Genomic DNA, 72089 nt, shown 5'->3' on the forward strand with positions numbered 1-72089 from the left:
AAGAATAAAGTTGGCTTCACCGAGGTCTTTTATCTTAAAGTTCGAGAATAGTCAATCTTTAGTCAATATAAACAATTGCATGTCATTACCAGCTAGCAGGATATCATCTACATATAGAGATAATATCAGAAAAGATCTTCCAGACCATTTTATGTATACACAATGATCTTCTTCACTCATTGTGAATAAAAAATGGTGATAACCAAGTGGAACCTCATGTACTACTGTCTTGAAGATTGCTTCAGCCCATACATAAATTTCAACAACTTGCAGACTTTCTTTGGATGCTTTTTGTCCACATAACCCATATGTTGTTGCATGTATATTTTTTCATCCAAGTTACCATTTAAGAATGCGGTCTTTACATCCATATGATATAACTCTAAGTTTAAACTTGTGACAATGGACAAGATCATGCGGATTGAGGAGAACTTTGTAATAGGTGAGAAGGTCTCCTCGTAATCAATGCCTTCTTTTTGTGTAAAACCTTTGGCAACTAATCGTGCTTTATACTTGTCCACTGTACCATCTGCCTTTCTTTTGATATTTAGTACCCATTTATTACCTATCGCTTTGCGATTGGAAGGCAGATCAACAAGTTTGCAGACTTTATTCTTCTCTAAGGAAGTGATCTCTTTGTCCATAGCATTCACCCAATTAGCCGATTTAAAAGATAATAATGCATCCTGATACGAATTAGGTTCATCATCATTAACTGCAACGCAAAAGAATGTTTGCCCCTCAATATCGAAGTATCTTCGGGGAATCAATCCTCTTTCGCTTCAATGTAACTCAGGAGCCTGCAGAGATGTCCTTCCACTGTCCTGACGAACTATAGGAGCATCATCATCTTGAGAAGCAGAACTTTCACTCTCCTGACATACATCGGGTATTTTAAAAAGTTCTATTGGAACCTTTTGCTGCATTCGACTGGGTTAGATATCTTCAACGAAGGTCACGTCCCGGGATTCTATCTCAATCCATCGTCCATGATCCTCATAAACTAGAACATATCCCTTTGATTGCATAAAGTACCTTATGAACACACATTCAATGGTTTTACTATCAAGCTTACCTCTATGCGGAGTAAGTACCAAAACATATCCTAAAGATCCTCAATGGCGTAGGTTGGCTAGAGAAGGAATCTTCCCAGTCCACATCTCATATGGGGTCTTAGGAATGGATTTGGATGAGACTCTATTAAGGACATAAATGGCTATTAACAGTGCGTCTCCCCAGAATGTGGTAGAGAAATTGGCTTATGCCATCATCGATCTAACCATGTTTAATAGTGCCCTATTCCTTCTCTCTGCAACACCATATTGTTGTAGAGTGTAAGCCATTGTGTACAGCCGAATAATTCTAATGATTTCACAATATGATTTGAACGTGCCAGATGTATATTCGCCACCTCTATCAGATCGAAGGATTTTAATCTTTTTCTCAAGCTGATTTTCCACTTCAACTTTATATTTAAGAAAATAATTAAAAGCCCCAGATTTATGTGAGATGAGATACACATATCCATAGCGCGAGTAATCATCAATGACAGTGATAAAGTATTGACATCCATTTCTAGAATGTACATTGAAGGGTCCACAGATATCTGAATGGATTATCTCTAGTGTGCCCTTGAATCTAGCCGTTGGTTTCTTTAAAGTCTTCTTGAACACACAATGTTCACAAAATGGTAAATCAACTTTGGATAAGGAGTCTAACAGACCAAAACGTACTAGTCTTGTCATACGATCCTTTTCGATGTGACCTAACTTCGCGTGCCATTTTTGAGATTTAGATACTACAGTTTTATTCGACATAGCAGATAAAGCAAGAGGTGCATTATCACAATCTACGTCCAGAATAAATAAATCTGAAATTAAATTTCTCCATTCAAAGATGAGGTTATTTAGTCTCAAAGAAACTCTTATTCCGGAAAATCGTTAGAAATAGAAATTAAATTCCAACGCATCCCCGGTGCATAAAGAGTATCACGGAGGATTATTGATCACCCTATGCACGTACGGAGATGGTAAATGTCAATCCTTAGTACGTCTTCAACAACATTATTGCCCATATACAGCTTGTAACTTACCTTGGCTACAGGCCAGAATTCCTCGAGTCCTCGACGACTCCGTGTCACGTGCTTTGTTGCGTTTGAATCCAAAATCCACTCATTAGATATAGTATCAACGGAAAGGATTTCAAAACAAACGTCTACATACAAAGTATCTAGTGACTTAGGAATTACCGTCTTTTTATGGGCACACTGCTGAGCATAATGGCTGAAATTTTCACAGACAAAATAGACTATATTTGTCTTTTTCTGCTTCTTCTTTCCATTCCCCTTCTTGAAATTTGGAGGAGGTGTTGTAGTCTTCTGTTATTGGTTATTCTTTTTCGCCTTCTTGCGAGCTTTGAACCGTTTCTTATTAGCTTTCTACTTATGGGTCTCTGCTACAAAGGCCTTTGCCGAACCTGGTTGAATTGCATTCATTTCAACCTCACGTACCGAGTGGCCACAAAAGTTTCTCAACGTAGTGATAGAATCAGTATGGTTCAGAATTCTTTTAATTGGAGCTCAAGATTCAGGCAAGGAACGGTGCATGGCTATAATCTTTTAATTTTCAGTCAATTTACAGCCAACATTCTTAATGACACCTATCATTTGCTCCATCTTATGGATATGATCTTTGATGGGGTAGCCGACTGACATCTTATACTCCTGGAATTCTAATTCCATAGCCCGAACTTTCGCATCTGACTTTTGTGCATAGGCATTTGTCAGTGCTTCCCAGATTCCCTTAGCAGTGTCATGCACTTCATAAGTAGGTATGAGTTCTTTGTGCATAGTGCTAAGAAGGACATTAATTACGAGTTAAATGATTCTGTTTTCGCCACTTATTGTAGCGAGTCATCGTAATCCTATGTTCTTGTAAATTCTCGTTTTCAGCCAATATGGGTTCCTTTTGAACCTCATCGAGTGTGTGCGATATGTCGTCCTCGTCTAGAAGGCTTCGCACCACGCGGGACCAGTTTTCGTAGTTGTTATCATCGAAATGTTGTCCTTTTAGCTATTTAGCGATTAACACTTTGGCGGCCATCTCTACATTGCATCAAGTATTACTACTTAGCTATGATCTAAGGTAACTCTAATCATCAGCATTTCTCCGTGTTATTCAAATTTTCAAAGTATAAAAGTATTCAACACATCTTAACGAAATCTAAAAGTCCGCATACCTGAATGGGCAGTGTAGAAAAATCAAGTTATCTTTATAAGATGAAATTGATGCTTTTATAAAATTATATTTGTATAACATGCAACCTATCCATTCCTAGTTGCATGAATCATTTGGTGGAGGAGAATTAACTCCTACTCAGGTTATGCACAACCTATTTATATATAAGAAGCATTCTAGCATTAATTTTTCTATATTCCAATGAAAAAAAGGGCTAAGATCTGATCACATCAGGCATAATTATATCACACATATAATCATTATCATCAGATTAAAAAAATTGAAGTACATAGCCATAAAGAGAATTCTATCATCACTAGTGATAGATTCGATCATCATTGTTAATAATCATTGTTGATGATGGATCCTTTCATCAACATTGATCATCATGGTTGATGATCATTTCGATCACTAATGATCTCTTGATCAATAGTGAATAGAATGATATAAAGGAAATCACATTCATATGCATGTATATGTACATGTCATAATCAAGAAATACGTGAAATATACGTTTTACAGCATCTATTTGTGTGGTCTCCAGTGGGATGGCTAAGATTATCTTCATTTGGTTCAACCTCTTTTCGGTCTAGATCCGTAGTTCGTATGTGGGACTTTGGCTTGAGTTCTCAGCCCAATGGCTAAATGACTTGTCACTGGGCTGCATTTTATTTATTTATTTATTTTATTTAGATAACCAACACAAGGTCCATAAATAATGGTTACAATGGGCCGGGTAGCCTGTCCTACCCAAAGATCATGACTTGGCTTTTGGTATTTCATGCATGGTCCAATCAATTTATGGGTTGGGCTTAGGCTCAACTCATTTTACACTGGCCAGATTCTGAATTTTTATACATATCAAATCCCATGAATATGAAATGCCAGTCCTCAGGCAATTCATCCAATCTAGAATTTAGACCTTTAATATATAGGGCTACTCATTGTATATTTAAATATACTCCGTCTGTTAATATCTCTGTCCTCATTTTTGTAAAATGTCGATGAAAAGAAGCCAGATCCTTTATTCAGGTTGGTTACACCAAAAGGACAATATGGGTAGGTTAACAACCATAGATTTTTGTAGGTTCATCATGCATTTTACAGTGTGGTTCATTTGATAATTATATCTGTCTTATTTATCTTCTCAAGCCTAAATCCGTGCTCGCCAGATGGATGGACGGTTTGGATATAGCACGTACATCGTGATCAGACCCACGTGCTGCCTGAGTGAATACAACAGCAATATAGTTGGTGTGGGAATGCAAACGGATTAAAATAGCTAGATAGTTGTGTACGTCAATACAACATCTATATTAGTTGTGTACGTCAGCTATACAATAGCTAATATAGTTGTGTATGTCAGCTAATATACAACAGCTAATATAGTTGTGTACGTCAGCTAATATACAACAGCTAATATAGTTGTGTACGTCAGCTAATATACAACAGCTATACATCATCTATATTAGTTCTGACAAGTGGGTCTCACTGTTCGGTAATCCAGACCATTGGTGACAGATCTGGACCGACCATTAGGTCTATATCACAATCAATAAATTTCATGCAAAAAGTACATTGATCCAGTGATCCAATCCATCCAAAATTGGCATTATACTCTCATAACCATCCGATTTCCACAACATAGATACAATAGAGGTTGCATATATCAATGGGAAATATTTCAATGCTCTCAAAAAGCTTGATATTATAATGCTTCTATTTGCATTGGGTCATATGGACACACATCAGTTGGTATTGCCAAAAATCACTCCCTGATTTTGACAAAATCAGTTGGTATGGCCAAAATCTGCCTGTAATGTAAAACTCCAATATCATTTCCATTCTCTGAGTTTTAACCGGGTGGAAATGCATATGCACAGCCACTGGCTTTAACTACGGCAGATCGGCATTCCCCTTCACGGGACGTATTTGATATTCCCCTTGAATATAGGCCCAACGTGATGTATGTGATTTTCATCCATGCCGTTCATCCATATACTAGATCATGATTGTGGGGCACACCGTGATGTTAATCTGACATCCGGACCGTCCATCACTTTCCCATGTTAGGACATGAACTTAAAATAAGTAGATCTAAAGATCAAGTGGTGCATGCCACAGGAAACAATGGGGATTGATCCTGCACCATTGAAATCTTCATGGGGGTGACATATGGATTAACAACTTTGTCTCAGCCTACTCGAGACTCAGTCATACCCATTCCGGTTGTTTAATCATTATTTGCCAGGATTCGATACACGTGCCACGTTAGGAAAAAAAAAATCGAAGCACATACGCACGACCTAAAAAAAGGGTACTTACCTTTTTAGATGATCCGCCGTTGAATGGCTCTAATACCACTGATAGGAAGCGTGGAAGGTGAGCCCTCAATATTTGACAGTCTACACGATTTTTGTAACCCTCACAAAGCAGAAGATTATATGCTCCAACGACCCGCCTTTCTACTACTGGAGCAGATGGATCTATTCATACCTCTGATCCTACGGTATAGATGGCCCCGGATCACGATCTATGGATTAGATCGTCCCAAGGACAAATCAAAATGTACAAATTATAGTGCACACTATATATCTCTGTATACCCACGATATTTCTAATGAATTGTTTTACGAAAGAGTCTCTTCTTTCATAGGAAAGAATGTGAGATAAGATGAGACTAGAAGATTTGATCTTCTCCCTATCTCTCATTCAAATTTGAATTTGAACCCTTTCTCATAATAGAAGAAGCCGGAAGAAGCCTAAACTTGTTGGACCCACTCACTAGTGATTGTTCACCAGTGGGCCCCACTGGCCTAGGTTCAACAAAAACTCCCTCCAGGTCCATCTGGCCTTCCCATCTTTGGCAACTTGCCCCAACTCACTTCCTTGCCTCATCGCAAGCTCTGGCTACTCTCTAGAAAGTATGCCCCACTCATGCATTTGCAACTGGGCCAAGTACCGACCCTCATCGTTTCTTCAGCGAGAGTTGCTAAGTCTTGAAATCTCAAGATCTTCATTTCTGCAGGCGGCTGCCACTTGTCTCATTTAGAAAACTCTCTTACAATTTCTCTGATGTATCTTTTAGACCCTACGATGAGTACTGGCGAGAGATGCGAAAGATCAGCATCGTTGAGCTGCTTAGCACGAAAAGAGTGCAATCCTTTCGAGACGTTCGAGAGGAGGAAGTCGCGAAAATGCTTGTTTCGATTTCTTCATCCTCTTCATGTGTAGAACATGTTAATCTGAGCGAGATGATGATTCCTCTCACCTACAACATAGTTCGTAGGGCTGCATTTGGTAAGAGCTACAATGAAGGAAGTGAAAATGAGAAGATGGAAATTCATGAAGTGCTTAAGGAGGTAGGAATCAATTTGGTGAGTTTCTTTGTTGCTGATTATTTGCCATGGATGTGGTGGGTTGATGTGATCACGGGGTTGCATGGACGACAGGAGCGGTGTTTCTCTAAGTTGGATGATTTTTATGAAAGACTCATCAATGAGCACCAGAATCGGAATAGGCTTGAAGCCGAGGAGGATGACTTTGTGGATGTGTTGCTTCGTGTACAGCAGAAATTCCATCTAACCAAAGATCAAATCAAGGGACTTATTATGGTAATCCACTCTTTTTTCTTTGATTTCTTTCTTACTGCTAGAGGTGTACACGAACCGAGCTAGCTCAGTTAGCTTGCTCGACTCGACTCGAAAAAGCTCGATTCAACCCGGTTCGAAGCGGAGTTCGAGTCGAGTTGAGCTGATTTTTTTATCTCGAAAATGAGTTCGAGCTGGCCCCAGCTCGACTCGACTCGGATCGAACCCAACTCAAATTGAACTCGGATCAAACCAGTTCGGTGACTCAAGTACTTTGATATTGATGTTGCTCACCAAGTGTTTGATGAAATGACTCAACGAAGTGTGGCTGGTGGCAAGGAAGGTAAGTACATAAAAATAAATACCCTTTTTTTGTTGGTTTTTATGTTGCTTAGTAGGTGTTTGATACAATACCTGTAAAACCATTGCTACTGTTTTACATACAATGGGATTTTGAAGGTGCAGTCCAAGTGTTTGTGGAAATGTTGCACAGGCAAACTCGGCTTGATCTTGGCTCGAACTCAGCTCAAACTGGCCCGAGCTGCTGACCGAACCAAGCCGAGCTGGCCAGTCAGGCTCGCGGACCAAGTCGAGCCGAGTTCGAACTGAGGTTAGCTAGTGGCTGAGCCCAGCTCGACTCAGATCGACTCAATGTACACCCCTAATTACTGCATGTTTGAGATTAACGTAAATTGGTAAGTCCATTCGGGATCTTTTGGGTTAGATCTAAACTGTACATTCATAAATCTGACGGACATCTGGACTATCATTTAGTAACTGTATAAGGTCAGATCTAGACTCTCTATTTGTGGACCTTTAGGGTCAGATCTAAGCTATTAGTGATGCAGGATGGGCGTATTGAGGTCAAGCACCGTCTTCTGTAGGGAGATGCCTCAAATCCACGAGGAAAGAAAAAAACTAAAAGTAATTCTAAAAAATTCGAAATAAATTGACTGATTATAAAAAAACAAGTTTACAACCCTTTTAAAAAAAAAGTTTACAACCCTTTTAAATGGGGAGAAAATTCATAATCAAACTTACAACTAAAACTCCCTACAATTGTGATTTACTATAAATAATAAATTTACTATTTATAGAACCTCGTGATTTCCACTAGACCTTATGATTTTTGGCTAAAAATAATAAATTTCCTATTTGGCTTAACCATGTTGTTCTCCTAATTTTTCTAACTACTTTTAGTGTTGGACATACTAAAGTGCAACATATGAAGAGTTGAATTTCGACCATCCATATGATGGAATCCCATAAATTCAGTGTAGGCATCCCGTTGTAGTGGGGTTGGTTGGCAAAAGTAGATTTCTCAATCCAAAATCATATATGGCTAATCCGATAACTCACTCCGATTTGTGAGATATGATTGTTTTAAGGTTCTAATGGTCTGGATCACTTCCCTCTTTGATCGGGTCTTTTCTGATCCATCTTTGTCATGAAATTATCCACGACCGGCTCTACATCAATTAGCCATACCATTCATAGGTCCATCAATGGATTCCATCCACACCCTGGTAGCTTGCATGGCAATGGTTGCTACATTCTCCATACATTAAGGGCTTGATGAAATTCGGAACTGAGATCTAGTAGCCATAGATTGTAGTCGGCTGGTTGACTGGCAGATCCATGATCAACGGCCTTAAGCTTTATGTATTTTAAAAAAGGGGAAACTGCTGCCGGTAGCCATGGCCGACAGCAGCACCGTTGGCAACTCCGGCACTGGCTAAGGTTTTTCGAAACCTTAGCCACATCTTATCCGGCAGCGACTTGAAAGCGGTAAAAACCCATTGGGATCAACGAAATGGGTATTCGTCATCGCCGTGGAGGAGTGTTGGAGCCATCACTGCCAGCTATTAGTTTTAGATGGGGGATAAGGGAAGCCCAATTGTCGATCAACGACCGTGGTAGTAATTGGAGGCAATGATGTGGGGTTTTTTTGCCGCTGTTGATTGAGCAGCAGTTCTATCTAGTCACCTGTGGAGATCGCGACAGCCATTAATGGCGGCAGCGAGCTCAACACTAGGAAGAAAAGGAAAAAAAACTGTTGCTGCGTGCCTGGTTCTCGGGCTGTGATTGCAACCCAAATTATCTTAAAAACATAGGTAAATGGCATGCATATAGATATATGCATAAGGAGGCACTGAGACTACTACTACGAGTATAGACAACCCTAGGATCCTAATTTGTTTTGATGTTCATGGGTTGGTTCATGGACTTAGCGTGAGGTGTAGCACAGTCTGCTTAGCGCATCTAATTTGGGTACAAAGGGCCATAGGTTCGAATCCTATCACCTTGATGTGAGATAAGGTTAGCTAATACTCCAATCTTAAATCAACATATCAAAAACAATATGTATCTACTTGTTGATTTTTTCGTTCGTATTTATTTTTGCCCCTACACGGTAGTTCCTAACAGGTTTTTTTGGACATTTTCTAGGATAAGAACCCTCATAATAAGGGTCACACCTTCTTGGGTGAGGTCAGGGCATAATTGTAATCCATTACAACGAGCTTGTGTCATAAGTATGTTTTCAGGCTTGCTCAACAAACTGCTCAAGCTGAGCCTGTTTCACACTATAATTAGGATCTAATCTGGGCTCGCTTACAGACCAAATTTTGGGGCCTACTTAGGATATATATGCAGAAAGATCATTTGAAGATAAGCATGTACAATCATATTAGATATGTAATCTTTGTACCATGCTTTTTATATCCCCAATCTATGTCATTAAGGTTATTAGCATTTGTCACTATGATTTGATTTGTTTCGTTTCGTTTCAATAAAACTAAATGTTGTGATAACTACTACGATTTAATATTGTTGGTCTTATGGACCAGATCTAAGGAGTGTTGCTCATATTCAATAATGAAATCTAGTGGGTACCCATTTACTATTTAGAAAGTTTTTAGTGGATTAGTGTGGCCCACATGGGAGAATTTAGCACCTCATTTAAGTGGGGCCCATATGATTTTTTTATTTAGATTTGACCATTAGATTATTATAATTGAGCATATTGGTAGGCCCTACTATAATTGTGATTTGTACAATAGATCTGGAGTGGTATATGCTCGCACTATAGGTTATATCTACAATATTCAGATAGACATGGAACACTATCTATGTGGAGACTCTTAGGGTAGAAGAAGTTGTGATGGGCTCAATTTTTCCGGGCTCTTTTTTATAAACTACGATCTTTGTCTTCTTGCTGATATATATCCAAATCTAGTCTCATTAAAGGATTTTTGAAATCATGTAAGGTGTGAAGAATTTAGGAATAACAAAAAAAATTCCATGACTTTCCAATCAAGAATAAATTTTGGTTCATAGTTTGTTATTATTATTTTTTAAATATTTATATATGATGCATACATTGAATTTATTTTTTTTCTATTAGCTTCTTAGTACACAACACTGTCAGTTCACACTTCACTGTTAGCCACCCCCACTAGGGATCGATACCAAGACCTCAGTGTTGAAACGAGGTATCTTTCACTTAGTCTACCACTTGAGCTATGGATCAGGGTGTACACATTGAACCTTTTATTCTACCTTTCAGACTAACATTTCGTAAATAAAACATGAATAGATTGCATTCTATGTGATGAGCTCCCTGCCTTAAAAAGAGAAGTCATCAGATACATCAACTATATCACTAGTTATTTAAATTTCAATTTTTATATATATATATATATATATATATATATATATATATATATATATATATATATATATATATATATATAATTTCCAATGATATACAGTGGCTGGAGCAAGCTACAGACCCATGCCAGGAAGTAGCTATAAAATCATTACTTGTTGCAAGAGATGCTATGCTCGAGATCAGATTTCATATGCAACAAATGGGCCAGGTAGCAGGTTTTTTTCATGTTTGTTCTGTTGTTATTCATAAAATGCACTTTGTTCCCTTTGATTAACCAATACTGAAACTTTAACAAATAGATTTGCTAGCATTTTTTGCCATCTCCGCAAAGCTATAATTTAAAGTGCTAGCCTTTACTGTAGCTTATTTTGTAAATTTGATTTTGCAATGAAACATCTTCAAGCACATTATTTTCTTTTGTTTTTCTTTGGATTAATCTCTATTTTGATGGACTTTTGTTAATTTATTTTCCCTGACCCTATATTTCGTGTGTTTATCAGAGTTTAAAATTGTTCCTAAAATTCCCTCCTAAAATTTGACCGTTGGCAATATTAAGAACGATTTAAAACCGTTCCTAAAATTCCATCTCTAAAATTTGAAATGTTACTCAAAACTGTTCTGAACTGTTCCTGTTTTTTTGCAATGCCTCATTAACAATTTTGGTGTAGTGATGTGGCACGCTAATGATACTTCAAAATAATTCGATTATCGAGCACATCACTAAAATCACATCAATAGAATGATCCAAACTATCCAAAGGTTGGCCACCTAAATGGACAATTAAAAAAGGTCGGCAAGTTGCTTATTTATGATCATTAAGTTTGGGGCCTAATTGAAGCTTGTCATTTTCTCTTTTTTAGCTAAAGTAAATATTTCAATAAGCCTATTACAATTATTTTGACATGCACCTTGATATAACGGAGAGCTGATTTGAGGCATCACATATGTACCCGTGAATATATTAAAAACTCCCAATGCCTTCCTGTTCCTCCCATTTACTCCCATCAGAACACAACTAAGTCATGCATTTACACTCAATTCATTTTCTCATTTACAAGCTCCCCGTGAGGCTAAGGACACATGCCATGTTGTCATGTGATGGCGTGGTGTGTGGACTTAGTAATCCTCTCCACCAGATATTGATTGGATGAGAGGGATGAGAGATGAGGTGGTGTCCGGTGGTGTGTGATGTGTTGGGTCCATCGAGCCAACCCGCTATATGTGTTTGTCCGCATCATTCATCAGTTTTGCCAGCTCATTTTAAAGTATGAAACAAAAAATGAAGCAAATCCAAAGCTCAAGTGTACCACACTATTGGAAACATTGGTGATTGAATGCCACTGGGTCACAGAAGTTTTGGATCAAGCAGATATTTGTATTTTTCCTTTCATCCGGGTCCGTGGGACCTTATCAACGTGTTGGATAGCAAATAGCTCTAAAGGGATTTAACGGTGGGTGTCATGTGGTATGGTTTACTTGAGCTTCAGGTCTGCTTCTTTTTTGGGTTCATGCCTTAAAATGAGCCGGAAAAATGCACTTGAGCTTATATAAAATGTGAACCTCTTGGTCGCCCCACATCTCACACACCACCCATGGTAGTGGTGATGAGAGATGCAACTAGAAAAGCTAGTCAACCTCTGAGACCGAGGTGGATTCTCTTGGAAGCCTTCCACGCGCGTAAAGTTCCTGTACTGGGATGCTAGGTGAGGCTCGCGATGATTTTTTTCTAGGATATCCACCTCATTCATACGTTTTACTATCTCCTTTCAGGACACGTGACTAAAAATGAGGCGATCCAAAATCCAAGTGAGCCACATGAGAGGAAAGTTGGGGAAAGAAATGCCTACTGCTAAAATCTTACTGAGCTCCAGCTTAACGATTATAAGGTCATTCCCACTTCAGTTAAAACACAAAAAACTTAGCCTAAAACAAAACTTTTATGGCCATACAACATTCAACGGTGGTGGTCGTTGAATCCCCGGTGTGGCCCAATTGAGTTCTTGATATGCTTTATTTCTATTGCATGTCCTAAAATAAGCTAGTAAAAATGGATGGACGGATGAATTTCTTACAAACATCATGGTAGCCTGACGCAGGGGAGGACGTGAGGTCGAGCACCCTCTTCCTCAAGAGGATAACTATTCCGAATCCACGGAACTTCTCTGGACTCCTCACAGAGACTTCTCGAATCCACGAGGAAAGAAAGCAGAAAATAGAAATAAATTCTAATAAATTCGAAATTGATTGATGAATGATTAAAAACAAGTTCACAACCCTTTAAATAAGGGTATCAAGCAATGGGAAAGAAATCATAATCAAACTACAACTCAAACTACTAGAATCTGCGACGGTCGTGATGTCTACTAGTGCGCAAGGTTTTCGGCCAAAAATAGTAAGTGTCCTATTTGGCTTCACCAAACCGTTCCCCTAATTATTCTAAGCTCTTTTCACGTTGGGCGCAACTCCTAAAGCCCAACGGATGAAGAGTTATAATCAAACTAAAACTTACTATTTATAGTAAAAACGAAATTAAAACAGGGAAACGACCGTCAATCAAGGGATTTTTCGCAATTCCGGGCTGCGCAACCCGGCGCAGCCGGGTTGGTTGGCTAAAGTAGCTCGTTCTACCCTAAAATCATATATTTTACGTCAGCTAACTCTTTCCGGATTGCGAGATACGCCCGATCTAAGGTTCGATGGTCCGGATCACTTCTGCGTTAACCGGGCCTTTTCTGATCCATCTTGGCCATGAAACTGTCCGCGACCCGCTCTACATCATAGCCCGCGCTAGCATCCCAGACAGGAACTTTCTTCCGGTAGACCACGCGTCATCAAATTATGATTAGCTTTTAATATCTATGGCGTGTTATTTTGTGTTTTCATGCATCTCGTGGTTTTGATGGCATTAAATTATATAATAATGATTGCTTTATGTCATGACTGATGAGGCCCGATCTGAATCAGATATGATATGTACGATTATCCTTGCCTCCCCAAGACCGAGCTGGAAGCGGTGGTGTACCACCTATACACCCAGCTATACATATAGCTGGTGTATTGACGATCATCAGGCCAACCTTACAGTTTATGGTGCACAGAATTCACACTTATGGTCCACTTGTAAACCCACGACAGAAAAATAAAAATAAAAAATGGCTGATGAATCATCGACAACACGCTGTGCACAATAGTAACTAATCTGAGGTCTGTAGGGTTACTGTATTGCGCATGTGACATCTACTCCTTCTATTGTGTAAGCCTGCTTATTGTCACTGTACAAGATTAAATAATAATAAAAAATCACCCTTTTCTGAAACACAGGAGGGCCAGACGATGGGGAACAATGTAAAAAACATGTCAGTGTTCCCCACCTGAGCACTGAATCGACTTTTGGGCTGTCCGTTGATTGTAGTGAGGAACACCTGATGAACGGATTTGATGGAATGTACACACCATTGTAGGCCCCAAACATAAACCTTTGATTGGCATCTCCGCCCCATATTCCTCATGGTATGGCCCAACTAACTTATAAGATTGGTCCAAAGGCCCATTTTTTATTAGCGCACCGCACCGGATGGACAACGTCATGCACAGAACATGGTGTGGCTTACCCAGTGCATGCAAATGATTCCATCATTACTATTTCCACATTGGATTTTTTTTTCTTTTGCTTTTTTAATTTTTTAAAAAATGGAATCAAATGATTTAGTGGGCCTGATTTTTTATTTTTCAAAATCTATCATATATATTCATAAGATCTGTTAATACAACCGTGGAACCACATACGAGATTTTTCAGAAGGCCCACCAGGAAAAGGATGTCAGCCCACCTATCATAAAAGGAAATGAAACAAAAAAAGGACTTAGATCTGGCGACTTGAGCCTAGCCACGGATGGGAGGGGAGGTCTACCTGTGATGGATAATACTGATTTCCTTGAATTTTTGGGATCGATATGTATGGGCTTCGTTTTTTTGGGATCATGACTTAAAATGTAGACTCAAAAAAGATGGATGGTGTGGATTTAAGGTACACATACATCAATGAGAACCGTGTCCCACCTACTTTGGTGAATCCGGGTTTCACCTAATCCACTCGGTCCTGAATAGAGAACTTCCAACTCTTTACATTTGCTCATAGCTGAGATGATGATCTAGTGAGTCCGGATCCTTGCTTGCCACAGACCGGGAGCTCCTGCTTTTTACAATGTGATTGCGTCCCATCATCTAATATTTTATTTAATGTAGCCGTACGTGCTGATAAAATTTGTGATAATGTCGGCCACTCGTAATATTCTAAAACATAATATTTTTGTTTGTAGCAAAAAAATTATCCAGATTCATGCATCGCATGAAGGATCTGTGCACTCATTCATGCTAGGTTGTTGATGTCATTGGCAACCTTCTCTCTCCTCCTTTATTTCTCACTGACCTCTGACCTCTTGAAAAATATCTACATTCGTCTCCTTGCCCATGCCACGTTCCCCGTGCTGTATAATATTATACTACTGAAAGTTTATTTATAGGAGACCACTCTCTCGTAAAACTCAACCCAATGGCTCTCAGCACCATCCTCTCAGCATGGTTTCCTCTTCTTCTACTGATAACAATCCCTTCTCTTTCTCTCTTCCTTCTCATACATAAAAGGAAAAGTAAAAGATCCTCAAAACTCCCTCCAGGTCCATCTGGCCTTCCCATCTTTGGCAACTTGCACCAGCTCACTTCCTTGCCTCATCGCAAGCTCTGGCTACTCTCTAGAAAGTATGGCCCACTCATGCATTTGCAACTGGGCCATGTACCAACCCTCATTGTTTCTTCAGCGAGAGTTGCTAAGGACGTCCTGAAATCTCAAGATCTTCATTTCTGCAGCCGGCCGCCACTCGTCTCATTCAGAAAACTCTCTTACAATTTCTCTGATGTGTCTTTCAGACCCTACGATGAGTACTGGCGAGAGATGCGAAAGATCAGCATCGTTGAGCTGCTTAGCACGAAAAGAGTGCAATCCTTTCGAGACGTTCGAGAGGAGGAAGTCACGAAAATGGTTGTTTCGATTTCTTCATCCTCTTCATGTGCGGAACATGTCAATCTGAGCGAGATGATGATTTCTCTCACCTACAACATAGTTTGTGTGGCTGCTTTTGGTAAGAGCTACAACGAAGGAAGTGAAAATGAGAAGATGGAAATTCATGAAGTGCTTAAGGAGGCAGGAATCCTTTTGGGGAGTTTCTTTGTTGCTGATTATTTGCCGTGGATGTGGTGGGTTGATGTGATCACCGGGTTGCATGGACGGCTGGAGCGGTGTTTCTCTAAGTTGGATGATTTTTATGAAAGACTCATCAACGAGCACCAGAATCGGAATAGGCCTGAAGCCAAGGAAGATGACTTTGTGGATGTGTTGCTTCGCGTGCAGCAGAAATCCCATCTAACCAAAGAACAAATCAAGGGACTTATTATGGTAATCCATTCTTTCTTCTTTGATTTCTTTATTATTGCATGTTTGAGATTAATGTAAATTGGTAAGTCTGTTGAGGATCTTCTAGATTAGATCTGAACTGTACATTCATAAATCTGATGGACACCTGGACTATCAATTAGGAACCGTATAAGGTCAGATCTAGACTGATCCATTTGTGGACGTTTAGGGTCATATCTAAGCTATTAGTGACGCAGGGATGGGCGTATTGAGGTCAAGCACCATCATCCTTAGGGAGATGCATCAAATTCACGAGGAAAGACAAAAACTAAAAATAATTCTAAAAAATTCAAAATAAATTGCCAGAGAGAAATTTCAGAATCAAACTACAACTAAAACTCCCATAAAATCGTGATTTTAAATAGTAAACTTATTATTTATAGAACGTCATGATTTACACTAGACCTTATGGTTTTCCGTGAAAAATAATAAATTTATGGCTTAACCATGTTGTTCTCTTAATTTTTCTAAGCACTTCTGTTGTACACAACTACTAAAGCACAACAGATGAAGAGTTTGAATTTTGACCGTCAATCTGATGGAATCCTGCAAATTTGGCGTGGGCAACCCAGTGTAGCGGGGTTAGTTGGATAAAGTAGATTCTCCTATCGAAATTCATATATGGCAAGTCGGGTAACTCACTCTGGTTTGTGAGACATGACTGTTTTAAGGTTCTCATGGCTGGGATCACTTCCGTCTTTGATCGGGGTCTTTTCTAGTCCATCTTGGTCATGAAATTATCTGCGACCCACTCTACATCAATTATCCATGCCATTCATAGGTCCATCGATGGATTCTGTCCACACCATGTAGCCTGCATGGCAATGGTTGCTGCGTTCTCCATACATTAAGGGGTTGCTGAAATTCGGAATTGAGATCTAATAGCCATAGATTGTAGTCGGCTGGGTGACTGGCAGATCCATGACCAGCGGCTTAAGCTTTATGTATTTTAAAAAATGGGAAACCGCTACCGGCAGCCATTGTCGATAGCAGCACCGTACCCTGACACTGGCTTTGAAGTCGAGATCTGGCGATGTTTTTTGAAACCTTAGCTGCATCTTCTCCGACAGCGACTTGAAAGGGGTAAAAAACCCATTGGGATGACCGAAAATGGGTTTCTTCGTCGCCTTGGAGGAGCATTGAAGTCATCACCGCCGGCTGTTTGGTTTAGATGGGGGAGAAGGGAAGCCCAATCCTCGATCAACAGCTGTGGTAGGAATTGGAGGCAACAATATTGTGGGGTTTTTCACCACTAGTGGTTCTCTGTTGTCGCTTTTGAAGATCGCGGCAGCCATTAATGGCCCAGCGAGCGCAACACCAGAAAGAAAAGGAAAAAAACTGTTGCTGCGTGCCTGGGTCTCGGGCTGTGATTGCAACCCAAATTTCTTTAAAACATAGATAAATGGCATGCATATAGATATATGCATAAGGGGGCACTAAGACTACTACTACGAGTATAGTAAAAGTAATAAAGACGGTCCTAAGATCCTAATTTGTTTTGATATTCATCGGTTGGTTCATGGACTCCACGCGAGGTGCATCGCAGTCCGGTCAGCACATCTGTTTTAGGTACAGAGGGCCATAGGTTCAAATCCTATTAGGGCCATAGATTCGAATCCTGTTACTTTGATGTGAGATGAGGTCAGCTAATGCTCCAATCTTAAATCAACGTATCTACTTGTTGATTTTTTTCGTTTGTATTTATTTTTGCCCCTGCTCAGTAGTTCCTAGTAGGTTTTTTTCGGAAGTTTTCTATGATAAGAACCATTATAATAAGGGTCGCACCATCTTGGGTGAGGTCAGGGCGTAATTGTAATCCATTACAACTATAATTAGGATGTAATTTGGGCTCACTTACGGACCAAATTTTGGGGCCTACTTAGGATACACACACACACAGATCATTTGAAGATAAGCATGTACAATCATATTAGATATGTAATCTCTATACTATATATGCTTTTCATGTCCACAATCTATGTCATCAAGGTTATTAGCATTTGCCACCATGATTTGATTTGTTTCGTTTCGTTTCGATAAAACTAAATGTTGTAATAACTACTAGGATTTAATATTGTTGGTCTTATGGACCAGATTTAAGGAGTGTTGCTCATATTCAATAATGAAATCTAGTGGGTACCCATTTACCATTTAGAAAGTTTTTGGTGGATTAGCGTGGCCCACATGGGAGAATGTAGCACCTCATTTAAGTGGGCCCCGTATGATTTTTTATTTAGATTTGACCATTAGATTATTATAATTGAGCATATTAGTAGGCCCTATTATAATTGTGATTTGTACAATAGATCTGGAGTGGTATATGCTCGCACTATAGGTTATATCTACAATATTCGTATAGACATGGAATACTCTATATGTGGAGACTCTTAGGGTTGAAGAAGTTGTGATAGGCTCAATTTTTCTGGGCTCTTTTTTTATAAACTATGATCTTGGTCTTCTTATTGATATATATCTAAATCAAGTCTCATTAAAGGATTTTCAAAATCATGTAAGGTGGGAAAAATTTAAGAATAACGAAAAAATTTCCATGACTTTCCAATCAAGAATAAATTTTAGTTCATAGTTTGTTATTATTATTATTTTTAACATTTATATATGATGCATACATTGAACCTTTTATTCTACCGTTCAGACTAATATTTCGTAAATAAAACATGAATAAATTGCATTCTATGTGATGAGCTCCCTGCCTTAGAAAGAGAAGTCATCAGATACATCAACTATATCACTAGTTAATTAAATTTCAATTTTTATCCAGAGAGAACAGATATTTATATATAAAAAAATAATTTCCAATGATATGTCAGGTGTAAAATATCCAATCTGTGCGAAAGGTGGGCTGCACCGTGAGGATCACGTGAAATGAGAATCAATGTGATCCATTGGGTGGGCCACACCAACACATTGACTATTACATTGGCTGTCCATTGATTTTGATGCTACGTCCATTGATAAATTCCATATCAGGTGATCATCATAGCGTCGCCTATCTTTGAAAGGATTGAATATTCTACACACGTGACATGTTAGTGGGAAAATCGGCTGTGTTAGAACTTACACGCATCTAATATTCCTCGTTGTAGCATAAAACAATCCAAAGCCAAGTTATTACAGAGCAAGACGAGGGGTTTATATTTTATTTTATATACCAATACAAATTCCGGCGGCCCCTGGGTTACAAAAGAATCCCCACAGACCGCCTATCATATCCATATACAAAGGAATCCCCGATAAGGAGCTACGAAGCCACCTTGGATTTTCTAATTGCTCCCGACCAATTTTATTTAACATAAACAGACCTCTAACGCTGGTTGGAAGGTCTTTCGCACACCTGAATAGAGCATTTCCCCGCCCGTCCACCCCGTACTTTGCCAGACCATCCGCCGGGCCGTTTCCTTCTATGGGGATGAGAGAAATCTCAAAGCAACCCCTCATTCCAAGGCGCTTTCGATCCTGGACATTCAATATCTCCACTTTGCCAGACGAGGGGTTTATATATACATGCGGCCCACGCACACAAATACATGGTGATTCCGGATGGCTGGCATGTATCTCCTATGAAGTATTGGGACCGCTCATCTTTCTAGGTGCCACTATAATAGAGTATGTTCTAATGATCAAACGGATGATACGGATCTTGGAATTTTGGAGACGTGCCTGAGCCATTAAATTCTGTCCACATAGCGGTTGGTCAGTAAGGCTGTCAATGGGCTGGCCTGGCCTGTCGGGGTTTGGACCTGCCTCACTTCAGGCTGCACTTGGGCTGGTGTATTAGGCCTGAGGAATGGGTACAGGCTTAAAATTCAAGCCCATTTACTTGGGCCAAACTTGAGCTTCTGCTGAAGGACCCTCAGCCCCTCCCGAGTCCGGTCCCACCTGATTATTCAAAGCATTTTTATAACATAGTTCTGGTTAATAAATTAAAACTATTTAAAGTATATTTTTGGATTTCAATTTCATGGATTAAACAATTTTTATTTAGTGTACTTAATTTTCTTTATTTTTCTCTTTGACTTTAAGTAACTTCATTATTAAATCCTTATCTAGCAATTGACTGTTGGTTTTACTAAAGAGAGCCTGAAATCTCTATAGTAGGTGAGAATCTCCACCACACAAGCTCTGGGACCACCAAAATGTTTCTGATGTTTGTGTGACATCTACTCTGGCTATTAGAAGAGGCACCACATGTTAGGATCCGAGCACAATATTCATCTGTATCAAAAACTTAGGTTGGGTAGGCATAGTGGCTGGCAATGGGGACAGCCACTGTCAGGAGTCATTCCAAAACTCAACCTGATTCAAGACATAGGTGGTCCACTTCTTAGGGCCACTGTATAGGTTATATTCTATCCAAACCAGTGGTTAGGTGAGCTCCAACATCAGGACTGATCTAAAACTCATTTTGACTTAAAACTCAGGTGGCCACACTGAATTTAGAGGTCTTTTAGTATTGATTTACATTGTTTCAATGGTGTAGCCCACTTGAGTCTTGGATTGAGCTTGTTTTTCTTAGTATGGTGAAACAACAGGTAACTCACTTGATGGACGGAGTGGATTTATGCAGCAGGCTTTAGAGAGCTTATCAGTCACGCATTTTCCCTACAACAGCTGTTATGCATGACACATTGGGATGCTATTTATGGGCCTGACTGCAGTGTTATTTTTGTATGATTTAAAAAATTGGGGTCAGTCTTCAAACGCGTACACTGATATGAATATATGGGATTAAAATCTCTTACATATTAATTTTACCATAAGGTTCCTTTAAAATTTATATTTACTAAATCATGTGTGGAACTCCGGAGTCCTTGAGCCGACTTTGATTTTCCTAGCCCCACGTGGGAGAATATATTACGAAGGCATATCTGTTGCCCCCAAAATTCAAACACATGACCTTCCGTTTTGATACAATGTTAAACAACTACTTGCTTTAAAAGCTCGAGCCATTTAAAGGTGTATCAATGTCTATCAGGGGACTTTAACAGATGTCACAAAACCATTGAAGCTTAGGGCCTAAAATTCAGGACAAATCGTGATTCAAGTGCTGTTTGGAGGGTGGGCAATGCCCTGTACACTGTTTCGAATTATATAGTCCACTTAAATCATGGATGAGGATGATTTTTGACCTCTAGGCATAAATTTGGGTCACACAACTGGTGATCAAATATAATTTCAGTAACACATCAAGTTAGGCTCCCATAGCATCCAGCTTTCATAGGCCTAGTTGGCTTTGGCACCGGGATTTTTTTCATTCTGTGTCAGTCTATGATGGTAAATTAGACTTTTCACCCTCCACCCCATGTAGTGAGAGGAACGTTTTGGTACATATGAAATGTCAAGGGATTTGGAAAATCATGTACTTGTAAGAATTTTCTGGTAAAACCCTACATATATATCCTACGTTAGCAAGTATACATGTGCACATTCTTTGGTTATATCATGGTAACTTTTGTATATACTTGGAAGAATTTTATATATATATATATATATATATATATATATATATATATATATATATATATATATATATATATATCAATGTTTTAAATAGCAGTAGCGTGATGTGTAGCGCTCAGCCCTTTATAGAGTGTAGAGTAAATACGTAGCGTGTAGCGTAAGCTACAAGATACTTTTATTTTTTAATTTAAAAATAGGATAAATATAATAAATAGTGAAAAAAAGAAAAAATATATAAAAATGCCTAAAAGATGATTCATTTTATCAATTATAAGCATGTTCAAAAAAGTTATTAGTTATCATTTATCAAAAGCCAATCCACATATATAAGCCAAATCAAATAATTATTACATCAACAACTTTCTAAGCAAACCACTTTAATTAATAATGTCTAATTGAAACCATAAGTCACAATTATGAAAAGAAATAAAAATCCCATAGGTTAAAAGTATCAAGTATAATACAAGTGTCACATTCCTCAACATCAGAAACAAAGAAAATGTGAAAAAAAAAAAAGTAAAAAAATACATTGTAGCTTACGCTACGGACGCTACGCGCTACATAGCTATAGCGTATGCTATGACCATGTAGTGTACATGTAGTGTACACTACAGGGGATTTATGCTATTTGGGACGCTACGTAGTGCTATGGCCACGCTACGCTTGGGGCACTATTTGAAACACTGATATATATATATATATATATATATATATATATATATATATATATATATATATATATATATATATATATATATATATATATATATAGGGAAGGAAATGGTAATATGAAGTCGACCTCACTGGAACTCCCCATGAGGTCGAGTTGTGCAGGCCCCACCATGATGTGTGTAGAACATCTATTCCATCAGTCAGATGCACCATTCCATGGTGGGACAGGCTTAAAAATCAAGTCATGGACTTGGATGGGCCACACCATACAACAGTTGAGATGGGTTACCCTCCCATTAAAACATTCATAATTATTTATTGGGCCCATCGAGATGTGGTTCACAAATCCAGACCATCCATTATGTATGTCCCACTTGGATGAGGGGTCAGACCAAGTTTCAGCTCCATCCAAAACTCGTGTGGGCCCTACAAAGTACTTTTATATATTTTAGACATATCGTCACATGGTTTTAGATGGTATGGTCCACTTGAGTTCCTTATATGGCTGATTTTTGGGATATCCCATAACCTAAAGGAGACCCATCAAATGCACAGTGTTGATGTTTGACACACATCACGGTGGGGCCCACATAGCTCGACCTCATGGAAAGTTCCCATGAGGTTGACCTCATAGTACCACTTCCCACACACACAAACACTACGTTAGTAAGTATACCTGTGCACATTCTTTCGTTATGTCATGCTGATTTTTGTATATAAAACCCCGGCCTTCCTAAGGGGTATTTGAATACCAAAATTGGAAAACTCTCTCTCAGATGGTATTCTTTTAAAGGCCAGGTGGGCTTTGTAAACCTTTGAAACATGGGTTTTTTATCTTTATTTTTATGCACGTACTCACACCCGCGACCATGGTTAAATATTTCATCTTATTTAAATGCCTACATTTTTCTTCTTTTGTTGCAGGATGTTTTGGTTGCTGGAACAGAAACAAGCTCGACTCTAGGGATTTGGGCAATGGCAGAGCTTATGAGGAGCCCAAAAATAATGAAGAAAGCACAAGATGAAGTTAGAAGAGTTGTTGGGAATAAAGGAAAGGTGGAAGAAAGTGATCTCCATAAACTCGAATACCTCAAGGAAATTGCAAAAGAGACAATGAGGTTACACCCTCCAGGTGCACTTCTTCTACCTCGAGAAGCCATCGAGGATTGTAAGATCGACGGATATGATGTTGCTGTGAAGACTAGGATCTTTGTGAATGCATTCGCCATTGGGAGAGACCCAGATTCATGGGAAAACCCAGAAGAATTCTTCCCAGAGAGATTCACAGGCAGCTCCATTGATTACAAAGGGCAAAATTTTGAATTCATACCATTTGGGGCAGGTCGGAGAGTTTGTCCCGGGATGTATTTCGGATCCATGATTTATGAACTCACCCTAGCGAATCTTCTCTATTCTTTTAATTGGGATTTTTCAGCTGGGATGAAGAAAGAGGATTTTGATATGGCTGAGGTATTCGGGGCTGTGGTGCAGAAGAAACATGATCTTTATCTTGTGCCCACCAAATATAGCAACTTTGGTTGACAAAATAAATCTAAAACTAGATGTTTCTCATTTACTTAAATCATCGAATAAGTTATGTACAGCCATCCTTTTGCCGCCAACATTTCAAATATGTAGTTTGTCAAATACACACAAAACGTGGCCATACATTGATTATCATTAGTGCTAAAATTAGGCAATGGTTCATTGGGTGGGTCATCCCAATACAATAAGTCATCATAGCATCAGTTTTCTGGTGAAATTTACATTTTTGTACCAGGTAATCAATATGGTGTGGTCCACCTTTTGTATGGATAGTATATTTTATGTATTCGACACGTTGGCAAGAAAAAAAATAGGCATTGGCATTTATTGTATCTCATAATTTTCTTGTCATTTTGTATTATGTGTGTCCAAGTGTTGTGAAGGTACATTTATGTTTGCTAAGACCTAAACTTCTCAAGTCTTGAAGAATATATTTATTTATTTAAAGGTGTTGAGATCTTGTTTTTGTACAAGAACATTCTTTGTTCGAAGTGATATTAACGTAGAAAGCTGTTCCTGGTACTTCTTTTCTTCAGCATGAATGTTTTGGTCAGTGTAATTAATTCCATTCTATGCTTCCACTACACCAAAATCACTATTCAGGAACGGTGAGAGTTTTGGTTTAGGAACGGCTTCGTACCGTTCGAAATTTAATACGGTTTTACATGGAAAAGGAAACCACCGAACCACTCGTACGGCCTCATTTTTTATTCATTTTTATTCTCTTTCTCATTTCTTTCCGATTTTTGTTCTTTCCTCTCTTTCCGTAGATGCGAAATCAAATGCATTTTTCCCTCTTCAGAGAGGGAGAGATTGAGTGAGAGATTCGTTAATGGCAGTAGATCTTAAGCAAGATCTAACCTTTTAGAAGGAAAACCCTAATTTTCAATCTATCTTTTCGTTGGGAGACGTTTCAATTTCGTTTCGGTCAGAAGCATCTCTCTCTATCCATACATCCGAGTGGAAATGGCCAAGTAAATGCAAGATTTGTTCTAAGATCTTGCATTTTCCTGCAATTGAGGCGTGTTTAAAGCAAGAGATAGACGAATACCACGCTTTCTGACGATTTTCCGTACGAGTACGCTGCCGAATTGTTAATTTCAGGCTTTCTGAAGGTTCTTTTAGCAGATTCGGTGATTCCCAAGTTTTTTTTTTCCTCGATTTGTAACGGATTCCGGGGTTCTTAGGGCAGATTCATAGAATTAGGTTTTTTTTTTTTTTTTTGAATGATTTGGTGGTTTCTAGGGTTAATTGTGAGCTTCTATGGGTTTTGAAGGGTTTCAAGTATTCTTGTTATTTGCATAATTGAGGGCAGATTGGCACAATTAGGGTTTCTCTGAGGTTTACTTTTTTTTTTTTTTTCAAAAAAATCGTTGTTTCTCGTAAATCCTCTGTGGGCAACCCGATGTAGCGGGTTGATTAGTTAAAGTAGCTTCTCCTACCCCAAAATCATATATGATACATCAAAAAACTTATTCTGGTTTGCGAGATATGACCGTTTTAAGGTTCTGACGGTCCTGATCACTTCCACCTCCGATCGGGCCTTCTTTGTTCCATCTTTGCCATGAAAGTGTCTGCGACCTGCTCTACATCACCCTGGTTGCTGCTTGTTATGCCTTGGGGGAGGAGATTGTGGCAGCTGGGGTGATGTTCTCATAATTGCGGCAGATGTTCTGGTTTGCTGTTTGATACAATTGGGATATTTGTTTTGCTGTTTGATGCAATTGTGACATTTGTTTTGCTGTTTGATGCAATTGTGACATTTGTTTTGCTGGTTGATGCAGATTATAGAAGATTTGTTTGATTGTGATTGCTTGAGTTGCCGTTTGCTAAGTCAAGTAGTTGTGTTGAGTTGCCGTTTGCTAATTCAAGTAGTTGTGGCAGAGCAGTTTGATTGTGGCAGGTTGGTATAGTGGAACATGCAGGTCTGCTTGCTGCTGGTAGTTGCAGGATAGGTGGATTTTTTATGGGTGCTTCAGCTGTAGGGGTGTCTTTTGGCTACCTGTTCAGATGAGGGATGGCTGATCTTACTGGATGCCATATCAGGTGTTTGATAAAATGCCGCACAGGCTCGAACTGGCCCGAGTTATTGACTGATCCGAGTCGAGCTGGCCAGACAGGCTTGAGGACTGAGCCGAGCCGAGTTCGAGCTGGGTTAGGTACTGGCTGAGTTGAGCCGAGCTGTGCCAAGCTTGATTCGGATCGACTCATGTACAGCAGTATGAGCTATCATCAACTCACTGTTATTCTGTCTGGAATCCTAATGGGCAAATAAACAAAAGGGCAAGGACCGGTGCCCATTTCCTGTTGACATGGTTCACTATGGGCAATGGGTGTTCCGTAACGGTAACGGTGGCCGTAACGGCCACCACCGTTGCTGTTATGATACGGGCCGTAACAGCCATTACAGCCCCCGTATCGGCCGTTACGGCCATTTTTTATTTTTTGAAAAATGTACTTCTTGGACCGTTACCTGGACATTACGGACCGTTACGCACCATTACGGGACCGTTACAGGCCGTTACGGCACATTTTTTTGTAATGGCCGTTACGGCCGTTTCGACCCCGTAATGCGTAACGGTTGTGACCGTTAGCGTTCTGTAACGGCCATTACGTAACCGATTTGGAAATGGCATACATCCATAGTGATTTTTTCAATGAAAAAATTGTCACAATTTGATTTAGTACTACTTCTGAATGCATGCAGCCTTCAGTATTAAGCGATAGGTGCATGTTTTTCTATTCAATAGAATTTCTGGATGCATGCAGCCTTGAGTATTAAACTAAAGGTGTATATATTTCTATTCTTTGAGCCATGAAAGGGTCATTCATGTACTGATGCATTATTTACATATTGTCCCTTTTGTTAATGTGTTTCATTATGATGTTAAGTGGAATTTGTAGAATCAGAAACTCTAAAGTTGACTAGTATACCATTTCATCCTTTATTTTCATTATCAAAAAATTCATTGCTGTGGTAGAAATTTCTCCATGGAATTCTCTCTTGATGGAATTGTTAAAAAGCTCGCCGACTCAGACCAACTTGTTCTGTCCTGAGTTGAGTTGGGGCTGAATTTGCCTTACTTGACTGATTTGGAGGTAAATCATGATATCAAACCAGATTGGGTCGGACCTTGTCTGAGTCAACTCTGATGAGCCACATCAAACTTGTTTGAGTTAATATTAGCTCTCTCTTGTTGTAATCTAATAGCTGGATTGCCTTTCATGCAGGTGAATCCACTCATGGGCTGATGCACCAGAATAGTAGTTGATAACTGCATATCCTTCAACAATCCCACACACAGTAAGCTAATTCTCAGTATGTGTCACTGTTATTACTTTTTTTTTCCTCTTAAACTAATGGGTCTTAAATTCATAGGAAGTTTGGGGCCCCTAGCCTCCTGAAAAATTGTAAAGTAGAAAGTCAGTAATCCTTTTCAATCATAAAATCTTTTCAGAGTAAACATCGCAAGTATACGACAGAGAAAGACCTCCACAGCTGTAGCGCTTGCCAATTGGAACAAGTCCGCATACATCATATTCGAATATTTGTCCTTGATAGGTTGAAGAAGTTTTAACGCATTCACAAGACTTGAAACACAAAATTATCAGGCAAGTGTAACACAAACATTTTGTAGACTGGACCTCCATTACCAGCATTGGTAGCATGCTTCAGCTCCATTTTGAATCTTAGACTGGACCTCCATTACCATCACTCTGGCTAAAAACATCTGATAACAATTTCACCTCTCTTCTAACTTATGGAGAGACGCATTGCAATTCAGTCATCACTGTTAGTGTAAAAGCATTGTTTGCTGCTTTTATGTTGGTTTACACTGGATACATCTTCTGGTCTTTGTTGAGAAAATTGTGGTGTAAACCATTATCAAAGACCAGCATAGTATTGAAATTAGGTTGTCTTTGAAATTGTGGTGTAAACCATTATCATCATGTGCTTTCTCACTTTTAGCTTCCTTTCTCCTTTAAATATGTGAACTCTAGTGTAGCATGTCAATCTGACCCCATATTTATGAGTCCATGTTAGTAGAGTGTCAAAGGAAATATCAATCTACACAGCAGATTTACAGCTTTACAGATTTACAGATTTACAGCTTTAGATTTCAGTATTTCGATTTACGCTTTGCAGTTACTAGATTACAGCAATTTAACTAATATCTACGAGATTTACACTGATTGAGATTTATACTAGTTGAAGCATGTTGACTGATATGTAGTTTACAGATTTTCCTTCTTAATTAGGAATATTGAGGCTGTAAGGAATTTAGATAGAAGATAGTAATGGTCAGGGTGAAGATCTGTTTGGTATTTCTTCCAATGCTTTTATCTTCCTTTCTTTTAAATATGCCCTTCTAAGGTAGATTCAACTATCTTAGGAAGAATCAAAGTTGGTCTTACCTTAATCCAGGTTGGTATATCTATCTAAATAATGGTACAGCTAGATGGATATCCTAATTAAGGATGGAATAAATTATATTCATATGGTCAACTAATTTAGTAATTTTAGCATATAGCTGTACATCACTGTATAACTGTACAATTGTATAATCTAAATGTAAACTGTTTAGATTGAGATTCTGTGAAGAGTGCATGGGTGTATATTCATATATCTGGATTGTTCAGTACTAGAACAGAGGCATATTCATATATCTGGATTGTTGAGTACTGGAACAGATATGTAACATATGATGGGTTCACATGATTGAGTAGTTTATACAGTTGAAGCATGTTACTATTGTGAGTTCTAAACGTGCTACAATTGTAATATGTGAGAAGGCGAAGGAGATATTGATGGAAGAAAGTAATGTCCAGGTGATGGCTGTTTTGGTATTTTCATGCAGTTTTACTTCATTTTGTTTTAATATCTTCTGAAGGTTGATTAACTATCTTATAGTGCAAAGATTGGTTCTTCTTAATCCTAGGTTGGGTGTTTGTCTATTAACTAAAGTGGTACACTGTTGGACATCAAAGAGGTGGAATATTAGATTATATGGCAACTAATTTATAATTTAGCAATAGCACATCACTGTATTCAACCTAGACATGAGGATACTACACCATGTACAACTGGTTTTAGGTTGAGAATGTGGAAGATATGGATGTTATTATTTGTTGTTTTTATGCTTTCTATCTTGCATCAACTATTGAATGAATTACTAATGAATTAATGACATATGAGATCCTATTAAAGATTCTCCAAGACAAAAGTCTCTTGGAATAACTGAAGTATCCTGAGTATGAGCTTTCTTACATCAAGCCCACAATCAAAGTGGGTCCATGAGTCCATTCAATGGTGATGGGTGGTCTGATGCATCGTTTTCCCACTCCACCAGTTCATGTCATATACTGTGGATGAACTATAACCTAATCTAAGTTTTGTTGTTTTCTGTGCTGCAGCCTGTGAAAAGTCCTGTGACGATATGTGGTGATATTCATAGGCAATTTCATGATCTTGCAGAAATTTTTCGAATTGGAGGGAAGGTATTTGTTCTCACTAAGGATATTTTTTTTCAGTATGGTAATTTATGTCTCTATGTTCTAATTTAATTCAATCTGTTTACTCTGCATGCTGATTCAATTGGTAATTTAGTTTCTATTTTTTAGTGATTATGCTTGGTAAATGAGGGTCAGGGACTCACAATGTTGTGTGCATACTGCACACTCATCTAGATTGAGATGCATCATCATACTAGGAACCAATTTTCAGAGGATATCATTTTCCTATCTGTGCCCTTTTGGCTCCTGTGTGTACCATTTTTTCTTTGTTAATGAGGACACATACATCGCTGTGGTAATCATTGCAGAAACCCTATTTCAAATTGAGGTTTTTCAATCTTTTTATTATGCTCTCTCCAGCCAGCAGCAGAAGAATACCTCCCGATCGGCAATCGCTTCTCATTCGACCGTCGATTTCTCGGTTTACAAGATATCGATCTGAATGATGGAACGGAAACGGATCCCGCTCCAGATTGGGATGATGAAGAGGATGGTGAATGGGAGGCTCCAAAGATCGATAACCCAGAGTGTGCAGCAGCCCCTGGCTGTGGAGAGTGGAAGAAGCCGATGAAGAGAAACCCGGCTTACAAGGGAAAATGGCATGCCCCACTGATTGATAATCTTAATTACAAGGGCATTTGGAAGCCACAACAGATTCCAAATCCTGATTACTTTGAACTTGAGAAACCTGACTTTGACCCTATTGCGGCTATTGGCATTGAGATTTGGACAATGCAAGACGGGATCCTGTTTGACAATATTTTGATAGCAAGTGATGAGAAGGTTTTTAATGTTTTTGGGAAATCCATTCCCTGGTTTTTAATGTTTCCTGGGTAATGCTAGAGTTGGCCTAGTATTTCCTGGGGATTGATTAACTGTTTAGTTGATGCACCAGGTTCCCCTGGAAAGTAGGGAAAGTCTAAAATTCTGTTTCAATTCCTTAGTTTTTCCATTCCTCAGCTAAAAGCTGGGGCAAGTTTTCGAGTAAAATCTGGGGAATGGAAATCCTGGGGAATGTAAAAACCAACAAAAAAGTGTAAACCAAATGTGTTTTCTTTGTAATAGAAATTACTGAAGCCGAGAAATATAGAAACCAGCAACCTAACACTCACTAAAACTCTCAACTTGGCCTTGCCATTTACTTCTTATATACTGGTAACTTGCCATTTAATTTTTTGTTGTTATTTGACTTGTCATCCTCTAGTTACTTTATTGTATGCTATACAAAGGTTGCTGGAAATGAAAACCCTTCAACTCTTATTTGCTTTGCATCAAAGACTACCAATGCAGGACAGATTACACCGAAGTTACATGTGATTGAACTTGGTGCCCAACCAGGTTTGCTCCTAGCATTTACGTGAATTTCAGCTTCATGTTGTTCCATTGTTTCACTCCACATGTTCTTGCCCCTCTAGAAATAGAGATGACATTGAAGTTCTCTATTGTAGCAGATCAGTGTTTTTAACTTTTTTTCTTTTAATTTAAATTCTGTTCATAGTATCTTCAATTTTGTGTTGATGACTATCGGCATTTGTGAAACCATTATAGAGCTGCTTAATTTCAAATCCTACTATAGTTTTCCTGGTATTTTGGTTTTTGTTCCGTCCTGGTATTGATCTTGTTGATTTCTTTATCAGGTAAGCCTGGTTTTACAAAGAAACAAGCAGATCTTTTCTTCCCTCCAGACTTTGCTAATGATTTCCCAGTGGCAATGCAGGTTTCATCTTAAGCCCATTATATGTGGACAAAGTTTGAGAAATATTATGTCAATTCTAAGCTTTTACTTGTTATTATGCAGATATCCAATAAGTACAGCCTGATATATGTGATCACAAAGCTTGGGATTCTATTTATGTATGACTTGGAGACCACTAAAGCAGTTTACAGAAATCGAATCAGTCCAGATGCTATATTTTTGACTGCAGAAGCTTCATCTGTAGGAGGCTTCTATGATGTCAATAGGCGAGGGCAAGTGTTACTAGCAACTGTCAACGAAGTGACACTTGTGCCTTTAGTTTTTTCCATTTAGTTATGCTCTTTAGTTTTCAATGTATATGCTTTGCTGGATCCAATTTTGAATTGTTTGATTTCCCCCATACCATTTGGCAGTGCAAGGGATTTTTATTTTTGAGGAGATTATTGATGCTTCCCCTGTATTTTCCAGGGCCGAAGTTTGATGCTTGTGCACCTCGCTTCCAAAGGCCTAAAATTGGTGGGCTTAGTCACTTTTTTTCACTGTAGACTTGGTAATATTTGCCTCTGATTCCCTGGAAAGAAGCCAATGGGATTTTAATTGTTTTGTGAGCATGCGATGCATTCTGTGCTGAATTCAGTGAAAGCAGAAACTTGTAAAAGATCTGCTATCAAGTTGCTGAGATGTCGATGTTTGAAAGGTTTTAATTCTAAACCTTCTCCTTGGCTATTTCATCACTACATATGAAATTGTTTCTGTTTTATGATTTGAAGAATAATCTAATCTTCTATAATTGTCACACGTATCCTTCAAGCTTCATCTTTCATAAAGAAACTTAAGTTTCTAAATGCACTTGTTTCACTCATGCCCTACCCACCTTTGCATAGTTTACACCACAACCGGGTTTAGAAATCATGGCATGTTGCTTTGAGGGTATGCTCTACATATGATTAAGATTCAAAATATGAATTACCATGATTTGTAGCAGGGAGCTTGAATCAAATCTAAGGGTGTAATATAGTGGATGGGTCCTCTATAATGTTTTTAGAATGAGCTTATTCCCAAACGTTGCAGGTGGGCCCACCATGGTGTAAATTTGCCATCAAACCTATTTAAAAGGGTTGCCCAACAATGAAAATGGGATACCTAAAAAATCAGACCAATCTAAACATCATGTGGGCCACCATATGAACTTGAAGGTTTTGGGTGGTTGTCCATTGCTTTATATGGTGTGGACCACCTGATGATTGTATAGGTTTTTTTTTTTTTTTTTTTTTTTTTTTTTTTTTTGAGATATAATCATGGTGGGGATCACCTTATGAGCAGCTTGAATTGCATAAAGACATCACTGTGTAGTCCTTTGTTAGTCTAAATTGCATTGAACGCTTTTATAATTTCATTCTTGTTTACTTATTTAATGTTTTTGTCACATTAAATAACATGCTCATTAACCTTTCTAGGGCCCATATTTGCAAAATACAAGAACTCACCTACAAAGGGTGTTAGGAGATGACAACTTCCTAATTGTCAGGTTTGCAAATTTGGATGAAAGCATACCTGCTCCTAGTGTCAATGATCATACTGCTTTGTATCATCGTGTTGCTTTTTTAGTGAGTTTTTATTCTTTTTCTTTTTTAAACTTCCAAAGATATTGAAAAGTATAAGTTGGGAGACCTTAAATCTTTTCACTATCTTAAATAATCGAATTTCTATGAGCTCGTTGGTGTAGCAAAACTATAAAACAGGAAAAATATTAGTTGAACAGGCCATATCACGAGTAAATCTGTATTTGCTTAAAAAGTTACCTCAACATCATGAATACTCAAAATTTCAAAACCCACTGATTAGTTGAATTGGATTTTTCAATGGAGGACATTTTTGGGTCAATCACCCATCCAATGTGAAGCCATGAAATGAAAGTTCTGGATCACTGAAAGACTGATTTCACATATTTGCCCACTCCAGAATTGTTCCCACAAATATTCATTTATCATCAGTGTCCAATAATTCCTAACTTGTAAACCATGCAACATCTACAAGTTGATGAATACCAAGACCCATTGAAATCTTAGAAGACATATGCTTCCAACTCCAACAATGCTGTTTATATACATATTTTTCTATCCAGGTCCAAGCCGACACAGGCTAGGACTGGACCAATAAAAATTATAAACTAAACAATGTCAAAGGGAAATAAAATCAACTAATGCATAAAAATCAGTCTCTAATCCAAGGGATTCCCTAATTTTAATTCAAGGAACCCTAAGGTGATAAAAAAAGGCAAATCAATTAGGGATCATGTAATCTAGGGTTAGAATTCATGAAAAACGGTTATGAGAGGATAAAAGAGGATAAAAACCCGAGCTAAAAGATGATCTCGCGTGTGCACAACAACAATGGCCCAGACGGACGTGCGTGTGATTCCGACCGCACGTGTGTGGGGCCCACTATTCAGAAAAAGGCCACCTTGGCCCTGGTCGGTCAGGGATGGACTCTAAAACCCCCAAATCTCACCGATCCGATGTACGGTTTGTGCGTGGTGCTCCGACGAAGTTTCAGCAGCCGAAATCTGGAAACATGCTGTAACGAAGAAATTCGATGCAACAAAAGGACAAGTTTGAAGTACGGATGGTGAGGGAAGATAGAAAAAAAAAGATGATGGAAGATGGGGGTGAATTGGGATTGATGTGGCTTCGCACCACGGTAGTTAGCCCTTCGAAAAGGGAGGGCTTCGCACCCACTTTTGAATTCTTCCAGTATCATCGTGTTGCTTTTTTAGTGAGTTTTTATTCTTTTTCTGTTTTTAAACTTCCAAAGATATTGAAAAGTATAAGTTGGGAGACCTTAAAATCTTTTCACTATCTTAATTAATCGAATTTCTATGAGCTCGTTGGTGTAGCAAAACTATAAAACAGGAAAAATATCAGTTGAACAGGCCATATCACGAGTAAATCTGTATCTGCTTAAAAAGTTACCTCAACATCATGAATACTCAAAATTTCAAAACCCACTGATTAGTTGAATTGGATTTTTCAATGGAGGACATTCTTGGGTCAATCACCCATCCAATGTGAGGCCATGAAATGAAAGTTCTGGATCACTGAAAGACTGATTTCACATATTTGCCCACTCCAGAATTGTTCCCACAAATATTCATTTATCATCACTGTCCAATAATTCCTAACTTGTAAACCATGCAACATCTACAAGTTGATGAATACCAAGACCCATTGAAATCTTAGAAGACATATGCTTCCAACTCCAACAATGCTGTTTATATACATATTTTTCCTGCCAAGGAAAGTTCGCAAGCAGAGCCTGCATCCGCCAAATAACCTATAATGGAAATGAATTGCAGACGGTGAATGGACTGTCGTACCTGATAAAACATGTCTTACCAATATAGTTCTACCACCAATAGAGCATTTTGCTTTCCAGCCTGCAATTTTTGGTTTTTGTTTTTGTTTTTGTTTTTGTTTTTTTTTTTTGAGAAAGCAAGCGAGCAAGACTCTTATTACTAACCCAGGGGAAAAACATGTCTGAATTATTTCTCTGAAAGCCAACAGTTATCTTCGAATGGGGGCTTTCAACATCCACAAAAGCAAAGGATATGTATTTAAAGATGCTGAAGTGGCATAGTGACTTCAACGTTGATACAATTGAAAAGGTGTGCCCCATACCAAGCTCTACAATGATTTCTGCACAAATGAGAGGTTCTAATGAAATTTCAGTTTGAAAATTTACATTATCTTATCCTTCTCTTGTTTATCATGTTGTATCAAAGCTTCAAGGTTAGTCCATCAATCTAGACTATTCATAGATCCCATGCACATTTCATGGGCTACAGTTTTCTTCAAGTCTTTGGAGTATTATGGGCATCTCCAAGTTCAATAGAGGATTTTCCTTTGAGCTGCAGTTTGATCTTTCAGAATTGCAAGCTGCTTTAAGGATAATAAACACACTACAGTTTTGTTAAATATCAACATGTTTATCTACAGCTTGCTTAAAGGGTAGGATTGTGAATCCTCTTCCCACATGCCAATGTGACATTTCTGCAAGATCCAGGCCATCCATCAGGTGAACTTCTGCCATGTTGTGCACGTCAGGTCCTATGCTTCTTCCTTTTTACTTTGTTTGGCCATGAATTTGGACCACTGGTCTTTTCTTTTTTCCTTAACCATATGCTTCTTCCTTTTTACCTTGTTTGGCCATGAATGGGCCGTATTTTAGTCCATGGCACGTGTGGTACTCAACAAAAGAAGAACCTGGGTCCTGTTCATATGTTCCACGTTGGCATATTTAGGGAAGTAGAATTTGAAATCCTATCTTTATCTCCCATTAATTAGATTTAATAAGCTAGACCAATAGAATAAAATTCCACAGTTTGATTGTGGGACCAGGGTTGGAAAACTATGACTTGGTTTTGGTGGGTTGGAAATTCTGACTCAACCAATTCAACCTAGTAGATTTGGTATTTTTTTTGTGGATGGAGAGCCGACACCCTGAATGGGCTGAAATTGGATTGTTTTTACCCTTGATAAAACCTACAAGTAAAAATAGGAATTGGGAAATATGATGCAAGTCCTATTGTATATTTTTAAAGAAGTATTAATTATAGAATCAGTCCATAGCTGGAATTGGGATATTCAATGCATTAGGCCATAAGAATTTCATCAAATGCACCTCTTGGATCCATGACCTGATCAGTGGGCTACTAGTCTACATTCACATCCATCGACAGCTCACTACAAGAGAGTTAAATAAACCTTAATGAGAAACAATCTGCATAAAAAGCCAACCTATTTGCATTATCTAGCAAGCTTCATCTTATGAATTGGAACATAGAAATGTACCCCGTGTACCATTTCTAAGTGCCCGTGTATCAAGCATCATATGCAGCCAGAATATCAAATAACTCCCCATAAACTAGTAACTTTTCAAGCTTAAGAATTATGTTATATGGTGATATTTGTTTCCCACTGATGTAGAAAACCTATGTTTTGATTCATTATCAAATTGGATTGAAATCATTAGTCCAGTCAAGTGGAAATGACCATGTTGTAGCCACAATAGTCTTAACACTTTTTTGGACAATTCACCTGTTTGGACTATGTTTTGATTGTATTTGTGGACTGCGTCCCAAGTACATCTTGTATAGCTTGATTAGTTGTTTCTACAGACTGGACATGATAGATGCAATGCAGGTTTTGGAGAAAATAGGAGAGCAAACTTGGAAGATCTAGGCATCCTTTTCCAACCCATGGATGGGATGGTTAGGATTGTGTAGAACTCATTCTTAAGAATCGCATGCAATCCACAATGGTGGGTGGACAAGGCAAGCTATGGCCAGGTGGGTGGCTGATGGTGAAATATCTGAGGTGTCCATCAGCTAGGTCAGACCTTGTATCGGTTCTCACCCAATGGCAACTTGTTGAACTCATTCCATCCCTAGTTGAGTCATGACCAAGTCAGAATCGACTCGTGCGACTTACATGAGACTTGGACAAGTTGCCAAACCTTGGGAATTGGGTACTGTTAGTTTTGCTTCTGACTGTGCATTGTTTCCATACTGATTCTGTATTTGTAGCAGGTTGAAACTTAGGGCTCACTAATTAACAGAAAAGGTATCACAATCTCAGCCACAATCGGCGTCGCCCATTCAGAAAGTATGGTGAGCTAATCTTTTCTTCCATTGAATGGTTTATACACTTCATCTTGAATGGGCCGTATGCCATCATCCTGATTTTAAATGGCTAGGATCGTATGATAAAAAAAGAAAAAAAGGAAAAAAAGAAAAGAAAAAAAGAAGCAAGATGCAGTTCATTGACAGATATGGAATTTCTTTCTATTTTAATTCAATTCTCGTGTTCAAATGTAATCTCAAAAGGCAAATACAGATCAAAGAGAGACCCGTTTGGTGTCAATTTTCTTCTTCATAACTACCATGGCATACATCCAAGTCAATCCAGACCGTCTAAACTATGGGCCGGACTCGGGTTATTTTTCCCGAAGCGCCATGGTTGCACTTGGGTTTTCTCATTAGGAAATACATGCCAGTGTGGCACCTTTGTATGAAATCCAGGCCACTTACTGGGTGAGACCCACCACAAACAGGTCTTGGCCCACATCATGTGGGCCAATGTGTATATTGAATATAGATAGACAGTCAACATCTTCTTCCAGCAAGTGATATCTTTCACCTATGTTTGACCCGCCTGATCAATGACTCAAATCTCATTGATATTTTTACATCATCATCTCCACCACCCTTGTAGAACACATCCTTTTCCTCAAGTGATTATTGACGACATGCAACATTACAGGTGATCCTCTAGTTTTAGTTGTGGAATAGTCACTCTTTTGCGTGTTTAGTTTTTGAATCTTTATGTTGATTTTTGGCTAATTAAATTGCTTATGGTCTTTGTTTTGATTTTAGTAGTTACAATGCAAGCCCAAAAAGAAGCTCTGCCTAGATATGCAATGCAAAGACAAGTTCCTCTTTTAGAGTGTCATTGCAAGTCATGGTGCAACCACAGAGGACGTAACCCCAGATATGGTGAGACCTTGTGTTTTCTCTAGGAGTGGAGCACATCATGGAGGATTTATTTATTTATTTATTTATTTTTAATGTATTTGTGCAATTGTAAACTCGTAAATAATATAATTTTTATTATAAAGTTGTAACATATTTGTTCAATATTAAAATTTAATTGTATATAATATTCTTTGGTTTTTAAATATAAAAACAAATGTACAGCTTTTATTGGCCATTTGTAAATAATGAAAATTACCAGTCCAAAATTTTATATCTGACATTAAGAACGGTTTAAAACCGTTCCTCAAATTTCGTTCCTAAATTTGAAATTGACCATTTGGGACGTTGGAACGGTTCCTAAGTCGTACTTGTTACGGTTTTGAACCGTTCCAGTTGTTTTTGCAATGCCCCTTGCCATTTTTGTTGTGGTTACTCTTGGCATTGCCTAATTCCATTTTTTGAAAAAGAATTTGTTATTTATTACAATATATATTAGTGTGTAAAAGATCATCCGAGGTAGAAATCAAATCTACTTCTAGGCACCCAAATGTGAAACCATGTGCTGCTATTGTGGTTAGGATGTTCTAGCGCCACACTTTTCCTCCCCACCATCTTCAAAACCACCATACCTAGAGTTTGTATTATGTGCTTAGGATGCTTTTATGAGGTATGGAATGCTTAGAATGAATAGGCCACACATGACATTGGACAATCGTGCAACTGAATGGATGGTCACTACAAAATTGCGAATATATGGTACAGCTTTGGTTAGGAACGGCCATAGGTGATATTCTTGGATGCATATACACAATACATCCTGACCGTTCATCTGTTATTTAAGATTCTTTTATAATATAATCCAAAAACAAGGCTTGATATAAAACTGTCATATAAATGTTTTAAACAATGGCTATTCAATCCCCACTATTTCCTCTCGTGCAGCTCACTTGAGTTTTGGACCCACCTAGTTTTTGGTTGCATGTAATAAAATGACCCCTCAAAATGTATAAACGGTATGGATTTCACACAAACATCATAATGGCCCACCTCCCAGCGAAGAAACTTCTTGAGAAAGGCTTTTATAGCAAATCCCCATCCGACCTACCTTTCATCTCATTTGAACCGTTCATACAATTCGGAGCTCGAGGAGCGTCACTGCATGTCTTCGCACGACACAACTCGTGTTACATCAATCAATCCGCTTCCTATTTTTTCGCTCTCTCTCTCTGCCCCCAATTCCCCTCACTGTCTCACCCCCTTCAGCCTCTCTAATTCCCTTCCACTCTCTCTGCCTCCTTTCATCTTCCTTAGGCAGATGACGTGGAGCAGTTCCTATTGGAGGACAGTGACGAAATCGCAGAGAATCACAATTTCTACAACGATTTCTTCTCCGACATTCTTCTCGATGTGCCGTCTGATGCTCGATCCGATGACGATGTGGCTTTGGACGGCGAGAATCCGAGTCAAGAAGCAAATTTTGTTGAGCAAAAAGAAGTGGTGGAGGAGAGCGACTTCTCTAAAGAGAAAATCGCAGCAGAAGATGATTAGATGAGTAAGAAAAGGAAAAGGTACAATTAGTTAGGGTTTATCTTTTGGTTTTATCTATATTTTTGGCAAAATTAAGTTTTTTTTTTTTTTTTTAAAATAGTAATATGAGATTCTCCTCACGTTCATAGTTTGCGTGTAAATATCAGGAATTTAGGGTGTGATTTGCTTGTGGATCTGTAAAGAGAATGCCATTGAGGAACTAGACCAGTAATTTTCATGGAAGATTGTGAAATATATATCGATAATTTTGGTTTTCTTCATCAATTTTCTTTATTTATTTATTTATTTATTTATAGCTGATGAAAATGATGAGTTTCATACCAAATCTCTCATGCATATGTTAAATCTGTAAATTTTCAATTTTGTTTTCCCTTTTTGGGATTTTCAGAAGAATTTGTCAGGAAAATTTCTATTGGCGTTACTAGAAATTAAAATGATCATGAACTATTCATTCGGCTGTGACTGATTTTGTTTTTCCCCTTTCTTTCTTCTTCTATTTCTGTAATTTCCTATGAAAATCAAGAGAGCCTAACCCCAAACATATAATAAAAAGCATGTTTTACAAATTCAGTTTGCAATGTGGAACAGTTGGAAAGCATAGTTTATGAATTCTGTCATTCCGTGATATGGAATGGCCATAGACCGGAACAGATTTTTTGTCTAAATTGGTTCCACCTTGTGGCCTTAGAAGGCCCATTCATGTGTTGAATCAGCTGCAGATTCAACACCATCAGTGTATTCTTGGTACCTTTATGGGAGGCTAGAAATGGGGCTGATCTTCAGAGGAGATAGGCCCACTCCGTAAACCCTCATTCATCAGATGGTCCAAGCTTGCATTTTGGAAATGTATGGCTTTTAAAAAGTCCATTTGATGAATTATGGAGCCGTCTGGTGGGCATATTTGGATCATTCACCAACTATGATGAGGCGAGGCCTACTAAATGAATAATTTCAATTACAAGAAAGTGGGCCTCTATGATAATTTGGGAAGAAATTATATATTTGCCACTTCTAACTAATTTTTTCCTCTTTTTGGAATCTTAAATAAATATCAATAATTTTTTTTTAATGTATAGATATAATACATTCCCAAATGAACTTGGCATCACTCAACTCAACGGAATGCTTGTCGTCTTGATTTCTATCTTGAGTCCTCATTTGCAAACCATTGTTGGGAGAAGCAAAGTGGTGAAGATTCTATTTTATTTCCACCCTTTCATATTTGTGGTGGTTTTATTAGTTTTTTTTTTTCTCAGACAGATGAGAAATAGGGACTCTGCAGTGAAATCAAGGGAGAGAAAGAAGCTCTATGTGAGAGACCTGGAGTTGAAGAGCAGGTATCTTGAAGCGGAATGCAAGCGGCTTGAATATGCTCTCCGTTGCTGCGTTGCTGAGAATCAGATTCTCCACCAGCGCTTGCATAATGAAAATTCCAGAATGTACTAGAAGGCTATGGTATAAATTGTAGATCCATACGCATGATGTTATGATGATTTTTTATGAAATATAGTTGTAGTTTATTGCCTGGTTCCTACGATGGGGAATTTCTAGGTGAGATGCCCTTCCTCTAGTTGTGTGATTACACTTGATAACCTTATATGGTGCTGTAATGCCCTGAATGGATTACATATCTTATTCTATATAATTCCATTTGTATGATTGCTGTAAACATTTTTTTGGACTTCTAGTTGGCACGAAAAATTTCAGAGTTAGGTTTGTTTTTGTAACGTCTCAGAAAAATTTGTACAAAGACCCGAGTACCACCTCAGGCAGAAATCGCTAAGGACCGAATCCCTTAAGGAATTAGACGAAAATTAATTAAGTACTAAACTGAATTAATAAGCAGATTAGCTTGAACTACTTTCTATACGAACTGCAAGACCCAAAACAAGTAGAATTACTAACGCTACATTACCTAAAAACCTAAGATCAATCTCTAAACCTAGTTGCTCTCAGGAGCATCTTGAAACTCCGTATCGGACCTGGACCACGGATTGAAAGTCCGATTACTATAAAACTATATGGTTATGACCTCCTTACTGGGCTTGACAATCATCTCGGAAATCAAGTCCCAAAACTATTCAGAAACATGTAACTTGAGCCTGGAGCGAAGTGTGTGAGAAATGCGAATATTTTTAGAAAATGAACTCAAACTTAAGTGAATTGGGCCGTTCGTTTATAGGCCAATTTTAAGATTTTAGACCGTCAGATTCTAACCCAACTACACCCTCGGATCAGGGAAAATTTCCAACACATGTCAGTACACTTCTAGCCCTAATCGAGTGACGACGATTGTTAAACTGAAACTGGTCTTCTGCGGTTGATCCGTAAATTCGATCGGACCGAAAACTTAACCTGACATAGATTTATTGTTAGAAAATTTTCTCTAGACTGTATGCAGAAAATGGGCCTCTAGATGGGCTCTGTTGGACCGAAATAGCCACTCTTTGGCTATAACCTAAGTATACCATGGCCCTGGGGCCATTTACACCAGTTCTAAGCCTATATAAGGACCTAAACCCACCCCTCTCTCATTCCATACGAAATTCCTAAGCCTTAGGAGAGAGAAGAGAGAAAAAATGAAGAAAAGGTGAGGAGAAGAGAGACAGAGTGAGGGATAGTTGCTGGGATTCGATCCCACTGCTCTACGTGCTGAATCATCCCTCCTGTATCGGTACACCGATGATTTCGATTCATTCTTGGGTAAGAAATTCTAACCCTAATCTGTTTTAGAAATTCAAATAGAGTAAATGGTGAAATAGCTAACCTATTTCATGCTAGAGGTTGCCGTTGTGCCGTAGACGAAGACTAAGTGTTCAAACTGAGTGCGATACGAGTCTACTAGCGAAAGGTACGGACTATAAACATTTAGGTTATGGTTTTCAAGGCTTTCAATGTCAGTTAATGATTTATGACTGACTTGATTGCTATCACATATGCATAAATACGATGTTTTCCGTATATTACACATATATGTAAACTATGTTGATTTTAATGCATTCCAAGTGTTTGTTGAAATGTTTGAATGAATATGGAATTATGATTTGTGCTTGCCATGATTATCGACTGAGAATATATGATTATTGTACATGTGAAAAATCCTTTGTGAAAGGATTTGCTATAATACCTGTTATAACTACTTTATTACATGTATGTTGATATGTGTAGTCTAAGTGTTTAATAAAATGCCTTAATGAGAAAATAATTGTTGAAATGTATTTAATTAGGGTGTTGAGATATAATTCTCAATTTCCTTATCTATAGTTATAATTTTCTTCATATAACTTATCTTACTACTATGTGCCTTATGGATGAAATGCTTATGTGTAATAACATGTGCACTGTGTGTTTGTTGAAATGCTCAAATGAGATTTATATTTAGATTGGTTATCACATGCTGTCTTGGACTATCATATGTGAATGCTATTATTTTGGGATGTGATTGGGGCTACGATGTAGTCCAGGTAATCGGTAATGATTCCCAAATCAGTGGCCGAGGTCTTTCCGCCACACAAGACACGTTTGATGAATCTGAGTCGTACACTGTTTGTCGACAGTGGTTAGGCCACACAGAGTGCTTATGCGCTCCACGTCGATTAAGTCAACGTGCGCTCGTACCAATCGAGCTTATCAAGTAACCCGATTGACCTAATATATGTTCACCATGTATGGATGCTACTAGAATTTAAGGTACCAACTTACCTGTGAAAAGCCCGTTAAACCTTGGTACCACGATCCGCTAAGACTCATGAGCCGGGTATGGTGGCATGGGACACCGTGGTCGAGCTGTCGGCCTACGCTGGGGTGACGAGACTCCCTATAGTGGCCAGTGAGCAAACCAAACTCGTGAGCCGAATACAGTGGTATGGGACACTGTATTCGAGTTGTCGGCCTACGATTAGGTGACGAGCCTCTCGTAGTGACCTCGAGTATACACTATGACTACGTTAAGGTGACGAGCCTTTCCGTAGTGACCTCGAGTATAAAACAGGCTTGTGCTGAGGTGACGAGCCTCTCTGTAGCGATCTGGAACTACCATCATATGTGATTAACTAGGATTGACGACCCTAGATGGATCATTGTTTGGGTCATTGATATAAAGGGAGGTACCTTAGATTCTTAAACCTACCGTATGAATAAGCCGAAATAAGAACTTGGCTAACACGATCATTCACCGCATTGCATGTGCCTTGGCGAGGAAGCGTATGTTTACCGGGAGTGTTGCATGCGCAATCGTGAGATGATGTTACTAAGGGAGTACAAGCGAGAGCATACATCATTGTCGCATACCATTCTTGCATTAATAAGAGTACTTAGGACATGATTGTTGTACTTCTTTATTATTACTACTTGACTGAATCGATAACATGTTAACCTTTGCCTTATAGCTCTACTGAGTTGATCACTCACTCTCACGCTGGGACGATGTTTTAAAACACCAACCAGACTATGTTGTATTTTTAGGTGATATCGAGGCCTACGAGGCAGAGCCTGACTTCTACGACGACAATGAGTTCTCCTATTTACAACTCTCTAGCGGGTCTATGTAGACCTGGAGTTACATCATCGGGGCTACAGGGATATGGATTAGTAGATAATACACTTTATCATTTTGTAATTTTAGGAAATATACATGTAATTTATTTAACCTGGAGACATGTTGATACTTTGGGGACTTACCACTTATATGCTCTATATACTTATCATAGTCTTTTGCTTGCGTAATTTAATTGTCCCTTGAGTATGATATGCTGATTTAGTGTAATCACATTCATGTTTAATACACTAATACCGACAACATTTAATCATCATTATCTATGTTGCATAAGTGATGCGTTGGAACTCGGGAGTTGGGCATCTGCTCGACCCTCGATTTTCAAGGCATTACAAGTTGGTATCAGAGCATGATTTGGATTAAACTGGGCCTGAGTTATGGACACACGATGCACACTGACGTACTTTGATCTAGGAGGGAGCGATAAAATGTCGAAACAGTCGTAGGATTCCCAGTTTCGCCGACAGGTGAAACTGATCGTTGAAATCGGACCCGTGGGCATCTGCAATTATGCAAAATGGCCCCGATCCTTTTCCAGACCATTAATCAACAGGTTTAGGCCATAATTCAGCCTATTCCACACTCAAACAACCCGAAACATGTGCATATATGCGAGATTGATATAAAAAATGACTCAAATGGACTCGGGGGCCCAGACGACGCAAATCAGGGGATCCAAAGTGGACCCTGTGCATTTTTGTCACTCCAGGGGGGGTGTGGGGTGGGGGGGATAGCATCGCCCTTAGGGCAAGCCCTCGCCCCACTGTCCAGCAACCAGTGATGTCATCACCGGATCGGCGAGGCCTCGCCGATCGGGTCGATTGGGCTTGTCGAGCAACGCCGGGCCAGTCGAGCCGGCACATGTACACAGCTGTAGGCCCCACGAAAACATTTGGGACCCCTTATATCCTTCCCATTTGCTTCTTTCCTCTCATTCCCACCCTTCTAAGCTTTCTAAATCTCTCAAATCTCCATTTTTCTCTTCAAATCTCCCCTTAATCTCAAATCCTCTTCCTTTTTCATCATTACATATACACCCCCCACCATTCCTTTCAAACCCATCTTCTATCTCCCTCATTTCTTTCCATTTGAATGCACAAACTCTCATTTGTGTCTCAAGAATCTTAAAGTCCAACAATCCACCCAATCCCTCCATTTTATTTCACTTTCATGGCTCCTTTTGAGCTCGTGGCGGCCATATTCTCACTCTCCACACTTCTTTCTCTCATAGGGAAGAAGAGGGCTTCCACGGATGAAGCCAGGCCTAGCCGCCCTACCCGTTCGAGAAGGCAGAAAGGTGCCGCAGCAAGTACAAGCGTCGATTGAAAGATTAGGACGAAGCGGGATCTCGATCCCCAGGCTCCCCTCGAAAGACTTCTGCTGGCGGATATGGCACATGGAAGATTTCAGGGCCGTAGGGTCCTCTTTGAAGCACACATGGATGAGAAACTGTTTGGGCTTTATCTGGCAATGGATCGCCTGTTGGACGCTGGGTGGGGTCCCATATTTGAGGGCAAGTCATGTGTGAACGAGAGCACTGTCCAAGCCTTCTACGCCCATATACGAGAGTCATCGCTAGAGCCTTTACAGTTTAAAATTTCCATGGGAAGGCGGGAAGCCACAGTTGATGTTGGTTTGATAGCCTGAATTATGGGGATACCGCATGGAGAGGTTCATGCTAGTGAGAAGAGCCTTAGGAGTGCGCATGAAAAGGCTTACTGCACGGGATTTCTTTGTGGCTAAATGGTCCACTGAAATCCAGGCAATTGCCTTCTGGCGTCTAAGATGACTCCTGACTTCTATCTGCTCCACCACATCTTCACCCACAATGTCTATCCCAAATGGAGCAATCGCAGAGAGTGTACGTGTCTAATGGTAGACTTTCTGTATGGAGCTGGGTAGGGAGACAACCTATCCTGCCTACCTATGTACTACTACAGATGGTTCAGAGCGCACGCTCTCTTAGGACAACCATTTCACTCCCATTCGGCCGACTTATATGCAATCTTGCGTGTGAATTCGGCTACAGACTTGGCGTAGAAATTCCTACACCAATCCATTTCATCAACGACACCACTCTCAACAACGTGAATATTGGGCTACAACAACATCAAGCCCGACTTGATGAGAGTGAAGATGAAACGAAAAGTGAAGAGGAAGAGAGTGATGAAGAAGGCGGAGATGAGACAGAGGAAGAAGGTGAAGAAGAGGAAGGGCAAGAAGAGGAAGAAGAGGAGGCCCAAGACACAGATGATGGCTCTCCTCCTGCTACACATGAGTGCAATAGTGATCGGGCTGCTTTAGAAGCCCGTTTAGCTTAGATCAAGGAGGGCCAGGTTGCCTTGCGATAGGAGGTCAAAGAGACTCGAGCCAAGTTAGAAGAGAATCAGGAATTCGTGAAGTAAAAATTTCGCAAAGTATCTCGCACCTTGAGGGCTATCCTGTTTGTCTGTAGGACAAGAGTGCTCCTCTACCATCGCCAAATTCAGACGACTAGTCACATGTGTAGTCGTCTTTTAGTTTACTTTGCTGTTAGTCTTCCTTTATACTAGCCTTAGTAGACTTGTTTGGTCGTTAGTATGTTTAGTGGTTGAAGCTTGTTTAAATTAGCTCATATGCATCTTTTGTCATGACTCATGTGAATCTATATCTCATGTATTGTGATGATTTTGGTAAATGAAATGCATGAAGTTTCTTTTGGTTTAGAATGTGAATGAAGTGTGGATGAGTGTATGTTCTTATACTGAATCTGACTCGGGTTGCACGTCTTACACTTGACGACTTGATTGACGGGGTACCTCCCCTCAGCGATAGCTATACAGACCCCAGTTTGGGCTTAGATTGAGAAACTATGCCAGATTCTCTACCACCCACTGGCCCCACCAATGGGCCGACACCTGTTGCACCACCGGTTCCGGAGCAGAACCGTGCATCCTCGTCGACACCCCACATGCATCAGGCTCCTCCTCCTGATTGGCTGGAGCAGATGATGCTCCTTATGCAACAGCAACAGTAGATTTGGACCACTATTGTTGGGGCCCTTGCCCAGAATATGAATGTGGTTGGCTTGTTTGAGCGATTTTAGCGCTTCGGACCTCTTACATTTGCGGGTACTCATAGACCCGAGGAGGCCAAGTATTGGCTTGATCGCATCTTTAAGATGCTAAAGCCGTTACACTGCACCTAGGTAGAGCTGGTCACCTACATGTTTGATAAGGAGGCTAGTCTCTAGTAGGACGGCATCCTTAGGACCGTTGCTCCTGGTTACGTGTGGTCGTTGAGGCTTTTGAGACAGGCTTCCACGAAAAGTATTTCCCTCTCACCTACCATAACAAGGAGGGAGAGTTCCTTCACCTCCACTAGGGAGGAATGAAGGTGACGGAATACGAGAACAGGTTCACGGAGCTGGCCAGATATTATCCCTTGATATTAGCAGACCAGCCGATGCGAATGCGGTAATTTTCTGAGGGTCTGCGACCCGAGATACACTTGAAGATGTGTTGCGCTAGCATACTTAACTATGCTGAGCTAGTGGACATGTCTCTGCGAGCTGAGCAGGATGAGGACAGGCTATCCTGCACGTGTGTACCTATGGTTCCTAGGCCTCGACCAGATTTGCCGAGCAGGCCATTCCTCAGCAAGAGGTCATGGGTAGATTCTCCTCCTCGGCTTGCGACTCCACCGACATAGCCGAGACGACCTGACGTATGGTGCACCTTTTGCAAGAGGTCGGGCCATGTTGACACCTACTGCTTCACCAGGATGAGCGACAACGGCTTTATGCCTCCTCAGAGGATCAACCGACAGATGCCACCAGCTATTTCGGCTCCACTTCTACATTCTGTACTACCTGCATAGCCATCTTACAGGCCCCCTACACCTCGATTTAGGCCGCCTCAGCGACCTATGGCACCGCAGCCGAACCGTTCTCAACAGGCTCGTGTGCACTCACTTGCAGCTGAGCCATCTGAGATAGCAGTTACAACACCGATGGCTTTTGAAGTCACGACGCATATCCAAGGTACACCAGTCTTCTTATCAGTGGACACTGGGTCCACTATCTCTATATTATCATGCACAATAGTTAAGCAACTGGGGTTGAAAACTAGTCCTATGGTTAGGTTGAGACTCCTTACCGCCACAGGGACCTTCTCAGATACTACCAAGTGTGTAAGGGTTATTCGATAGACTTAGGGAGCAGAACAGTACTCGTCGACCTGATTATTGCCCCGCTATGTCATTACGATGTGATCCTCGATATGGATTGGCTCACCGAGATGAGGGTAAAGATCGATTGTGATGCTAGGGTGGTGACAACACATGGACCTGAGGGCATGACCTTTACATTCCCACTGCAGGTCAGTTGGTACTACCGCATTAGTTGTTATACTACCTTACTAAAGAATGTTGATGGTCCGACACTTAGGAGCACGCCTGTAGTTCGAGATTTCACGGACGTGTTCAGGACAATACCTGGGTTACCTCCTCAGCGCGAGAGCAATTTTACCATTGATCTAGTGCCTGGTGCGACACCCATTTCACTACCTACTATCACATGCCTCCATGTGACATGGAGGAATTGAGGAAACATATTGATGATTTGTTAGATGTAGGCTTCATAGGACCGAGTGTATCTCCTTAGGGAGCACCCGTGTTGTTTGTGATTGCGTATTGATTATTATAGATTGAACCAAGTGACGGTGAAGAACAAGTATCCTTTGCCTAGGATAGATGACCTGTTTGATCAGTTGAAAGGGGCACGGTACTTCACTAAGATCAACTTACAATCAGGGTTCACCAGTTGCGCGTCAGGGATGAGGACATGCAGAAGACAACTTTCAGGACCAGTTTTGGGCACTATGAGTTCCTTGTGATGTTGTTTGGACTCACTGTAAGACCCGAATCCTAGCCCATACTGTTCCGTAGGCTTCTACGGTCCTCCTATTCGAATTCTGGCGACCCACGATCTGTTATCGGTAGTTATGCGCAACCTTGAGTCGTGTCTCGTATTCTAGAGTCAGCTCAACCCGAGACTTGTAACCTAGCGACCGCGCCGTCGCCGCGGTTCTGATGCCGTGTATTACGCACCGAGGTGATACCCAGGCCAAGAGATGTGGGTTCGCGTTCAGTTCGAGGAAAACACCGCGCATCGCAATCTCTAAGAGAATCTCTACCCTAAACATCACATCAATCCATCAATGAAAGTCAAGTACACAACCTTACCTATCCATCCCTTTTTCACCAACAAGGAATGACACCCATTCCTCTTTCCACCCAAAAGTCAACAAAAACCATCACCCATCACACCCATTCCTCTCCTTTACAATCTCTCTCTCTCTCTCTCTCTCTCTCTCTCTCTCTCTCTCTCTCTTCTCTACCCACCTTTCAAAGCACCAAAGAGCCTTTGACGTCCAAGCTTGAAGACCTAACACCCCATCAAAACAGCCCCTTCATTGCAAGATCCCACTCAATCCGACTGTTGAATCCCCATCTCCACCATTGAAGGAGCCCCATTGGAGCTTTGGAGCGCTAGGGAAGAAGGAAAGTGGGTGCTTCTCTCTCTCTCTCTCTCTCTCTCTCTCTCTCTCTCTCTCATTTTTGTGTGATGTGTGGCCCACTCGGATGGACCCCACCTTGATGTATGTCTTATCCAAACCGTCCAAGTCATGTGGACCCTACCTTATGGTGGTGGATCCCATTTAGGTGGCCACGTTCATGTGGGACCCACCTTGATGAGATGTGGGCCACATCCATGTGGGACCGACCATGATGCCTGTGTCATTCCACACCGTCCAGCATCCAGAGACACTGGACGTCCAGAGACACTGGACGTGGCTCTACAGAGAAGTGTGAACTGACGTTGGGGTGTACTAAGCTTGGGGTGGGCTACTCATGCAGGCCCTACCTTGACGTATGTATATAATCCACACCGTCTATCTCGTTCCTCAGCTCATTTTAGGCGTTGAGCCAAAAAATGAGGCCAATACAATAATCAAGCGGGCCATACCATAGAAAACTAAAATTTCTACCATATAAGGCTATTAGGACCCACATTGACATTTCGATTTGCCAAAACACAATTGAATATTGGACTCATTTAAACTGTCTCAAGCCATAGAATCCAATGGCTGGCTTGGATTTTCTGGATGTGGACTTCACCTATGAAAAACCTCGAAAAAACAACAAAAATAAAAAAATAAAATAAACTAAGCAAGAGAGGGAGCCACATGCTGTCAGCGTCTAGAGGACGCTGCAGTAAGCAGCGTCCCGCTACTTGTAAAAATGGGCAGGGACCATGGCCCCACTATTGGTCCTACCTTGATGTATTTTGAACATCTACACCATGTATTTGGTGGGACCCCTTTAAAAGGATGGGTCATCCCAAAAATAAACCGTACACGGGGCTCAGGTGATCCACACTACAGAAAATAGTGGTGAGTTGGATGCCTACCATTGAAACCCTTTTTGGGTCATAGGAGTTTTGAATCCACATGAAATTTGTTTTTCCTCTTAATCTAGGTTTTTGTGACCTTATCAACAAATGGGATGGAAAGTAAACATTATGGTGGGACCCACCTACTGTAAACGGATTGGCAAGTGTACCGCACACAGCCATATAGCTGCTGGGGATGTCAGCGATGTCCGTAGGCCTGATCTGAGGTATGGTTATACCATAAACGCCCATTCATCGGGCAGGAGGGGCCCACCATAGTATGTGTTTCATATCGCCACATGGGGCCCCTCTGTGATGTATGTGTAACCTGCACCATCCATCTAGACGGTGCTGTGCAGACCCACGTGATGTGTGTTGTTTGCACCGTCCATCTGACGGTGCTGTGTGGATCACTATGATGTATGTGTTTCATTCATACCATCCACCGTCCAGACCCCTGAACGGTGGAGCCCACCTTGATGTATATAAATCTATACCGTCCAGTCCATGGACTGTGGTACTACTTGACACATGTGTTGTATCCTAACCGTCCATTCATCTGGACGTGGTTGGCCGGTGCAAACCAGCTATTTAGCTGTTGTGACGTCACCAGTTCTGTGGTCCCCATGGGGTATGTATTATACCACACCATCCATTCATCTGGGAATGTGGCCCACCCCTGCACGTGTGGGTGGGACCCACCATGATGCATTTACCCTATATCCACTTCGTCCTTACATCCAGGATGGCGGACCCCATGGTGATGTATGTGTTTCACACATACCGTCTATCTGTCTTCAGCTTGTGTGGGGCCATTCCACACGTAGTGCACATGTGGAATGGGACCCACCTTGGTGTGTGGATTGTATATCTACTCTGCCATCTGTCCAGATGGTGTGGCCCACACCATAATGTATATGTTATGTCCAGACTGTCCATCTGACGGACGAGCAACAATGTGCTGCCGTGCATGGGTGTCGTCAGGCCCGTGGGACCACTATGATATATGTTTTGATCCACACCATTCAGTCCAGCGTGGACAGTGGGCCCTATTATAATGCATGCGTCGTATATTCATGTCGTTTGTCCAACTGGGCCCGGATGTTTGTATTCTAGCCACGTCGTCCATCTGTATGTGGGACCGGCCATGATGTAAGTGTTCCATCCACGTCATCTCGTCCGTGTGTTGGGCGTGGACCCTATACGCGTAGCCCACCATGATGTATGATTTAATCCACACCGTCCATGAGGTTGGGACAGTGGGGATTCCACCATGATATGTGTTATATCCTAACCATCTAGATCATATAGGGCCTGCCTCGATGTATGTTTTATCCACACTGTTCGTGGGACGTGCGACCCTCCTGATGTATGCATTCTATATCTACCCTGACCATCTGGTGGGGGCCCATTCGCTGTGTATGCGAGGCCCACTTGTTATATATATATTAGGCCCATGTGATGGGGCCCACCTTTTGGTACGGAGCTGGGTAGGGAGACAACCTGTGCCTGCCTACCTATATACTACTACAGATAGTTTAGAGCGCACGCTCTCTTAGAACAACCATTTCTATTAGCGCGGCCCATTTATGTGGCCCACTTGTTGTATATGAGGCCCATTGGTGCGGCCCAATGATGCAACCCATCGTGATGTGTATGTTATCCAGGCCGTTCTTTGGCTGGACCACTGGTAGGCCCAGCTGTGATGTGTAGGCCCACTTGCTGCATATGCAAGGCCCACCTCTGATGAATATTCGAGGTTCACCTGTTGGCTATTTAAGGCCCACCTGTTGGATATTTGAGGCCCACCTGCTATGTATTTCTGGCCCATATGGCATGGCCATTGTAATGTTTTGTAACCCATTTAACGAGGCCCATTTGATGTGCATTAGGCCCATGGGTTGTGGCCATGCGATGTAGTTGAGGCCCATGTGCAAGGCCCACTTGTTATGTATATATATCCCTTGTATGAGGCCTAATATGGGTCATTGCTTGTGAGCGATGTTGGTTGAATGTCCACATGGATGGGCAATGACGGTTAGATGTCCTCATTGTGACCTTCCCTTAGGCCTTGTTAGGCCCATTCTCTTCGTGGGTTAACCCAAATAAGTGGGTCCCATTCGCCATAAACGGATGGCTCCGTGCTATCGGATTTGATATAACCATGGCCGAGAGCCGATCTTTACGTTATGGTTGATTGGTTGTCCATCTATGGACCCCGCCTTGTTTATATATGCTGATTGTCGGTGCCGATTATCGATGCTGATCGTCGGTGCTGATTATAGATGTTGATTATCGGTACCGATTATCGAGGCCGATTTCGATTGTCGAGGCTGATTATCGAGACCTATATGATGCTGTACATTCATGTTGTTTATCTGGTAGGCCCGTTTAGGAGGTGCAGCCCACCTACTGGTTGTGCAAGGCCCACCTGCTGTGTGGCTCAACGTGATGTATGTGAGGCCCAGATAGAGAGGCCCATTGTGATGTATTCGTGGCCTATGGGCAAGGCCCATTGTGATATGTATTAGGCCCATGATGCATGACCCATTTAATGTATTCGAGACCCATGTGTAGGGCCCACATGTCATGTATTTGAGGCCCATGAACAGAGCCCACCTGTTGTGTATATGTGGCCCTTGAGTAAGGCCCATTGTGTTGTATATTAAGCCTTTAAGTGGGTCGTGGGCCCATTATATGTTTAGCTTTATGTGAGCTATTCCTTAGGGGCAATGTTAGTTAAATGTCCACATTGTCGAGGCCGATCATTGATACCGATTATAAGTATGTGACAGCATGGCATCATGATACATGCCCATATGCATCATCTGCATGTTTGTTATGAGATGTGGTTGATCATTGCACATGTCATTGAGCATGTTGTTATAAGACTCCTTGATAGGCAGACATTATCTCACATGAGTGCACGGTATACGCAGGATTGATGCATGACTGGATTGTATGACTCATGCATCTTGCATTATGATTACTGTATGCCCTAGCGACATCAGGGCCGTAGCCTCCACAGGCATATCGTGGATGGCCAGACGGGACAACGAAAATTTGTTCTAGCATCGGGCTGCCATAGATGGCCCTGGGTGAAAAACCCTAAACCCTCTTGGTACCAGAGGACGCCCCAATGTGGAGACCGAGTGGATACATGAGTGCCCGAGTGCCGAATACGAGGAGGCCGCGTCTCCCACTGTGTCGTGGTCGGTTGGGAGGGGGTGTGGCCTTACCCGCCCGAGTGTAGGGGGCAATACTAGGCTAACTTTGACTAGCTCATGAATGAGTCTGCTATCGACGTGCCGGATAGGTATTGGCAGACTATTGGCCAAGCGGATAGTGAGGTTTCTTACGCTCACTTGGACTGTGCCGCTAGGAGAGCGGCAGTGCCATTTGGAGTGTACTAAACCCCGGTGATGATCCCAGAGATGAAAAGTACTGATATGTGGACTTATTGAACAAGAGTTACATACTCATTCATTCACTATCCACTCAGGCTGGTGGTGCGTAACTATTTGTTATGTGTACCTTCACAATGGCTAAGATTTCGGTTGGGGCGCGCGACTAACCTGAGATCAGGAGTTTACTACATTGAGTCCGACTATCCAAATTAGGTATGAGACTAGTTTGGATAGAAGTCCATTGTGATAGACACCATAGCTTGCAATACTACGTACTAGCATCCCGACCTCACACTCCAAAGATGGTCATTCCATTCTCACCGCATGTTGCATTACATCCGCGTATATGACAATTTGGGTTATTGTATTTCGCATTTATATGGTCTAGGTATGGTGGGCTATTTGTGTTACTCATCGGGAATGTATATTTCATTGCATCCTCTGTATCGATATTTGGCTCTCTATGACTCCTCATTTATATAGTTGATTCGTATTGTGCATTCTAATATTGTATGACTCATGGACTTGTCTGTATTTTCGCTTACTCTGTTATCATATGATTTATGACCTTGTCAATATATCTGTTTACTCTTACATAATTCTTGATCTTGTCAGTATTTACGCTTACTCGATAATTCATGATCTTATCGGTATTTCTGTTTATTTTCGACATTGTATGATTTATGGATTACCAGGTATTTTCGATATTGTATGATTATGGCATTGTATTGTATACTTAACACTTACCTTGTGCACACACTTACACCACCCTCTAAGCTTTCTATAAGCCTATACATGATAGATGCGTGCAGGTGGCGTTAGGTTGCAGTAGCCTTGAGCTTGGAGCGTGCAGCGATCTTCTGAAGCTTGCTTTTTAATTTATGTATTTTCCTTTCAGCATTGTACTTAAATGATTATATTAGTAGATATGTGATGATGATGTTGCCTTCGTGAATTGGATAATCCTGTGGTTATATTTATTACGAGTAAATATAAAAAAAAATCCTCCTTATAGGATCTGAAGATCTGAATCTGGTGTTTGGATGCTAGGAGCCAAGAACGGGGTACTACGGAGGTTATCGGCGCCGGATTCGGAGATTGAGATTCCCGTGAATCCGATTTCTTTTGGGGCGTGACCGAAGTTGGTATCGAGCATAACTTGGGAATACCAAGTAGCCCAACCATAACATAGTGACAAAGGGTCGATAGTCAGTGGTCTGGGAGCTAGCAAAATGATATCCCACTAAACCTAAGGGCACGTGCTACAACATCCAGAATTATCCAACCGTCATCATCAATATGCTATGAATGCATGATTAGCCAAACTATTATTATTTTACTTACAATCAGCCGATTTGAGTAAATTAATGGTCACTATGGGGGATTCATCACCCAGTATAGGCTAACAGCTGGGGCATAGTGTCCCATTGTAAGGTCCGTATCTTCGCCCGTACTGTTCCGTAGGCTTCCGCGGTCCTCCCGGTCGAATTTCGATGACCCGTGATCTGTTATCGGCAGTTGCATGCAACCTTGAGTCGTGTCCCGTATTCAAGAGTCGGCTTAACCCGAGACTTGTACCCTAACGACCGCACCGTCACCGCGGTTCCGATGTCGCGTATTATGCGCCGAGGCGATGCCCAGGCCAAAAGATGTGGGCCCGTGTTTAGTTTGAGAAAAACACCGCGCGTCGTAATTTTCAAGAGAATCTTACCCTAAACATCACATCAATCCATCAATGAAAGTCAAGTACACAACCTTACCTATCTATCCATTTTTCACCAACAAGGAATGACACTCATTCCTCTTTCCACCCAAAAGTCAACAAAAACCATCACCCATCACACCCATTCCTCTCCTTTACAATCTCTCTCTCTCTCTCTCTCTCTCTCTCTCTCTCTCTTCTCTACCCACCTTTCAAAGCACCAAAGAGCCTTTGGACGTCCATGCTTAAAGACCTAACACCCCATCAAAATAGCCCCTTCATTGTAAGATCCCACTCAATCCGACCGTTGAATCGCCATCTCCACCCTTGGAAGCTCTAAAGGCTATAGGCGGAAAAAGGAAGAGGAGAGTGCTTCTTTCTCTCTCTCTTTCTCATTTTTGTGTGATGTACAGCCCACTCGGATGGACCCCACCTTGATGTATGTCTTATCCAAACCGTCCAAGTCATGTGGACCCTACCTTATGGTGGTGGAAAAACACAAGTATCAGACTGATTTAAATCAGGTGGGCCGCGTTCATGTGGGACCCACCTTGATGAGATGTGGGCCCGTCCATGTGGGACCCACCATGATGCCTGTGTTTACCCATGTCGTCCAGTGCCTCTGGACGCTGGATGTGATGGGAATGGGGTGTGGCTAACATGGGGGTGTACTAAGCTTGGGGTGGGCCACTCATGCAGGCCCTACCTTGATGTATGTATATAATCCACACCGTCTATCTCGTTCCCCAGCTCATTTTAGGCATTGAGCCAAAAAATGAGGCCAATCCAATAATCAAGTAGGCCATACCAAAGAAAACTAAAATTTCTACCATACAAGGCTATTAAGACCCACATTAACGTTTCGATTCGCCAAAACACGATTGAATATTGGACTCATTTAAACTATCTCGAGCCATAGAATCCAATGGCTGGCTTGGATTTTCCAGATGTGGACCCCACTATGAAAAACCTCGAAAAAACAACAAAAATAAAAAATAAAATAAACTAAGCAAGAGAGGGAGCCACATGCTGTCAGCGTCCAGGACGCTGCAGTAAGCAGCATCCCGCTGCTTGTAAAAATGGGCAGGGACCATGGCCCCACTACAGGTCCCACCTTGATGTATTTCGAACATCTATACCATGTATTTGGTGGGACCCCTTTAAAAGAATGGGTCGTCCCAAAAATAAACCGTACACGGGGCTCAGGTGATCCACACTACAGAAAATAGTGGTGAGTTGGACGCCTACCAATAAAACCCTTTTTGGGTCATAGGAGTTTTGGATCTACATGAAATTTGTTTTTCCTCTTAATCTAGGTCTTTGTGACCTTATCAACAGATGGGATGGAAAGTAAACATTATGGTGGGCCCCACGTGGGACCCACCTACTCTAAATGGATTGGCAAGTGTACTACACATAACCATATAGCTGTTGGGGACATCAGCAACGTCCATAGGCCTGATCTGAGGTATGGTTATACCATAAATGCCCATTCATCGGCAGGAGGGGCCCACCATAGTATGTGTTTCATATCCACCCGAGTGGACCCACTGCCACGTGGGGCCCCTCTGTGATGTATGTGCAACCTGCACCGTCCATCTGGACGGTGCTGTGCAGACCCACGTGAAGTGTGTGTTGTCTGCACCGTCCATCTGATGATGCTGTGCGGATCACTATGATGTATGTGTTTCATTCATATTATCCACCGTCCAGACCCCTGGACAGTGGAGCCCACCTTGATGTATATAAATCTACACCCTCTAGTCCATGGACGGTGGTACCACTTGACACATGTGTTGTATCCTAACCGTCCCTTCATCAAGACGTGGTTGGCTGGTGCAAACCAGCTATTTAGCTGCTATGACGTCACCAGTTTTGTGGTCCCTATGGAGTATGTATTATACCACACCGTCCATTCATCTGTGGTCGTGGCCCACCCCTGCACGTGTGGGTGGGACCCACCATGATGCATTTATCCTATATCCACTTCGTCCTTACATCAAGGATGGCAAACCCCATGGTGATGTATGCGTTTCACACATACTGTCTATCTGTCTTCAGCATGTGTGGGGCCATTCCACACGTAGTGCACGTGTGGAATGGGACCCACCTTGGTGTATGGATTGTATATCCACTCTGCCATCTGTCTAGATGGTGTGGCCCACACCATAATGTATATGTTATGTCCAGACCGTCCATCTGACAGACGAGCAGCAATGTGTTGCTGTGCATGGGTGTCGTCGGGCCCGTGGGACCACTATGATATATGTTTTGATCCACACCATTCAGTCCAGCGTGGACAGTGGGCCCTATTATAATGCATGCGTCGTATATTCATGTTGTTTGTCCAACTGGGCCCGGATGTTTGTATTCTAGCCACGTCGTCCATCTGTATGTGGGACCGGCCATGATGTAAGTGTTCCATCCACGTCATCTCGTCCGTGTGTTGGGCGTGGACCCTATACGCGTAGCCCACCATGATGTATGATTTAATCCACACCGTCCATGAGGTTGGGACGGTGGGGATTCCACCATGATATGTGTTATATCCTAACCATCTAGATCATATAGGGCCTGCCTCGATGTATGTTTTATCCACACTGTTCGTGGGACGTGCGACCCTCCTGATGTATGCATTCTATATCTACCCTGACCATCTGGTGGGGGCCCATTCGCTGTGTATGCGAGGCCCACTTGTTATATATATATTAGGCCCATGTGATGGGGCCCACCTTGATGTACGTATTCTATATTCACACCGTCCAAGGGCCTACCATTGGTGCATGTATTGTATATCTATGTCGTCTATTGGTGCGACCCATATGATGTGGCTCATTTGATGCATGTTGGCCCATTAGTGCGGCCCATTTATGTGGCCCACTTATTGTATATGAGGCCATTGGTGCGGCCCAATGATGCAACCCATCGTGATGTGTATGTTATCCAGGCCGTTCTTTGGCTGGACCACTGGTAGGCCCAGCTGTGATGTGTAGGCCCACTTGCTGCATATGCAAGGCCCACCTCTGATGAATTTTTGAGGTTCACCTGTTGGCTATTTAAGGCCCACCTGTTGGATATTTGAGCCCACCTGCTATGTATTTCTGGCCCATATGGCATGGCCATTGTGATGTTTTGTAACCCATTTAACAAGGCCCATTATGATGTGCATTAGGCCCATGGGTTGTGGCCATGCGATGTAGTTGAGGCCCATGTGCAAGGCCCATTGTTGTGTATATATATCCCTTGTATGAGGCCCAATGCAATGTACATTAGGCCTTTGTTGAGGTTATGGGCCCACTTTATGTTTGACTCTATATGGGCCACTGCTTGTGAGCGAAGTTGGTTGAATGTCCACATGGATGGGCAATGACGGTTAGATGTCCTCATTATGACCTTCCCTTAGGCCTTGTTAGGCCCATTCTCTTCGTGGGTTAACCCAAATAAGTGGATCCCATTCGCCATAGACGGATGGTTTCATGCTATCGGAATTGATATAACCATGGCCAAAGGCCGATCATTATATTATGGTTTGATCTGCTGTTCATATATGGACCCCGCCTTTTTATATATGTTGATTGTCGTGCCGATTATCGATCGATCGTCGTGCCGATTATAAATGTTTATTATCGCATCGATTATCGAGGCCGATTTCGATTCACGAGGCCGATTGTCGAGATCTATATGATGTATATGTGACCCGTAGTTAAGGCCCATTGTAATATATTTGAGGCCTATGGGTAAGGCCCATTGTGATGTATTTAAGGCCCATGGGCAAGGCCCATTGTGATGTATTCGTGGCCTATGGGCAAGGCCCATTGTGATATGTATTAGGCCCATGATGCATGGCCCATTTGATGTATTCGAGACCCATGTGTAGGGCCCACATGTCATATATTTGAGGCCCATCAGCAGGGCCCACCTATTGTGTATATGTGGCCATTGGGTAAGGCCCATTATGTTGTATATTAGGCCTTTATGTGAGGCCGTGGGCCCATTATATGGGCTCTATGTAGGCCATTCCTTGGGGGCAATGTTGGTTAAATGTCCACATTGTCGAGGCCGATCGTTGACACCGATTATGAGTATGTGATGACATGACATCATGATACATGCTCATACGCATCATCTTCATGTTTGTTATGAGATGTGGTTGATCATTGTATAAGTCATTGAGCACGTTATTATGAGACTTCCTAATAGGCGAAGATTATCTCACATGAGCGCACGGTATACACGGATTGATGTATGACTGGATTGTATGACTCATGCATCTTGCATTATGATTCTTGTATGCCCTAGCGACATCGGGCCGTAGCCTCCACAAGCATATCGTGGATGGCCGGATGGGACACCAAAAATTTGTTCTAGCATCAGTCGCCATAGATGGCCCTAGGTAAAAATTTCTAAACCCTCTTGGTACCAGAGGACGCCCAATGTCGAAACCGAGTGGATACATGAGCGCCGAGTGACGAATACTAGGAGACCGCGTCTCCCACCGTATCGTGGTCGGTTGGAAGGGGGTGTGGCCTTACTCGCCCGAGCATAGGGGCAATACTAGGCTGAGTTTGACCGCTCGTGAATGAGTCCGCTATCAACGTGCGGTATAAGTATTGCGATTATTGGCCGACAGGATAGTAAGGTTTCTTACACTCACTTGGGTGTGCGGCTAGGAGAGCGGTAGTGCCATTTGGAGTGTACTAAACCCCGGTGATGATCTAGAGATGAATTGTTAATATTTGGACTTATTGAACAAGAGTTGCATACTCATTCATTCATTCATTCACTATCCACTTGGGCTGGTGGTGCGCAACTATTTGTTATGTGTACCTTCACAATGGCTAGGATTTCAGTTGGGGAGCGCGACTAACCTGAGATCAGGAGTTTACCACATTGAGTCTGACTATCCAAATTAGGTATGAGACTATTTTGGACAGAAGTCCATTGTGATGGACCCCATAGCCTGCGATACTATGTACTACCATCCCGACTTCACACTCCAGTATGGTCATTTCATTCGCACCGCATGTTGCATTACATCCGCGGAATATGGCAATTTGGGTTATTATATTTCTGCATTTATATGGTCTAGGTACGGCTTACGTTATTTGTGTTACTCATCAGGAATGTATATTGTATTGCATCCTCTGCATCTGATATTTGGCTCTCTATGACTCCTCATTTGCATAGTTGATTCGTATTGTGTATTCTAATATTGTATGACTCATGGACTTGTCAGTATTTCTACTTACTTTGTTATCATATAATTTATGACATGGTCAATATATCTGTTTACTCTGATAATTCTTGATCTTGTCAGTATTTCTGCTTACTCTGATAATTCATGATCTTATCAGTATTTCTTCTTATTTTCGACATTGTATGATATATGGATTACCAGTATTTTTGGTATTGTATGAATATGACATTGTATTGAATACTTAGCACTTACCTTGTGCACACACTTACACCACCCTCTAAGCTTTCTATAAGCTTATGCACGATAGATGCGTGCAAGTGATGTTAGGTTGCAGCAGTGTTAAACTTAGAGCGTGCAGCGGTCTTCTGGAGCTTGATTTTCGATTTATGTATTTCCCTTTCAGTATTGTACTCAATGATTATATTAATGGATATGTGATGATGATGTTGCCTTTGTGAATTGGGTAATCTTGTGGTTATGTTTATTATAAGTTAAATGTACATTAAAAAAAATCCTCCTTATAGGATCCCAGGATCAGAATCTAGCATATGGACGCTAGGAGCCGAGAATGGGGTATTATGGAGGTTGTCGGCCCCGGATTCGGTGATCGAGATTCCTGTGAATCTGATTTCTGGGTTTGGGGCGTGACACTCACAAACACACCGACCGTATTCATGGACTTGATGAACTGGGTGTTTCGGCCGTATCTGTTCCAATTCGTCATTGTGTTTATAGATGACATCCTGATATACTCCAAGAGTCGGAAGGAGCACGAGAAACATCTGCGAGCAGTCTTTGATACGCTTAGAAAGAACTAGTTGTTTGCGCAGTATAAGAAGTGTGACTTCTGGAAGGAAGAAGTCAAGTTTTTGGGACATGTGATGTCCAAGGAAGGCATAGCTGTGGACCTTGCTAAGGTGACTGCAGTTCAGGACTAGGAGCAGCCTGGTTCGGTTACTGAAGTGAGGAATTTTCTTGGCCTGGCAGGCTAGTACCGTTGATTATTAGAGACTTTTCCAAGATAGCTAGACCATTGTCTCAGCTCACTCAGAAGGATCTTAAGTTTGTCTGGAATAAGAAGGCAAAAGTAGCTTTTTAGGAACTGAAGGACAAGTTGATGTCTACCCCTGTGCTAGTATTGCTAGAGCAAGGGGTCAAGTATACGATATACACCGATGCATCTCGTGTTGGTTTGGTTTGTGTTCTGATGCAGAAGGATAAGGTTATTGCCTATGCATTGTGACAGTTGAGGAAACACAAGGAAAACTACCCGACACACGACCTAGAGTTGGCAGCTGTCATCTTTGCATTGAAGCTCTAAAAACATTATCTCTATGGAGAGGAGTTCGAGCTCTTTTACGACCACAAGAGCCTTAGGTATATATTCACGTAGAGGGACCAGAATATGAGGCAGCGACGATGGATGAAAACCTTGAAGGACTTCAAGTTCGAGGTCTCCTACCATCCTGGCAAGGCTAACCTTGTGGCAGATGCGTTGAGCCGAAAGAAGACTATAGCATTTGTGGCTCCACTGATGATTGATGAATGGAATATGGTCAAGTTTTTGCCAGACTTCGCACAGAAGCTTATAGTAGAGGAGTCGTTCAAGAGCGTCGCACACGTTCGTGTGCAGCCACTCATTGATGACAGGATTATTATGGCTCAGAAAGACGATAAACTATTGGCCAAGATGAAAGAGCAGGTGAGCGACAGTGCAAACTCGGAATGGAGAATTGGTATGGATGAGGGTTTATGTTATCGTGGCCGCCTATGCATCCCAAACCTTCATGACTTGAGAAGGGAAGTTCTCGAATCTGCTCACAATTCGAGGATGGCGATGCATCTTGGTAGTATGAAGATGTATCGAGACATGAAGCGTTCATACTGGTGGGACAACATGAAGGCTCACATAACAGATTATGTGTCCCGTTGTCTCATGTGCTAGCAGGTCAAGGCCAAGCATCGCCGACCTTCTGGTTTACTTCAGCCCATGCCTATAGCAAAATGGAAATGAGATTTCATCTCTATGCATTTCATATCAGGGTTACTGAAGATGAGGAAGGGGCGTGACTCCATTTGGGTGATCGTGGACTGATTGGCGAAATCGGCTCATTTTCTCCCTATTAGAGTATCGAACTCTGCAGATGATTTGGCCAGGCTGTACATCAAGGAGATAGTACGTCTGCATGGTGTGCCTATGGAGATCATGTTGGACCAAGACACGCGATTCACATCTATCTTCTGGACTCGTATCCAGGAATCAATAGGTGTAAAGTTGAAGTTCAGTATCGCATTTCACCCACAGGCTGATGGGCAGACGGAACGGGTAAATCAGGTGTTGGAAGACATGTTGTGGGCATGTGTGCTCTATTTCAAGGACAGTTGGGATGACTATCTTCCTTATGCTGAGTTCGCTTATAACAATAACTTCCAAATGAGTATTGGCATGGCCCCCTATGAAGCGTTGTATGGGGCCCCTGTAGAGCACCGCATTGTTGGCCAGAGGTTAGCGATAAGAGTTTGATTGGCCCAGAGATAGTACAGGCAACCTTAAAGAAGATCGGCATTATCAGGCGTCGACTTCTTGCAGCATAGAGCAGACAGAAGAGCTAAGCCAATATAAGACTGTGACCGCAAGAGTTTGAGGTCGGGGACCATGTATTCTTGAAGGTCTCTCCCATGAAGGGAGTCCTTCGGTTTGGCAAGAAGGGGAAGCTCACACCACGTTTCATTGGCCTATTCCAGATACTAGACCGAGTGAGTGTGATTATGTACCGCATTGCTTTGCCCACACCACTCGTAGGCATGCACAACGTATTTCACCTATCTATGTTGAAGAAATACATTCCTGATCCTTCCCACATTATCAAATAGGAGTAGGTACAGTTGAGTGAGGATGCTACTTATGTACTGCGACCGACGCAGATTCTACATAGGAAGGAGCAAGTGCTACGCAGTAAAGTGATTCTACTTGTGAAGGTGTTGTGGACACACCACACTAGGAAGAGGCTACTTGGGAAACAAAGGCCGAGGTCCGAAAGAACTATCCTCAGATCCTCGAGGGGTACAAAAAGGTACTAATTTCGAGGATAAAATTTTTTACTTAAAGGGGGTAGATTGTAACGTCTCGAAAAAATCAGTACAAAGACCCAAGTACCACCTCCGGTAGAAATCACTAAGGACCGAATCCCTTAAGGAATTAAACAAAAATTAATTAAGTACTAAATTGAATTAATAAGCAGATTAGCTTGAACTGCTTTCTATACGAACTGTAATACCCAAAACAAGTAGAATCGCTAACGCTACATTACCTAAAAATGTAGGATCAATTTCTAAACCCAGTTACTCTCGGGAGCATCTTAAAATTTCATATCGGACTTGGACTGCGCGTCGAAAGTTCGATTACCACAAAACTATACGGTTATGACCGCCTTACTGGGCTTGACAACCATCTCAGAAATCAAGTCCTAATACTATCCAAAAATGCACAACTTGAGCCTAGAGCGAAGTGTGTGAGAAACGCGAATATCTTTAGAAAATGAACTCAAACTTAAGTGAATTGGGCCGTTCACTTGCAGGCCAAATTTAAGGTTTCAGACCGTCAGATTCTGACCCAACTACACCCTCGGATCAGGAAAAATTTTCAACACATGTCAGTGCACTTCTGACTCTGATCGAGTAACGAGGATCGTTGAACTGAAACTGGTCCTCCGCGATTGATCCGTAAATCCGATTGGACCAAAAACTTAACCTAACATAGATCCATTGTCAGAGAACTTTCTTTGGACCGTATGCAGAAAATGGGCCTCTAGATGGGCTCCGTTAGACCAAAACAGCCACTCTTTGGTTATAACCTAAGTATACCATGGCCCTGGGGCCATTTACACCAGTTCTGGGCTTATATAAGGACCTAAACCCACCTTTCTCTCATTCCATATGAAATTCCTAAACCCTAGGTGTAACATCCCATAAAATTTTATGCAAGGACCCGAGCACCACCTTAATCAGGTTTCTCTTGGGACTCAAGCCTTTAGAAGTTAAATGTGAATTAACTAGCGCTAAACTCAATTGCCTGTGAAATTAGCACCAATCACTTTAAATTTGATCTGCAGGACCCAAAACCTGTAGAATCGTTAGCGCTATGTTACCCTGAAATCTAGGATTCAACACTAAATCCAGTTGCTCTCGGGAGTACTTGGAAACTTTGTATCGGACCTGGACAACGCGTCAAAAGTCTGATAGTGATGATCTTAGACAATTATGATCATCTTGTTGGGCTTGACAATCACCTCAAAAATCAAGTCCAGATGATGTCCTGAGACGATTTGCTTAAGTTCGAAGTAAAGAGTGTGAGAAAGGTGAAATTATTTAGAAATTAAATATGAATTTAAGAAATCTGAGTCGTGTTGCTTGCGCGCCGATTTTAAGCATTCTGACTGTCAGAATCTGACCCAAATTTATCCTCGGATCAGGGAAGATGGCCCATACATGTCAAAGTGCCGGTGGACCTGATCGAGTTCCGGTGACCGTTGAATTGAAACTGGTCCGCCATGACTGATCTGTAAATTCGATCGGTACAAAAACTCAGCTTGACCTAGATCCATGGTCGGTGAGCTTAAGTCCGACCGCACGTGGATAAGGGACCACCAGAAGTGCTCCGTTGGACCGAAATAGACCCGATTTGGTTATAACCTAAGTATACCTTGGCCCTGGGGCTATTTTCATCAATATTAGGCCTATATAAAGACCTTAAACCCTCACTCTCAAATTCCATACGAATTTTCTAAACCCTAGCTAAGAGAGAGAGAGAGAGAGAGGAAAAGAGAGAGAAAGTGAGAGAGAAGTTGGTGAATCATCTTGAGATTCTTCCCTGTTATTCTGCGTACCTAAACCATCACTTCTGAATCGTTATTCCGGCGATTCTAAGTTCATTCTTGGGTAAGTCAATCAAACCCTAACCTGTTTTGGAGCTTAGAATAGTCTAAGTGTTGATGTAGCTCATTTTATTCATGCCTTAGGTTATCTAGTCACCGTTGACGAAGACTTATCATCTGAATCAGATCTATTGCGCACTTTTTGGTTTAAGGTGCGGACTATATTCGTATAGGTTATGGTTTTCAAGGCTTTCAATGTCGGTTAATGGTTTATTATTGTTGTGGGTGCAATTTCACATGCCAAATGCGATGTTTGTATTGCATTTCTGATATATATGAACTATATTGAGATTTGTGTATTCCATGTATATGTAGAAAGTATCGTATACGTATGAAATACGAGCATGTGTTTGCCATGATTAATTGTCGCATGTTTATGCTAGTTGTATGTGTAACAACTCCTTGGCAAGAGGAATTGTCCTAAGGTGAGCTATCACCAACATACGTCATGTATGTTGGAATATGTAGCCTAAGTGTTTGTAGAAATGTCTGAATGAATAAGTGTGTCATATATTGTACTTTTATGGGCGTTGAGAAGAGATTCTCAACTATCTTAATGATGTGTATGATTTCCCCCATGTAATCTATATTGTTTGTCTGTTTAACTTAGACATTACTTACGTGTGAATTCATGTTAAGTTGATATTCAACAAATGCTCACATGCTTGTATGATTGGAATTGTTGATCCATTACTATTCTGAATTGCTGGTATGAATATCTGTTATACTTGAATGTGTTTGGGACTATGAAATAGTCCAGGGAATCGGTAACAAACCTTGAGTTCGTGGCCGAGGTTGTTTTCGCCACGTAGGACGTGTTTGACGAACCCAAGTCGTATTAGGGTTGTCGGCAGTGGTTTGGCCACACGGAGTGTTTGCGCACTCTATGTCGTTCAACTCAACGTGCGCTCGTGCTAGTCGAGCTCGTCAAGTAACCCGATTGTCCCGGTGGATGTGCACCATGTATGGACGTTATTGTTTGAATCTAGGGTACCAAACTTACCAGTGCAATCCCGTTAACTATGGTACCTCGATCCGCTAAGACTCATGAGCCGGGCATGGTGGTATGGGACACCGTGGTCGAGCTGTCGGCCTACGCTGGGGTGACGAGCCTCCCCGTAGTGACCAGTGAGCAATTCAGACTCGTGAGCCGATTATGGTGGTATGGGACACTATATTCGTGCTGTCGGCCTACATTGATTGGTGACGAACCCTTTGTAGTGACTTCAAGCATACGTTGATACTGCGTTGAGGCGACGAGCCTTAAGGTAGTAACTAAGGTATGATAGGCATGCATTGATTAGTGACGAGCCCTTCACAGCGACCTAGAACCACAATATCGTATGAGATTGTCTAGGACTGACGACCCTAGAATGGATCACCGTTTGGGAATTAATATGAGGAAGGTACCTTAGCTTCCCAATCTTGCTATATGAAAAGGACTAATAACAACTTGGTAATCATGTTCATGCACCGCATTTGCATGTGCTTTGTAGACGTGACGCACTTTGAGGCGATGTCATGCGTAACGTAAGATGAAGACGCTGAGGGTGTACGCGTGAGGGCACGCATCATTCTTCATACATCCTTGCATTAACAAGAGTACTTAGGACATGTTTAATTGTTCTGCTTTATCATTACTGCTTGATTGAACTGATAACATGTTAACCTGTGCTTTATTGTTCCACTGAGTTGATCACTCACTCCCACGTTCTGGGGCGGTGTTAAACACCCACCAGACTCTGTCTTAGTTGCTGATGTTACAGATGTTGATGCAACCTTTGAGGCAGAGCCGGAGATCGAGGATGATGAGGCTGCTTTCTCTTTTATGCAGTTTTCAGACGGGTTCTAGTGAGCCTTGTTCTGATGCGCGGGATGCTGGGATTTCTTTTGGGAATTAAATGATGTAATTTGATACTTGTAATTTTGATAGCAACACTTACATTACGACCTGGTATGTGTATGTATTTCAGAGATTCGCACATGTACACACATATATTTCTTTAAGTCTTCCGCTTGCTTTCTTCACTTATCCCTGAATTATATCTGCACTTTGGCTTAATCTATTCCATGTTTTATGCACTAATACAGACAACATACATCCATCATTAAATATGTTGCATAAGTGATGTTTTGGAACTCGGGAGCTGAGTTATGCTCGACCCCCGAATTTCAGGGCGTTACAAGTTGGTATCAGAGCATGTTTTGGATTAAACCGGACCTGGGTTATGGTCACACACCGCACGCTGTCGCCACTTTAGTGTATTTGGGTACGAGTTTATTGTAGATTGTGTATTTGTGTTCCGTTGCTTCTATCAGAGAAAGTTTACTGAAAACGATCGTCGAGATCGAGTCTGTGCTCTCTCCTGATCACACACAGCGACCCAAAATCTCTTCTAGACCATCTATTAATGAGTCTAGATGGTTTATCATCCCATCTTAACTCTTAAATCTTCAAGAAATCTTTATTTGTATCAGATTTCTGCCCGAATGGCCCGATAGGCGTCGAATCATGCAAAGGGGCCGATCGGGGCATTTTCAGTGGGGCCCAGGGGGGACCCACATCATTTTGAGCATGGGGGACCAGGAGGACCTCGCAAAAATGGTGAGGCATCGCCGGATGGTCCAGAGACCGGCGATGCCATCGCCGGCTCGGCGAGGCCTCGCCGATCAGCGAGCAAGGCCGGGCGGGCCAGCTCCGGCCGACGTTTGTATGGCTTAGTGTGGCCCACCCTTCCATGGTTCGTTGGTTAAAACACCTTCTAAACCCTACTTCCTTCATAATCCTCCCTCCCAAGCTCTCCTTTTCTTGAAATCCTTCTCAAAACTTCTTCAAATCTCTTTAAAATCTTCTTCTTCCTCCATTTTCGTGCAAACCCTAACCACCCATCTTAAAACCTCACCTCCCTTTGCTGTTTACCTCTCCTTTTCTTCTCATTTGGGCTCCTAAATCCATCTTTAGGATCTCAAGTGTGTGAAAGTTTCACCATCCTTCCCATTTCAATCTTTCTCTCATTTCTCATGGCCCTCTTTGAGTTTATCACAGGCATCTTTTCCGTTTCTACCATTCTTTCTTTAATGGGGAAGAAGAGAGCGCCCGTGGATGAAGCCGGGCCTAGCCGCCCAACCCGTGTACCGAGGCCGAGGGGTGCCGCCACGAGCACGTCCGCCACTCGTGAATTCCAGACCAAGTGGGACCTCGATCCTCGAGCTCCCATTGGTAGAACCTTATTGGCGGAGCTATCGCATGGAGTCTACGAAGGCCGTAGAGTCCTTTTTAAGGCTCATGTTGATCTGTGGCTGTATGGCGAGTTTTTGTTGTTGGAGCACCTGGAAAGGGCTGGTTGGTGTCCCTTGTTTGAGGGTGAGTATCGCGCGAATGCAAGTACTGTTCGAGCTTTTTATGCCAATATTCGTGATCCTTCGCTGGAGCCTCTGCAGTTCAAGATTCCTTGTGGTAGTGGTCGGGAAGCTACGGTCGACGTCGCTTTGATATCCCGACTCCTGAATGTGCCACTTGGTGAGGTGCATGCCAGCGAGAAGAATGTGAACAGTATGCGCGAGAGGGATCATCGCACCCAATCCTTGTGCGGTCGTCTGGTCGAATGGCAGCCTAATAGGAGTCTTCTGGCTACTAACATGATGGACGACTTCCATTTGCTTCACCACATATGTACGTTCAATGTATATCTAAGGTGGAGCAACCGCAGCGAGTGTACACACCTGATGGTAGATTTTCTGTATCAGGTGGGGTAAGAAGCGAAGTTGTGTGTGCCCATGTACATCTTACGTCAGATTATTCTCATCGCTCGTTCGACTAGGAGGACCAAATCGCTTCATTTTGGCCGACTCATTTGTAAGCTTGCACATGAGTTTGGCTATAGGCTTGGAGCAGAGAAGCCGGTTCCTGTTCGTCATATTAATCTGACGACCCTTAAGCAGATGGAGATTGGTTCTGGTCGACAAGCCTCAGAGAGTGAGGATGAGTCAGAGAGTGATGAGGATGAGAGTTATGCTAAAGATGGTGCTGAGATTGAAGAAGAAATAGAGTAGGATAAGGAAGAGGTTGAGGCACAAGATACGAGTGAGAGCTCTCCTCCTGTGGCACCAGAGCAGAGCGTAGATCAGGCTGCCCAGGATGCCCGTATTGCACGGCTTGAGGAAGGGCAGGCTGTTCTATGCCAGGATATAGTGGATCTTCGAGGCCTTGTGAAGCATAAGTTTAAGAAGGTGACTCGAACTCTAAAGTCTAGCCTATGTTGCTTGCAGGATAAGGGTGCCCCGCCTCCATCTCCTGATTCCGATAAGTAGTTATCGTTGTGGTCGTCCTTTGCTTTGTTTGTTGTTTCTTTCTGTGTGTTGCCGTTGTTGGCTTGTAGTTGGAGTTGTTTGTAGTTGTTTGTTGTTGTTTGAAGTTTTAGATGTTGTAGTTCACATGCTTTCCTGTCGTGATTCATGTAATGCTGCACTACTTGTATTGTGACAATTTTGTTTAATGGAATGCATGTTGTTGGCCTTTCTTTGTCGCACCCCTTTATCATTACGATGTTATTATGGGTATGGATTGGCTCACGAGGATGCGAGCTAAGATTGATTGTGAAGCAAGGTCGGTGACCATCCATGGACCTGAGGGCGAGACAATTACTTTCCCAGTTCAGGTCAGTTACCCTCTTCGTCTTGATTATTATACTTCTCTGTTGGAGAGTATGGCTGAATCGGCGTTAGTTAGCACGCCGGTAGTTCGGGAGTTTGAAGATGTGTTTGAGTCAATTCCTGAATTACCTCCTCAGCGCGAGATTGATTTTGCTATCGATCTTATGCCTAGTGCGGTGCCCATTTCCTTACCCACCTATCGTATGCCTCCGAGTGAAATGGAGGAGTTGAGGAAGAAGATAGATGGTTTGCTAAATTTGGATTTTATTCGGCCTAGTGTGTCTCCTTGGGGAGCACCTGTCTTGTTTGTGAAGAAGAAAGATGGTTCCTTGCGATTGTGTATTGATTATCGCAGTTTAATCTGGTAATCGTGAAGAATAAGTACCCTTTGCCCAAGATTGATGATCTGCTTTGATCAATTGAAGGGGGCACGGTACTTTTCGAAGGTTGATCGGCAGTCAGGATCATCAGTTTCGCGTCAAGGATGGGGACGTGCAAAAGACCACTTTCAGACTAGCTTGGTCACTATGAGTTCCTTGTGATGTCGTTCGGTCTTACGAACGCACCGGCATGTTCATGGATCTAATGAACAGGTGTTTCGGCCATTCTTGTTTTGATTCGTCATTGTCTTTATCGATGACATCTTGATATATTTGGCGAGCCGAGAAGAACACGAGGAGCACTTAAGAGCGGTTTTGGATACTCTTAGGAAGAATCGACTTTTTGCGTAATTCAAGAAGTGTGATTTTTGGAAAGAAGAAGTCAAGTTCCTGGGACATGTGGTGTCCAAGGAAGTGATAGTGTCGATCTTGCCAAGGTAGGTGCAGTGCAGGACTGGCAGCCTGGTTCAATTACCGAGGTAAGGAGCTTTCTGGGTCTTGCAGCTATTATCGACACTTCATTCAAGACTTCTCGAAGATTGCCGGACCGTTGTCGCAGTGATACGGAAGGATTTGAAGTTTTCTTGGAATGAGAAGGCGGAGTTAGCTTTTCAGGAATCGAAGGACAAGTTGACGTCCGCCCCGTGCTAGTATTGCTAGAGCAAGGGGTTAAGTATATTATATATCCTGACGCCTCTCGCGTTGGCGTGGGTCTTATGCAGAAGGACAGGGGTGATTGCTTATGCTTCGCGTCGTTGAGGAAACACGAAGAGAATTACCCTACGCATGACATGGAGTTAGCTGTCATTTTCGCATTAAAGCTCTAGAGACATTACCTCTTTGGTGAGGAGTTCGAGCTCTTTTGCGACCACAAGAGCCTTAAGTCTATTTTCATGCAGCGTGATTTAAATATGAGGCAGCGCCGATGGATGGAAACATTGAAGGACTTTAAGTTCGATGTTTCTTACCATCCGGCAAGGCGAACCTTGTGGTAGATGCGTTGAGTCGCAAGAAGGCTATTGAGTTTGCGGCTCCGATGATAGTAGAGTGGGATATGTTGGAGTTTGTGCGAGATTTTGAGCAAAAGCTTACAGTGGTTGAACCGTTTGAGGTTATTGCACACGTTCGTGTATAACCCCTTATCGACGAGAAGATCGTTGCAGCTCAGGCAAATGATGAGCTTTTGGTGAAGATGAGGAAGCGGGTTGGTACAGATGAGAACTCCGACTGGAGTGTTAGTTCTGATGGGGGCCTATGATTTCGTGGCCGGTTATGTGTTCCTGACATCCCTGACTTGAGACGGGAAGTTCTCGAGTTAGCCCATAGTTCTAAGCTTGCGATGCATCCAGGTAGCACGAAGATGTATCAGGATATGAGGAGATCTTATTGGTGAGACAATATGAAGGTCCATATTGTTGAGTTTGTTTCTCGTTGTCTCACGTGCCAGCAGGTCAAGGTAGAGCATAGCCAACCTCCTGGGTTACTGCGGCCCATGTCCATAGCAGAATGGAAGTGGGACTTCATCTCTATGGATTTTATTTCGGGGTTGCCGAGAACGAGGAAGGGATATGACTCTATTTGAGTGATCGTCAGCCGATTGACGAAGTCGGCTCATTTCTTACCTATCAGAGTCAAAAACTCTGCAGACGAGTTGGTTAGGTTGTATATCAAGGAGATAGTACGTTTGCATGGAGTTCCCCTGGAGATTGTGTTTGATAGAGACACGCGTTTCACATTTATCTTCCCCTCAAGGACAAACTCCATCTACCCAAACAAACAGGCTCGTTTCATCGCAAGCAGATGGGATGGTTGAGTGAATCAGAGTCTGGAAGACATGTTGCGAGCTTGTGTTTTGGATTTCAAGGACAGTTGGGA

The 72089-nt window shown here is 41.5% G+C and overlaps 1 protein-coding gene and 1 long non-coding RNA gene across 2 annotated transcripts; both read left to right on the forward strand.

Annotated features, from left to right (window-relative positions):
* The first annotated feature begins 6258 nt into the window (after positions 1 to 6258).
* Positions 6259 to 24040, forward strand: LOC131239760 (cytochrome P450 71A1-like). The gene is made up of 2 exons (XM_058237616.1): positions 6259 to 6849; positions 23043 to 24040. The coding sequence occupies exons 1-2, from the start codon at positions 6349 to 6351 to the stop codon at positions 23658 to 23660; spliced, it is 1119 nt and encodes a 372-aa protein (XP_058093599.1). The 5' UTR covers positions 6259 to 6348; the 3' UTR covers positions 23661 to 24040.
* A 4233-nt stretch (positions 24041 to 28273) lies between these two features.
* On the forward strand, positions 28274 to 32697 carry LOC131239763 (uncharacterized). Its single transcript, XR_009168375.1, has 5 exons — positions 28274 to 28493; positions 29079 to 30515; positions 30815 to 30894; positions 30976 to 31570; positions 32331 to 32697. It is a non-coding gene; the product is annotated as an uncharacterized LOC131239763 (long non-coding RNA).
* Positions 32698 to 72089: the final 39392 nt, after the last annotated feature.

Source organism: Magnolia sinica, chromosome 3, assembly GCF_029962835.1.
Source record: "Magnolia sinica isolate HGM2019 chromosome 3, MsV1, whole genome shotgun sequence".
NCBI classification, from domain to species: Eukaryota; Viridiplantae; Streptophyta; class Magnoliopsida; order Magnoliales; family Magnoliaceae; genus Magnolia; species Magnolia sinica.

Coding starts and splice junctions, on each gene's coding strand:
- LOC131239760 (XM_058237616.1), top strand. CDS start 6,349: ATGCGAAAGATCAGCATCGTTGAGCTGCTTAGCACGAAAAGAGTGCAA. Junction 6,850..23,042: donor AAATCAAGGGACTTATTATG/GTAATCCACTCT, acceptor CTTTTGTTGCAG/GATGTTTTGGTTGCTGGAAC.